This window comes from Mesoplodon mirus, assembly GCF_964341445.2.
Source record: "Mesoplodon mirus genome assembly, chromosome: 11".
In the NCBI taxonomy this organism is placed as follows: Eukaryota; Metazoa; Chordata; class Mammalia; order Artiodactyla; family Ziphiidae; genus Mesoplodon; species Mesoplodon mirus.
In genome coordinates, this window is record NC_138987.1 from 44,586,832 (window position 1) to 44,658,920 (window position 72,089).

Here is a 72,089-nt window from a genome sequence, read left to right on the forward strand (position 1 = left end):
CCCTTCAGCCCCGTTTAATTCTGTTTAAGACGGGTTCCCCCTCGTTCCTCAGTGGTGTCCTGAGCTGGGTGGAGCATCGTTCTGGAAACAGTCGGGTGTTTCTAGATACGCACATCTGTCTCTGTGTCTCCGAGTCCTCAGACTCCTCCTTCCCACCCTCGCTGTTTTGCACTGTTGTGCCGGCCCTGCCTGCTTTTGTCCCCCAAACTCTGCACACGCCTGTCGGCTCAGCAGACCTTAGTCAGCACTTCACTGTGTATCTAACTCAGCCCGAAGCCATCTCGCCCTTGGACCTGGTTCAGCTCAAGGTTCTGGACATGTAAATATCACTGGTTTCTTGGGCTTTAAGAAGTTCAAGGCCTGAGAGTTGGCGATGCCACCCGGTGTCCTGATCTCGCAGATGCCTCCCCGCCCTGCCTCTTCCCCGGGCGGGCGGGCACCGTGCTTTATTCCCGTGACCCCCATCTGGGGCAGCTCCTTGACACACCCACCGGCCACATCGGCAGCCAGGAGCCGTGTCACAGGACCCCACGTGGGTGCGGCCCCAGGAGTGTTCTCAGAGCCCCAAGCCACTGGAGAGCACACAGTGAGGACACACCTGGTGGCCGGGGGCTCCATGCCAGGAAGATCATGTGGCTGTGGGTGAGTCTCCAGGAAACCCTGGTCACAAGACAGATTGGAAAGCTTGGCTGTGGAGACCCGACCAAGCCCACACACACAGCAGGGCACATGCGTGTAGATTCACACAGGATCATTCATCACCCGCCAGCTTCACACAGGATCATCCATCGCCTTCCAGGTTCACACAGGAGCATCCATCACCCTCCAGGTTCACACAGGAGCATCCACCACCCACCAGGTTCACACAGGATCATCCATCCCCCGCCAGGTTCACACAGGATCATCCATCCCCCGCCAGGTTCACACAGGATCATCCATCCCCCGCCAGGTTCACACAGGAGCATCCATCCCCCGCCAGGTTCACACAGGAGCATCCATCCACCGCCAGGTTCACACAGGAACATCCATCCCCCGCCAGGTTCACACAGGACCATCCATCCACCGCCAGGTTCACACAGGATCATCCATCCCCCGCCAGGTTCACACAGGATCATCCATCACCCGCCAGGTGTCGGGCACTGTTCTGGGCCCTGGGGACTGAGCAATGGGCCCCAGCCACAGACACTGTTCTTTTCCTGAGGGTCGCAGTCCAGGGAGGAGACAGATGGTGACTCCCGAGCACACACGGGCCGAGTGCCTTAGGAATGAAGCTGGTGAGGAGGAGAGCAAGTGTCAGTCCTCATACCAGGCAGGATTTTAACTCCGGCGGTGAGAGATCCTCCAGACCAGGGCGTCCAGGGAAGGACCCGAGGAAGCCAGGGGATGAATCGTGAGCACAGCTGGGAAAAGCTCTTGGCTACAGGGAGCGAGTGCGGGGGTCCTGTCCACGTGTGCACACCTGCACACACACAGGGAGCAAGCATGTGCACACACGCATACACACACGGAACACAGGTTCACATGTGTCAGCCAGGGCTCTCCAGAGACACAGAACCAATAAGATACAAGTATACAGATATATAAATACATATGATAGATAGATAGATAGGGGACAATTACAAGGAGCTGGCTTACACGATTAAGGGGCTGGGAATTCCCACAATCAGCCGTCTGCCAGAAGGACCCCCAGGACCACTCACGTGCTGAGTCTGAGACCAGAGGCCTGAGACCCAAGGGAACCCGCAGTGTGAGTTCTCATCCGGGACCAAAGGCCTGAGACCCAAGGGCTGAAGATTTAAGTTCCAGTCTGAGGACCTCTGTCCCAGCTCAGCACGAGGCAACGAGTGCCCTGTGCTGACCTCACGGGATTGGACGAAGGCCCTGCATTCGGGCAGGGCCTCTGCTGTACTCGGCCCACCAAGTGCTACTCTTACCCAGGACGTCCTCACAGACATACCCAGAAATAATGTTTAACCAGATATCTGGGCACCTCGTGGCCCCGTCAGGTTGACACAGAAAATTAACCATCACAGCGAACACACACACACACACGCACACACATGTTCACACCATACACACATGAAATAAAGCATGGACTGGGGGGACGAGTCCTGATCTGGCCTCAGTCTGGACAGCAGCCTCGTTACCCTAGCTGTGCTGGGCGGAGATGAGGACCCTTCTCTTTGGCGACAGAGGAGCCAGGAAGTCTTTATTTAGTATATAAACACTATTTCACTTGACCTTTTTAAAAATGAAATATTTCAAACCTAGAGAAAAGTCAATAATATACCAAACTGCCGTTTCCTATCACTCAGATTTAGTCATTTTTGAAATATTTGCTATAAATATTTTCCTAAGAAATAAAACCTTACCGTGTGGTGGAATGCTTGCCCCAAATCCCTGACTGCCTCTGTGACACCTGCCTGGAGCTGGGAGACCCCCAGGGACCAAGATGATCCCAGAGTAAGCATGTGGCCTCATCTCCCCAATTCCCTGTGTCAAATTTTAATATATACTCTCATGTCCCTAAGCCAGGTGGAGTTATGTTTTTCGTGTTTTACAAACCAGATAAATGGTTTCGTTTTGTACCTTTCATGGTACACTTTGCTTTTTTTAAATTCAACATGCATTTGAGATTTACCACTATTGTTATATACATATTCGTGGTTCATTCATTTTAACTTCTGTATAGCTTTCCGTTTGAGGAATAAACCACATTCAGACTGGTCTGTTTGCTTTACGACAGTTACGATTCTGCAGAAGCATCCTCTGGCCTGTTACTCCATCCACGTGTGGAGATGCTGTCCACGTCTCTTTGGGAGGCTCGCTCTTATGGCCGCTTCTGCCTGGGGGCCCCGTTTCCCCATCTCAGCCAGGTCTCGGCACTGGAGATGTGCCTTCCGCTAATCCCGGGCTGTGATAAGGCGTATCTTTATAGTTTTAAGTCCCTTGATTAACAAAGAATGCTTTCCGTGCTAGATCTTCAAGTTCCCTTTTTTGTTAGGATCTACCCTTATCCTTCGCTCAGGTATCTGTTGAGACGGCTGGCTTTTGCTTAATAATTTATAGGTGTCCTCTGCACGTTTTGAATAAATTTTATTGTTTATTATATGTTTTGCAAACATCTCTCCATCTGTGGCCTGTATTTTCACTAGTATGTTGTGCGGTGCAGGGGTTTTATTTATAAGGTGGTCATTTTTATCCCTTTTTATTTCTCAGATTGTCTATAAGAAAACTTCCCATGTTCTTAGGTATGCAGTCTCTGATTTCTTCCACAATTTGTAAGGCTTCACTTTTCACAGTGAGGCAGTTCATCCCCATGTCTGCTGGGTGGAAGCCCAGAGCAGCTGTTGGCTGGATCGGATCTCAGGGGCCACGCAGGCTGAGTCAGGGCCACACAGGCTCTGACAAGCTGCGTCCAGTCTCTGGCTTCCACGGAGTGACAGGCCCCTGCTTCGAGGGGAGGAGTGGCGCCCTGTATTTTAAACACCCACGAGGACTTGTTTTTAATTGTTATCTTCTCCTCTATTTCTCTTCCTGTGCTCCAGCAGTTTTGTGATGTGGCTGGGCTCCATCCCTGGCTTGAGGGTGTAGTAGGTCCTTTCTTGCACTTGTCATAAACACAGGCTCCGCTCGGGGGAGCAGAACTGGTGTCAACCCTGGTCAGTTTCCAGGGTGTGGAGGCATGGGGGTGACACTGAAGCAGAGGATGAATGTGCCTGTGAGTCCCGAAGGCGGGGAATGAGACACAGAGTTGCTGGGTCAGTGTGTATACACCTTATTAAAGACTAATCCTTAAAAATAGTCTTTTAATTTGATATTTAAAGTACACAGGAAAATTCAGAAAACAATTTAACAGCATCTGCGTGTCCACATCAAGAATGAGCCCGTGCTAATATTTTGCACATTTGCCTTCAAGCTATAATATTCCAGCTTCAGCTAAACCCCCACCCCGTGTCCCCCTCTCTTTTCTGGAGTGCTGATGGCTGTGAGGGGGGTTCTCTCATTCCCCACATTTTCCCACATGCTTTACATCGTCTGTAAGTGTCTAGAAATATCTACAGCTATGTTTGCTTTTAAAGATTTACATAAACTGCCTGTCATCCTATTTAATCCTCTGCTACTTTTCTTTCATTGTCATCATGCCATATTACCGTGTTGCATGTTCTCCATGTGAATACACGTATATCCTGCATGTTCATTTTAAGTTCTGTTCATTATCTATCACCTGAATACCCCGATTCATTTTTCTGTTTCCCAGTGAGGGATGCTGGATTGCTTCCCCTTTCATGATGAATAATCCCTTTGCATACCTCCCATATCCAGTTACCTTCCAAGTGTTTTTCTGCGGCTCCTGTGACCCAGGGCACTGTGGCTGTTTAGTTAGTGGTCAACCAATTATTACTGCACCTGGCATCTCTTGGTAAACGTTGATTGGCTATTCTTGATTCTTTCTCTATGAATTGCCTGTTCATACATTTTGCCCATTTTCATTGAATGGTTAGTCTTTTTCTTACTAATTTTTAGGAATTCCTTTCTATATTCATATTCTACTCTCTTTTTGATTTTAGACTTTGCAGATATTTTCTCCCAGCCAGGAGTTTATATTTTCACCCCAGTCATGGTATCTTTTGCCCTGCAGGAGTTGTAAATATAATCAAATTAATCAAATATTTCCTTTGTGGTTGATGCTTACTGTGCCTTGTGGAAGAAACCCTTCCCTATTCCATCATCATAAAAACAGTCTCCTAGATTTTTTTTCTAAAATTATAATTATGTCTCTTTGCCCACTTAGATCTTTAATCTACCTGAATTTTGTATCTGTGTACTGTGTCCTTAAGAAGCTTGAAACAAATATGGTAACATTGTTCTCTTCTCTGTGTTGCACCTGAGCCTGCCTCATGTTCGCTGTATCCTTTACACTCTCACAGGCACAAGTCACACTGCACATGATCATACCACACACTCAAAGGGAAAACCACATTTCTCAGAACAGCCGACAGTTGCCCACCTGTCCACTCCCATTGCCGAGCCCTGAGTACCAGTTCCCTCCCCTGCAAGGGGGCCCCATTTCTGCCCCCTGGTCTATCTCCCACCACTCATCAATCAGAAGAAGCCTAGAACAACCCTACCGTCTGCTGTGTCCTTTCAACCCATTCTCATGCACTCTTTGCCCTCACTTTTCCAAATTAAATTTAGCATCTGCTTTCCCAAATTCATGAAAACCCTTACTTGAATGTTTGCTATCATTTTGGTGTACTTATGGATTCATTTTGAGAAGAAATACAGTGTTTTTGGTGTTGATTCATCCAATCCATGGACTATTTATTTCACTTTATTTTCTAACAGTTTTCACAAACTTCTATGCTCTTTTTTGGGGTATAAATCTCTCTGTCACAAGATTTTCTTCTTGTGATAAATGATATATTTTTCAAGTTATATGTTCTATTTTTTGGCTTGTTTATAGAGACATCATTGATTTCTGTCTATTAATCTATATCTTGCACACTTGAGAATTTGCTCATTATTTATTCAGCAGATACTCACTGACTACTGCCACTTGTCAGGCACTTTTAAAAGTGCTGGAGAGGCATCTGTGAACAAAATGGGGATAGATTCATGGTGCTCACATCCTAGTGAAAAGACTCAGCAAAAGACATTAATAAATGAGTCAACATGCTACGTTAGTTTTGACCATTTTTCCATAGATGTTTCTGGACCCTTTAAGCAGATAACTAGGATGCTTTCAATGATTTTCTAAGCCTTCTACAGGTGGTTTATTTCACTTGTCTTATGGCGCCAGCTAGTATTTCTAGTACCATTTAAGCCAAATTTGGCTTTTGTTGATATCCTTTATTTGTACTTAATTTAAAAATATATTTCTAACACTTCACCTAAAATTGAATATTCACCCACTGGGAGGTAAAGGAAGTCTCTTCCAAGGTGAGCTGACCAAGAGTCCCCTTTCCTTTCCTGTTATCATGACAGAAGGATAAATTTATTCCAATACTTTCCTGCATGGATGGGGGTGATCACGTGACTACACATTTCATCCCTGAAAGAAGAAGCGGTGCAGTGGCTGGGGGCATTGAAAGATTACAGATGTGAAGCACACAACCCAGGCCAAGCCCAAGGGAAATGCCATATAAATGTTCACTTTGCTATTATTAAAATGGGAGGTGTATATAAAGATTTTCTAATATTAAACAATCTCTGCAGTCCTGGTGTTAAGCTTTCTTGAATATCATAGTACTTTTATACATCCCTACGTTTGGTTTGTTTATAGCTTATTAATGAATTTTGAATTTATGTTCATAAACGTTTTTTCCCATATTAAATTGACATCTAATTTTGATATCAAGGATAGAGTAGCCTCATAAAAAAAGTTGATAATATTTCTTTTTTTCTAAGTTCTTGAAAATTTGATGTAAAGTGAGAATATTCTGATCCTTGAGAACTTTTTTTTTTTTTGAGTTGCAAGGCAGAAATGCCAGTTAATTTAAAATCATATTTTACATCTGTTTAATGATGATAAATCTATGTACTTAATATCTGTTTGAAATGGTTTTGGTACGCTGTATTTTAAATTATCTACTTAGATTAGGTTTTTAAATTATTGAGTTAAAGTTTTTCATAGTATTATCTTATTTTTAAAACTCTATTTTATTTGCATGGCTGGACTTACTTTCCCTTTTAGTAATGTTTGTTTTTCACTTGCTCCCTCCTCTCATCAATCTTGCCAGAGCAGCATCTATTCTGTTGTCTAGATAAAATAGCTTTTGGTATTCTTGACCCTCTCTGTTTCTTTGTTTCCCATTTCATTAGTTTAAGCACATAATTGTTTATTTTTTGTTTTGGTTTCTCTGGGTTTATTTTGTTATTCTCAAATGTTTTAGTAAATCCCTATTTTTTATTTTTTTACTTTATATATATATATAAAATATATATAACATAATATATGTAACATAATATAATATAATATATATAAAAGGTTTTACCTCTAAATGAAGGCTTTCTGCGAACTACAGCCCCTGGAACAACCCCAGCCCACACCTGCTTTTGCAGACCAGGTTTCACTGGTACACAGACACACCTGTCCACTCAGGTGTGGTTCACGCTGCCTTCTGTCCACAAGAGCAGAGACCAGACCAGAATGTCAGGAATAGGTCCCATCTGACCCCTTGCAGAAAGCTCACTGCTTTGTCTGCACACCACAGTCTTGATGTAGAGCATTTATGTTGTCATCCTATTTAAAATTCCTCTAGAAATAGGTTTTTATAGTTCCATGTTTATGGGACTCTTTTTCAATTATGTCTAATTTTGATGTGTGATGTTTGGAGAAAGTATTCTGTAAATATTGACTCATTAGTAATTGTTGAAATTTATCTAATGTCCCATGAACACTAATGTATTCTTGATGTTTTAGGTGTGCAATTTCTAGATAGTTATTATATCAAGCTTACTAATTATGTTGTCAAAAGCCTCCCCTACTAATTTTTGGTTTCTGCAACATCTCTGCTACTGAGAGTCATGTGAAGTCTCTCACTGTGATCATGTATTTGTCCATTTCTCCTTGAGATTTGAAGAATAATTCCTTTTCTTATGATGTAGTGACCTTTTTCACTCTCCATAATGTGTTTTGGTTAATGTGTATCTGTCTGATATAATTGGCTATGCCAGCCTTGTTTTTGTTGGTCTTTGGTACTTTCTATATCTTGCCTTCCATCTTTCTAAGTCATGTTTTTTTTGATACGTGTCTTGTCAACAGCACTTGTTTTGTATCTACATCTATCTATCTATCTATCATCTATCTACTTATCAACAATCTATATCTATTTATCTATCTATCATCTATCAATAATCTATCATCTATCATCTACCTATTTATCTATCATCTATCTATCACCTATCTATGTATCTATCTATCAGTCATTCTATCTATCTTTCTAGCTATCAATCATCTAGCTAACTAGCTATCATCTATCAACTATCTATCTACCATCTATCTATCTATCTTCCTATCTATCTGTCCGTCTCTCGAGGGAGATTTTCTCTAGTACGTGTATTTACTTGCATGTATTTTCATCAATGACCCAGTAACTTATTCAGTTAGATCACCTGGCTGAGGGTTTTGTATTAACTACCTTCTCACTCATCACTTTCTTCTTACCTTTCATTTGATGGATTTGATCTTTTTATTGGTTTAGATACATCGTTTCTATTCTTTAAACAGTTATATCTAAATTGGGTAATATCTATACTAAAACTAACACAGTAAACATTTAGTGAGTATCTCTAACTTCCTCTAAAACAATACAAACTGTACAAAACATCAGCTCTCACAATCTCCTTCCCATTTCACAAGATCTGCTTGTAGAGGTCCCATGGAGACCCAATAAATAATCCCCACTGCTCCATGCAAGAGCTGAACCAACTATAAAGTAAGACAAAATTAAGGAATATTATGAGAAAGCTTGGGGGACTCCCTGGGGAAATTATGATGGATTTGGATTTGGAGAAGGTTAAAGGACTGAGGCGAGGGGTGGGCGGCTATCAGAGGAGGAATGAGAGACAGGGGTTGAGAGGCGGCCAAGGAAAGAAACCTCCCTCTTCTCTCTCTCTTTTTTTTTTTTTTTTTTTTTTTTGCGGTACACAGGCCTCTCACTGTTGTGGCCTCTCCCGTTGTGGAGCACAGGCTCCGGACACACAGGCTCAATGTCCATGCTTCATGGGCCTAGCTGCTCCGCGGCATGTGGGATCTTCCCGGACCGGGGCACGAACCCGTGTCCTCTGCATCGGCAGGCGGACTCTCAACCACTTCACCAGCAGGGAAACCCCCTCCCTCTTCTCTTTAAGTCCCTCCCCCCCTTTAGTAAGTGTCTATTAAGAACCATCATGTTGGGCTTCCCTGGTGGCGCAGTGGTTAAGCGTCCGCCTGCCGATGCAGGGGACACGGGTTCGTGCCCCGGTCTGGGAAGATCCCACATGCTGCAGAGTGACTGGGCCCGTGAGCCATGGCCGCTGAGCCTGCGCGTCCGGAGCCTGTGCTCCGCAATGGGAGAGGCCACAACAGTGAGAGGCCCGCATACCGAAAAAAAAAAAGAACCATCATGTTCAATCTCACCCCTTGGGCACTCAGGACAGGATGGCGAGCAGAAGCCCCCGCCCTCTTTTCTGGAAGCTTGTGTTACAAGGATGCTGTGTGGTCACAGGGCAGGGCACTGCACGCCTCCCAGTGGACACTGCAGCTCTTCAGACAGAAGTGTCTGAACACGGGGCTGCCTCGAGTTCTGCTCAACCTGGACCCCTTAGCCCGTGGGGCCCATCTCCGGGAGCCCCCACCCCAGGACCAGGGATGGTACTCGCCTTTCGGTCTCATCACCTGAGCGCAGGGCGTTGGTGCTTGGGGCTGCTACCAGCGTGAGCTCTCCGGACTGAGAGAAAGAAGATATGCACATGGTCCAGGAACAAGATTTTTGTTGATTGGATTTCATGGATGACAAGGCGTCATCAATCAGGGCGACAACATGTAAATTGAACCTCTCCTTAAGCAAAGGTAAGAAGAGAGAGTTACCCCATTAGCTGAGCTCTGCTCAGAAAGAGGGCCAGGCTTGTTCATTTTGTATCGGATGCTAAGTGTGTCTGTGGACCGTCTCCCTCCCTTCCCCTGCCCCTCTCTTGATTCAGCTTCAGCTACAGATTTGGATAAAATATCAGCCATTGTGGGTGTGACACTGGGTGATTCCCACCTTCCCATCCGTACACCACAGACGTGGAGTGGAGCTCAATCTACTCTACGTGCCCAGCCAGGACCTCAGGGTCCCCAACGCCGCCTGCCCCTGGTGCTGAGGAGGTGACACCATGGGACGCGCTCACTAGCGTGTGAGGCCGTCTCCAAGACAAATGACTCTAGGACACTTTTCTTTTATGACCCTTCAAATTGTTTTTAAAAATCGATGGCCTTCCTTACCCTGCTTCTCGCTGCCTTCTCCTCACTGACGTGAGGGATGGGCAGGTATCAGAGGAGGAAAGGGAAACAGGGATTGAGAAGCGGACAACGAAAGGACCCTCCTTCTCTTTATTAATTTCCTCCTCCTTTCAGTAAGTGTCTAAAAGGAGGAGGGGACGAAGGTGCAGCCTGTTGGAACCACACTGGGGTCAGAGTGAAGTCCCAGAGGGTGGCATCCACAGGCTCGCTGGGGGCGGTGTGCTCCTGGAACCTACCCTGGGGGCCAGGCTGGGTCCCCCCGCCCCCCCGGAATGCCGCCCTATCACTTGCCCCGAGTGAGCGTCTGACTCAGCCCTAGACCAGGAGCTTCTTTCAAGGTGGTTTTGGGCTTGGGATGAGCATTACTGCTCCAGCAGTGGAAACTGAAGGTATAAACCTAGGAACTGTCAGTTGCACCCTGTTGTGAGACAGAAGGACACTGGTCGAGGAATGAAGGAGGGATGCAGCAGGTGGAAGGACGGGGTGGCCAGCGCCTGGATCCAGCTGTTCCTGCACCCCACTGTGTTCCTGCTCTTCCCCAGCTGCCTTGGGCCTGTGACTGGTTATGTCCTATGATTCCAAACAGTCTCAGCTGGCACTTAACTGCCTCTAGTGCACAGAGCGGACATTTCTCTAGACTGCTCAGAAGCCCTTTTTGAAGTTTCAATCACGCAACCTGTAACTAAGAGAGATGCTGCTTAAGACCTATGCATGCCAGCTTCCTCGACTCCACAGCTGTGGCCCTTTTCTGTGGGTGGGGACCTTCCCACTGGGGGCAGGGCATGGCCAGGGCTGGTTGTCTGAGTGCTCTCATGGGGTCTCACATAACAGCCAAGGAAGGAGAATCCAGAGACCATGGGCTCCTCTCTGAGTCTAGCCGTCTGCCGGCCACCACACGCCTGCCACATCTTGCCTGTTTCAGGCCAACTACCAGGTGTCTGGAGGTTCGGCGGTGACCTAGATTTGGGGTGGAGGACCCTTCTCACCTCTGGTGCCTCTTCTCCATGGAGAGGGACCCTGGCTCTGCCCTCTTATCCTTGACCCTCCCCTTGGTCCCCCTGGGGGGCACGGCTGACCCGGCTGATTGGAATGAAACCCTGGGCTCATGTCGTCCAGCCCCTCTGCTGTGTCTCCACTTCTGTGCCCAGTGGCTCATGCTTTGCTTTGCTCCTCGGGAAAGAGCAAGTTTGGGGGTGGGTGCCACCCACTCAGGTCTGCAGTGCCCCCCACGGTCTTGGTCTGGGCAGAGGGCAGGGAGCCGATTTACGGATGGACTAAGGGGCTGTGTTTCCGAAGCACATTTTCCGAAAGTCAGCTTTATTGTAGAAGTGACGATAATTTGATCTATAGCCAGCAAATTCCTTTTCCATCTTCTGGTCAAATTCAGTCGAAGAGAAGAAGCCGACCCTTCCAGACCTGCCGTCCAGCTCTGCACTGGTGTGTGAGGGTCATGGGAAAGCTGGAACAGTCAGCAGTGATCTTCATTCCCTAATTCAGGAGTTCCTTCTCTGAGATATCCATTCCTATCCACAGCTAACTGAACCTGTCTCACTGCTTGGACCATCCCTGCCTCCCTGTCCTGTTGGAAGGAGAGCCTGGCCCGGGGGTTTAAGTCTGCAGCGAGGAAGCACAGGGCTCAGATCTCCTCCAGCTGGAAATGCCTCCCATTGTAGCTCAGCAGGATGACTTTGCTCACTCGATGAAGCATTTCTAGACCACAAGCCTCAGTCCCTATGAGCAGGGGCTGTGGACCCCGATGGGGCTGGCCTGTGAGAGCCCCAGGCGTGGACAAATGGGGGTTGATATCAGGGTCAGGCAGCACCCCTGCACAACCCCTGAGCTGTTCGGTCTGGAGAGACTCTTCCCCACCGGAGGAGGAGCACGTGCTGAGCTTCTGGCGTCTGCTTTGGTGGGACGCTGCCTGGGGCCTTCAGGGACTAGAGGACAGGCTTACTCTGCCCAGGAGCTGCCAGAGGAAATGCATTTCCTCACTGCTGCATTGAACTGCACCGAGCAGTGAATGATTGCTGAATCCCTCCCTACTGTTTTGAAGGAGAGTTTCTCATTATGGAAGAACATTTACTGAGCACACAAAACACTCGGACCTGACTCAGACTGTGGGTTTCTCGGAGCCTCAGAGAAACAAGCTCTGGGCATGTCGTCCTCTCCCGGGAGAGTCTCTCGTCAACTCTGTCCCCTGTGGGATGTGAGTCTCCTTCCGCCGCCCTCTGTGCAGTTTGGGGTTCGAGCACCAGACCTTTTCAAGAGATACATTCTCTTTGGGAAGATGATTCAAGGCAGCGTTGTCTAACTTGGCATAAGGAGATAACACTGAAAGCCCGGAAGTACTCAACCAAGAAGTGGATTGAGAGCAGGGTGGTGGAGTCAAGCACACGTCTCTGGATGGTCCTCCCACAGAGCTGCCCCAACCCTGCGAGCTGTGAGGACGGGGCTCCTAGGGGTCTGGTCCAGGGCACTGAGGGCCATAAGATGCTCAAGGCCGTGTTCCTTGGACGAGTGGTGTTGACAGAAGTCCCTCTTTGGCTTAGAAGTTGGATCAGATGATCACCCAACATCTCCACCATACACCTGTGAGGACGTCTCCAAGGATGAATGTTTATGTCCCTCTGTGTGAGGTTTCAAAAGGGAGTTCCAGTCCCTCTCTTTGTCTTATTTTATATTGTTCCAGATGTTAGGAGGGGAGAAGGGTGAGGCTTCTGAGCCCACCTCAGAGGAAAGAGCATCTACCCCCAGGGTCTGTGTGGTCGCTAAGTGTGGCGTCTGTCAGGTTCAGCCCAGAGCTTCACATAGGAATTACGAGGTATGTGGAAATGCCTCTCGTTTCCAGGCATCCTTGATTGGAGAACCTGGTGAGGTTTTTTGCTTTTATTTTTTAATTAATTTTTATTGGAGTATAGTTGCTTTACAATGTAGTGTTATTTTCTACTGTACAGCAGAGTGAATCAGCTATATGTATACATATATCCCCTCTTCCTTGGATTTCCTTCCCATTTAGGTCACCACAGAGCACTGAGTAGAGTTCCCTGTGCTATACAGTAGGTTCTCATCAGTTACTATTTTATATGTAGTAGTGTATACTGTTTTTAAAAACAATTTAGCTTTTCTGAGATCAGGCCATGATTTTAAAACCGACGAGAACATTTAAAGGGATTGTTCTCATGTGCCGCCACACCCAGCCAAAACTGCATCTAGATTTTGCCTTTTACATTAAGACTCTCAGAATTGAGTGAGCAATGTTATTCTTATGTTGAAATAAACAATGAGCAATAAATTAAAGGGCTGAGACATTTTCCTAAAATCATACTTAGGTGCAAATTATTAATCAACCTTCGATGTTTTCTAAAACGCTGAACACAGTAGGACCAGAGGAGAAATGGCACCTGAGCTGAGAAAAGACATTGTGAAGAAAGTGGGTAGAAGCCACGTCATCGGATGATTTACCTGCACAATTTACTGAAAGCTTCCTGAGAGCCTGTGAAAAACAGCACTATGAAAGATGAGAGTGACCTTGAGAAACTTCTGGAAAATCTTTAGACCGTGTTTTGATTGTATTCAGGGGATCAACTGACCATCACTAATAATATTTGTTTGACTCCCTGCAGCCAGATTTAATGACAGAGTTTCAGGGTGTATGACATGGTGGAGACAGCCCAAGTTTTTGGAAGGCACAGGTGTCAAATTGAGATGTGTGACCTAACCGTGGTGGCTGCCTCCGAGTTCTGGAAAGGACGCTGTCTTCCACAAAGTGAAGATGCCCACGGAGAGGGAAACCCCCTGCAGGCACTTCCTGGGCACAGAGCACATCCCTGGGAGGGTCTGTTCCTAACGACCCTACATCTGGAATAAAAGAACTCAGCTGGCCTGTTGTGTGAGTTTGAATAGTGCAGAAATGGTCACAGAAGGAGTTTCTGAAATTGTTGAAAACTTAATTGTTTCAGACAGAACAAACAAGTGAACTGATGACACTCTTCCCTCATGCCTTGCAGTGCTCGGGGAAGGCAGACTCTCCTTTTTTGCACACAGCACAGTGGGTGAAAAGTCTCTGCAATGGACATTAAACTCAGCTAATGTCCTCTTTGCAGGAGTCAAGTTTCATTCCATCTCTCCCAAATTTTTGTATTTCCCCATCATATGTGCAGCAAAAAAAAAAAAAAAAAAAAGCCAATAAGAGAATTTCCAAGAGATAAAACTAGGTAAAAAGCATATGCAGTGAGACCGTCTTTATTCAGAGTAGGAATCAAGCAGTGAGGACTCTCCAGGGCCTGGTGGGGACGCCAGGGGAGGAAGCACTTTGCAGTGGACTTGGTTCCAGGTATTTTGATGCCTCTTGCCCGCTAAACTTGAATGATGTGTGGTGATTTTAATTACATTGGCATGAAATGGGATGGAAGGGGAACAGGGCACCCGGTGCTGAACGCAGCACCATGGGGAAGGGACAGCTTAACCCCGCTGTGTTTCCTGGGACAGAGTTGACAACTGAGCAGCTCGGAGGACGACACAGTTTATGTTTTTAGAAGGGTTCCTTCTCTGATTTGCTCCATCGCCTGTGGTGAGGAAGCATCAAGGTCACTGGTTTGGGGGCCTTCATTCTCTCCCCTCTCCCACCCTCCAGCACCAGCCCCGCGGAACTAGCCATACGTCCTCTTTGTCTGGCTTAGCATTGCCTCCCTGCTCTAAAATAGATCCAAGGAGGTCACTTCTTTACTATGTAAACCTCAGACTCTGGGTTTGCCTATGTACACGTGTGTCAACTCAGGGATCGTTTTCTATGAAACATTGATTACATTCTGAATACAGTGTCCTAGATCATTTTCATTTTTACTGGCTGTATCAGAAACACATGTCGGTGTCAGTGACTACCCTGCACCATTGTTTTTAATACCCACGTGGGACTGGATGATGTAGGAGGGCCATCATTCACGTAACCACTCCACTACTGCTGGCTATTTCATTGTTTCCTAATTTTTCACTGTGAAAACATACACTTGTAAACACATCTCTTGACGCTTATCTGATTATTTCCTTGGGATAAATGGGTGAGCGAGCACCGGGTCCTGTCTCACCAAAGGTGCTCAGGTGAGCTTGCCAGGCTCACACGCCAGCAGCTGCGGGAGGAACGAGAGGGGTGGCTTGCACACACACAGCTCGGGGACCATCGATGGTAACCATCGACGGTCTTCCGTAGGAGACCAGTAGCTTTTGCATGTGGCTTTGACATGGACATACTTTATGTGTCTATTTTCACTTGTATTTCTCCTTTTGTGAATTGCTGATTCCTTTTCTTAAGGATATTCGTAGTTACCCCTTTGGAGACAAAGGTAGTTTATACTGAACACTTTTATCTGGATGGTAGCAGCAAACACATAGTAGAAACTCAATAAATGTTTGCTAAATCCATCCACTGGTATATCTTTCATTTGAAAGTTGAGTTTTGCTCTAAGGTGTTAACTGTGTGGCTTAATAATGATTTCTATTAATTAGCCTCTTCACTTTCTGAACTCAAGCGCGGGGCCAGTTTGGATATGGTTCCTGTCCTAAAGGAAGCCAACTAGCATCGACCTTGGGATTCAGTGAGATGGAGGGAGGAGAGAAGTGATCTCCCTTCTCATTAAATTGCTCCAGGGCAGAATCAGGCTCAATAACCATTAGGAGGTAACGATTGTGAACTCAATGATTTTAATGGTTTTGGATCAATGCCTCCAGAAAAAAGAAAATCTTCAGTGTATTTTATTTTGCAAGTTTCCCCCACACACACACACCGAAGTAATTGATTGGAGACATATGAATAGAAGCAACATAAAATAAAAAGAAAGGGAGAATTTGATGATTTGTCTTATTTAATTTTAAATTTTACTCAAGGGCATGGCAATACTAGATTCTGGGACTTCACATGCACATTCTATGCGTTAAAGGAAGGTTGAATGAAAGACTACTGTAAAAAATTCTAAGAATTTTATCATTAATTCTTTGAATTTATCAGCGGAGCATTCTCTGCTTCCGGGAAGTGAACTGAAGGCTTGAGCCTGTGTTGGGGCAGCAGCTGTGAAAGGACCTTGGATGCAGAAGCACCCGCTGTGTGAAATCTGCTGTTTCCCGACAGTCCCCTGGACAATGTCTGAACCCCACTGAAAGGATGCCTGGGACCTACGTTTGCCCTTTTCCGAATCTTGGACACTTTCTCCTGACACAGCTTTGATGTTAAAGAAGGTTTGGAAGAAGCATCTGAGAAGAAAACCTGGGGGAGCGTGGGAGCGGGGCTGGGTCCTCGGTCTGGGGGATTCTTGGTGGAAGAGTTGCCTGGATCCCATGCGTTTTGTCTATTCCTTCTGTGATTCTTGCCCGGGGAACCACACTCACAAAGAACAATAACTAGTGGAGAAAACTATTGTTTTCTAAGTGATAGAGTAAATGTCTGATAAATTCTCCTCGCCTCTAAATTCAGTGCCAGAGCAGGAGGCTGAGCTCGGATCTGGGAGGACCCGCTGCTTCCCCCTGCTGCCCAGGCTCCACTTTGCACGTGGGTGCGGGGACCAGGCCTCCATGCCGGAGACAAGGCTCCCAGATCCACCAGTCTTGATGCTCTGCCCCCAGCACAGTGAGTCACAGCCAATGAGTCCCAGGCTTGGATCCAGAGATGAGCAAATCTTCAGCTACAAGAAGCCTGGGGAGTATTGGGGACCCCTCCCAGCTTCCTGGCTGGGGAGATGAGAGACTGTTCCCTAAAGACAGAGGCAAAAATGCGAGGAGGTCTGAAGCCACATACCCCTCCCCTGGGAGTGAACAACACCAAGTGCACAGAACAGTGGGGAGGGGCTGGGGGGTGGCTCCAAGAAGCAAACTGCCCAGATTCCCGACCTCCTGGCCACACTACAAGCTCCTGAACCGGTCTCTGCCTCAGTTTCCCCTTAAGGGAGTCAAGATCATAAAGCCATCAAGTTCATGGTGTGGTGGTAACGGTATTTAGGTAAATCACATAACCCAGGGCCTGCCCCAGAGTAGACCCTAGGTTTTGCAGAATAAGGCTGAAATCATGTCATTTTGGAGGTAACAGAAAGCACACTGGGTGCTGAATAGACACAACCACACATGCAGCAGACAACTCTGAACATCGCCACAAATACAAATGAAACGGGAAAACAGAAAATGGGAGAGAGGAGATGGAGCTGGAGGAGATGGTGGACACTGTCCTTCCCGAGGAGAAGCCCAGGACAGTCGTCTGCAGCCGGGACACTGAGGACAAGACGGAGGAGCCGAAAATAACGCACTTTTATGTATAACATGTAGAAAACCAAAAAAAGGAAATTAATAAACAAAGATATAAGAGCAGATGTCATTAGAAACATGGCACACAACAGCTATGCCCAGAATAGAAGTGCTTTAAACCCCCTAGTTGATAAATACAGATTCAGATAGATTCAAAGTGGATCACTATTTAGAAAACATAAAATGAGGCAAAGTGAACAGGTTAGAAATAGAAAGATGGACAGTTATAACTTGCACATTTATGAGAGGTGTGAAAGTGTCAGTATTATCTTGCATTAAACAAAATGACCAGGGCTGGCTAATAAAAAGTTCTCCAGATTGAGGACATTATTTAAGAGTTTTCTATGCTGCAATCAACATATTGTCCCATCCCCCACCCCACCCCCAAAACTCAAGTTCTATTTTAAACACTTGTGGAAATGGTCAAGACAGATGCTAACATGTTATCATAAAACTTGATGTTGGATCATATAGACTGAAAACTAAAATGATGTTAAGGGCACTGGGGTCTTAGTGTGGAAGCTTCCCAACTGCAAAGCCAGTGACAGGGCCAGGGAGCGCCCAGCTCTGGAGGGATGTTTGGAAGCCCCCCTGGACTCTATCCACTGATTCCAGCAGCATCTTCCCTGTTATGGCAATAAAAATGTCCCCACCTTTGCCAGATGTGCCCTGGGGACAAAATTGTTGCAGTTGAGAACCACTGTGGTGACGTCACGGATAGACCAGCTCGAGGTCCTAAAGAGAGGAGTTTCCCGCAAGCACACAGCGGGTGCTCGGTAAGTATTTGTCAAATAATAGAATGAATTGGCGCCAATTCTTTTTCAGTGTTAAAAATGTTTAAGAAAACATCACCAAGAAAACTTCAGTAAATTGTAAAAACAGAAATTACACAAACAACATTCATTTACCAGGATACAATAAAATTTAAATCACAGGCTAGAGTCATTGGAGACAAAGGAAACACTATAATAATAATAATATTTTTAAAATAATGAAAAAAGAATGGTATATATCCAAACTATAGCCGAGGTGGCCAAAGCTGTATCTAGAGGTTAATTACTTTTTTTTCACATAAAGGACAGGAAGAAAAGTAATGAACTAAATATTCAACATAAGAAAATTGGAAAATGGAAAAAAACACTCAATTTCTAAGGGCATTAGAAAAAACTAATTCTCTTTGAGAAAGAAATTAAACATATTTCCTGCAAATTCAAGTCTATTCAAGGCAAAACGAAAGGACTAAGAAAGGAAAAATAACACAGAGATTTTAAATAAAATGAGACAATTCTAAGTATCCAAGAAAATGGTGGTCTCTCACAGACTGACCAATTTCACAGGTTCACCCCATCTCTGTCTTGGTTTATCTCTTCCCTCCACATTTTCTCTGAACACACACACACACACACACACACACACATACACACACACACACCCCAATAGATACAAAATAACCCAAATCAGATATTCTGGCCAGGCAAATAAGAAGGAGGAACTGAAGGATGAAATCATGACATTTATCCCTCAAAAATGTTAGGATGTTATAGAAAAAGCATATTGTTTAATTTTCAAGCAATGAATTGTTTCTGTATATTTGTTTGAAAGCATAGCATAGATTAGGGCAGAAAGCACAGAAAAGCATGATTCCAAAATCAGAAAATAAGGAAACAGGGCTCTCTCATTTCTGAACACAGATACGAATATTTCACATATAATAACAGAAAATCAAATTCTCTGGCATATTGAGAATATTCCACCATTGCCAAATAAAGTTCCCTTGTAATAAAAATGTCTTGATATTAAAAACATACATCCAACAGAACACTGATCTGGTGAGGACTGACAGATGACCATCCTGACGGAGGTTGAGACAGCACATTTGGGGCCAAATGTATCTCCTTTCTTAGATGTTTATATCTTTTACTTTTTCTATTGATTTCTTCTTATTTTTATAACAGTCTTCTCCACTGCTCTCCAAGATTATGACAATTTTTACCTGCACATATTGCTGGAACTTATGTGGATTTGCTTTTCATATTTATATGTTGAATCCACATGAAATTTACATGGGTGTAAGCTCCAAGCAGTGACTGAAATTACTGGCCCTCATTTCAGGACAATGCATGGAATTCCTTTTTGTCCTGGAATAAAATGCCCCTGTGAGTCCGCATGAGTATCCATTTAGGTTTCTGTGTATGTTTCTATTTATATTTTTTACCTCTAAGGTTTGGGGTATCTAAGTACCTTCTGAAGGACTCTCTTCCCGACTTCCTACAGGACCCTCTAATTTCTCACTGTTTTGCCCCCCACGTTTCCTTCCACATACACTCTTCCAAATAATCCTCAGAATCATTTTTTATTTCATTTAGTTTTTCCTTTCACTTTTCTGTGTTCTCCCTAAGAAATATGTAATCTGTGTGATGGTTCCTTTATGTCAACTTGACTGGCCATGGGGATGCCCAGATATCTGGTCCAACTTTATTCTGGGTGTTTCCCAATGAGGTTAGTAGTTGAAGTGTTGGACTCATGATGCAAATACCCTCCCCAGGGTGGGGGGCCCATCCAATCCATCCAGGGCCCGCATAGAATACAAGGCTGAGTAAGATAGAATTCTCTCTCTGCCTGTCTTCAGAGGAGGACACAGGTCTTCTCCGGCCTTGGCACTGAGACTGGAACACACACCAACATCTCTGCTGTCTGGATCTCTCACGCCCCATATTCAGGTGAGCCAATTCCAGATAGTAAATCTCTGTACACACATACACACACACATATCCCCTATTGGTTCTGTTTCTCTGGAGAACCATGACTAACACATTTTGTAAACAGTCAAGTTGTTTATTATTTATTAATTTATTTAAATTCAATCAAATCTGGTCATAAAAAATATAGAAAGTATAATCCCGATTTCAGGGGAAAAAAATGGCACATTGTCATAGAAAGAGCCTCAGAGAATATGTATGAGGTGTTAAGAAGGTCTGCTGAATTACTATTGGTTTATGTTCATTTTGTGTACAATTCTTCATTTTAAAGTTTTTCTAGAATAAATATGTGACTCTTTCCCAATTAGGAAGCGATCTATTTCTTTAAAATGAAAGTATAAAATGCTGCAGGAGGATGAATTCTCTGAAAACATCACCTGATGAGGTCAACCAATGTCAAATGAGGGCGACAGCAAAGGGTTCAGTCCCAAAGTGGATACATTCCGGTAAAATGCTCACCGCCCAGAGCCACACCTGTCATCCCTGTGCACAGTCAGCCCCGGGGCGGGGGGGGGTTAGGAATCTTCGTGCAAAACGTCCTGTGGGGGCTTCCCTGGTGGCGCAGTGGTTGAGAGTCTGCCTGCCGATGCAGGGGACACGGGTTCGTGCCCCAGTCCGGGAAGATCCCACATGCTGCGGAGCGGCTGGGCCTGTGAGCCATGGCCGCTGAGCCTTCGCGTCTGGAGCCTGTGCTCCGCAACGGGAGAGGCCACAGCAGTGAGACGCCCGTGTACCGCAAAAAACAAAACAAAACAAAACAAAGCAAAACGTCTTGTGGCTCCAAAGCTGCACAAGGACCCCGTGGGGCTGTGGAGGCCTCCACAGAGCTGTGTCTGAAGAGCAGGGATCTGGGTATGCTCGCCCCTCCCCTCTGAGTTTGACCCCTGCTGATTTTCCAACAATTCTTTAAAGCATATCTTATTTGTGTAAAGAGGGTTCTGAGCAGGTCTGGTTCCTGAGACCAGTTCTGGCCTCTCTGTGTGGGGCTTGTGAGGGCAACTCTTTTCACAAGGGTTGAGTACAGATACCACAGATGACCTATAGGAGTGACCAATGCAAATGACCTAAGAACACAGATTACAGTGAAAAGTACTGGAAAAATTAAGACGTGATGAGTTTGAATTATTGCCTTCTAACTTTCTTCTATTAGGGTAACATACACATGTATAATATGAAATACAATATAAAGTTAGTCATTTTTAAGTGTACAACTCAGGGGCATTAAGTACATTCACACTGTTGTACATTCACAACCATCACCACCATCCATCTCCAGAAATTTCCCATCTTCCCAAACTGAAACTCGGCCCCTGTTAAACACTCCTCCCATTCCCCTCCCCCAGCCCCTGGCAACCACCCTTCTGCCTTCTGTCTCTATGGATTTGACTCCTTTAGGGACCTCATATGAGTGGGATCATACAGTGTTTGTCCTTTTGTGTCTGGCTTATTTCACCGAGAGTGATGTCCTCAAAGTCCATTCAAGTTGTAGCAGGTGTCAGAATTTCCTTCCTTTTTAAGGCTGAATAACATTCCCTTGTATGGATGGACCACATGTCGTTAGCCATCCATCTGTGGATGGGCACCTGGGTTGTGTCCACTTTTGGCTGTTGTGAAGAGGCTGCTGTGAACATGGGTACACTAGAATCTGTTTGAGTCCCTGCTTTGAATCCTTTGAGTATATGCCTCGAGTGGACTGCTGGATCATGGGATAATTGTTTACCTTTCTGAGGAGCCACTAAACTGGTTTCCACAGTGGTTTGTCCACGTTACATTCCAACCAGCGATGTGCCCCAACTTCTCCTCGTCCTCATCAACGCTTGTCATTGTCACCACCATCATCATCCTTTCAACCAGGGGACCACGACGGGTAACTTTATGTGTCTACCTGACTGGGTTAAACATGATCCTGGGTGTGTCTGTGAGGGTGCTTCTGGATGAGGTGAGCATTTAAAGGGGTGGACAGAGTAAGGAAGGTGGTCCCCCTCGGTGTTGGGGGATTTCATCCCATAGATTGAGGGTCTGAATAGAACAAAAAAAGGAAAGAAGGGAGAAGTCACTCTCTCTCTGCCTTACTGTTGAGCTGGGACATTAGTCCTCTGCCCTCAGACTAGGACATTCACCACCAGGTCCCCTGGATCCCAGCCTTTTGGGATCAGACTGGAGCTGCACCCCCAGCTGCCCTCAGCTGCAGCTGGCTGACAGCAGACCATGGGACTCCTCAGACTCCATAGTCATGGGAGCAAGTTCCCCATAGTAAGTCTCTTTACATATCCCTATCTCTGTTTCTATCTCCATATCTATCTATCTATCTATCTATCTATCATCTATTTATCTATCTATTATCTATCAATCTATATATCATCTATCTATCATCTATCTATTATCTGTCTATCTATTACCTATCTATCTATCATCTATCTATCTATCTGTCTATCTATCTATCTATATATCTATATATCTGTTTGTTCTGTTCCTCTGGAGAGTCCTGACTAACACAGGGACTGAACATCCTTTGGATAAAACGACTGAGCAGGGCTGGGGTCATGGGGGAACAGTGGGCCGGGGCCAAGAGTCTGTTTCTAGCCCCAATTCTCCCTGGACTGGGGGAGGCTGGGGGCTGGCACCATGCTGCTCTCCGTGACCTCCAGTTGCCCTCATATTTCACTCACAAAGGTGGCTCCCCCGTGACCCCAGGTTCTTGCAAACTCAGAAATTCTCTTTGGGAAAGTCATCAGAACGAGGCACCAAGTCTTGAGAGCGGCTCAACCATTCTGAGCCCCTGTGACCCCCCATCCGAGTGGTTTGTCAAGCCAACAATTGCAGGGGATTTAATAAAAGATGTAAAGGAGGGGTCCCTGCTCATGGTTAGCTGCTTCTGGTCTCCAGAAGAGAATCAGCACAGCCCCCATCGCATCCCCCGACAAGAGCACCTTCTTCCCAGAGACTCAAGGCTGAACCCCAGGGCCCGGAATCAAGGACTTTGGTGACACCGAAACAGTGAAAAGTCTCCACGTGCCCTGTGAGGTGGGTGGGCGTTGTCTGGCGTGGACACTCCTGCTGTCAGTTGTGCATGAGTGTGGCAGATGTGTGGAAAGCACACTGTGTCCTATTACGTCACCACTCCTGATTCTTCACCCGTCAGAGGGTGACAGAGCCACTGCGCAGGTTAGGAGGCCTTGCAAGGAGCAGCCGGGACTTGTGTCCCAGCTGTGGCGGGACGGTCCTGGAGGGGCCACCGTCCACGTCTGGACAGAAGCCAGGCCTGAAGAAGGCTGTGCGGGCCACTTCTCTTCGTGGCTCTCTGCGCAGGGCTTTGCCAAGTCACTGTGAGTCACGCTTGATTATTTGTGAATTCCTCTCTCCGTGTATTTATTTGTGAAGGTGTACATTGGACCCAATGCCTTCTGTGAAGTGGGCGTGATGCCCCCCCGAGGGTGAGGCGGGGGGCAGGGGACAGGGAGTCAACCTGGCCGGGACAGAGGGAGCCGCCGGGTGACCGAGGGAGAAGCGAAAGACCCTCCCAGGATCCAGTGACGCTAACATCTCTCTGCTGTGAGATCTTACGTCCCAGGCCTGGAAAAAGCCCTAATGACTGTACCACTAATGGCTGAAATGACAAATCGAGGTGGGTTGGGGCTGCTGACAGTGAGAATTTCATTTTCAGAAACCTCTGCGTGGGGGGCTGGGCATGTCCGGGCGAGACGTCCCGAGCCAGCCTCTCGGGTCATTAACGGTGTCAGGCGGATCCTGCCACCCACCTGTGGACGCTGGGGTTTCTGCCACCTCAGCTCTCCTCTGGTTGACCCCCGCGCGATGCCTGAGCGGCTTTATGCTCCACATTCTGAGCGAGGGTGTTGTGTGGTCCCTTCTCCCGAACCCAGAGAGCTGCTTTCTGCTAATGGAAGAGACACGACTGAAATCAATTAGGGCTTCTCTTCCGGATGCTCTCGGAGGCGGTATCTGCCATCTGTGGACTTGTTGTCCTAAGGCCTCCAGAACAGCAGCTGGAGTGACAGTCATCACCGTGCTATCCGCAGCTATAATAATATAGAGAATGCATTTAATGCTTCAGTGGGCAACTTGGTATAACAGTTTAATTTTTCACTGAAATCTAAATTTGCTCCCAGACTGTATATTTTTCTATCACATTAGGTAATCAATCTGAGCAGAAATCCAATTTCACCTCAATCAACACTGCTCTGGAGAAGGTTCCACAAATGGGCTGCCCCCTCCCCTGGGTCATCTGAGGCTGGGAGATGGCGGCCACACCCTCGGTCAGCAGAAGCATGTGGAGACTGGTCCCCAGGCTGATCTGCAGCTTCTCCGGAACCGGCTGGGAGTCCCCGGGGAGCCAGGACCCATGGCAGAGGCAGGGGTTGCCTGGAGCCCGGGGTGCTGAGGGTCCGAGCTTCTCCCGTACATCAACCTCGTGACCCCAAGGAAGAGGCCAGTCTGCAGAGAAGTGGCTGGACAGGTGGGACCTCAGGGTTGTCCAAAGATCCTGTGTCTCCTGGATCATCTTTTATTTTAGTGTCTCCCACAGGAAATACCAGAATAGCATTCGAGGCCATTAGACCCTCTGTGCCCAGGACCCCCAGCCCCTGCCCACTCCCCACTCCTGGAGAGTGTGTGTCCCCAGAGGGCCTTGGTGGCCCGGCTCCTGTTCTTGGCCCCAAGTCTTCATGTGGAATCGGTGACAGGGTGGACGCATCCCTGGGGATTTTATTTCTTTCCTCCCTGCCTTTCCTCCTGGCAGGGAGGGCATGTTTACTCAGTGGCCTCAAGGATGTAATCTGGGGGAGAAGCCAGAAAGTGAGACAGACGGGGTGCCCGCCACCCCCGTATCACCTGACACCACATCAGTGTCCCCGTGGGGGGCTCTGCAGCTGCCACACCCAGACATAATTAACGGCAAAGAAACATGGCCAAGCGTGAAAGGCAATTTTTCTTCTGTAAACAGGAAAGTCTTGCTAATTAGGCCAAATGAGAGGGAGTCTGCTGGAGTTTACGAAAATCTTCCAGTTTTTGAATTACTGGAAGGCAAGCCGGCTTCCTGATGTGCAGGTCTCAAGCGGATCAGTGCTTGCAGACGCACGAAAGTAACAGAGCAAGGATGCCGGGGCCTGGCCCATCCTCATCATCCAGGGCCGGGTGAGCTGAGCCCTGTCCCAGCAGCACAGGCAAGAACTCCAGGACAGACGGAGCCGCACCCTGGTCATGCGGTGGCAGTCGTGCCCATGGACGTAAAGCAGGACAGAGAACGCTCAGGGCTGTAGCAGGAGTCCGAGAGAAGCCCAGCATGGCGCTGTGTTAACCTCACTTCCCATTTCTGCATCTGGTGCTGGACTGGGGGCTGGCTGACCAGGGAGGGACGGCCCCTCTCAGAGTATCTGACCCTTGGCGATAGCGAAGTCCCCTCCTGTGAGCCCACCTCCCACGTGCCCGGAGCCCACACCCATCACCTCCCTCCCACCCGCCACCTGCTTTGAGCAGGGCAGTCTCCCCGCAGCTGCCTTGCTCCCTCTGCCTGTGGCTGCCTGTGCATCCCCGTGGACCCCGCAGCACGGCGGCCCCTCCTCTGGGAATGGTGGGCACTAAGCCTCCTCCTCTGTGGCCGTGTCCTCCTGATCTGTCAGCCTTGCAGACCTGAATGGTAACAAACCCGCACGCAGAGGGCTCTCCGTGCAGCGCTGGGGCGGGAAGTTGGGTCAGGGAGGCCCCGGTGGGTGGGCAGGGCAAGCAAAGCCTGGGGGTCAGAGGGCACCCTGAGCCGTTCGTGGGAAAGGGAACCTTCACTTAGGTAGACCCCACACCCCCAGGGTGGGCAGCGGTGATCAGAGATGAGTCCGAAACTTCTTTCGGTCCAAGTTCAGGGCCCTACCCCATGGAGGTGGCCTCTGCTCAGGGGTCCCAGGCTGGGGTGAGTGTGGGGCGGGAAAGGCCGGTGTGTGGGTCAGAGCTGAGATAGAGGCCTTTCACTCTGTCCTTCACAGACGAGTGGGCTCCACCAGGGGCAAAGTCAGTACAAACCCACTTACCACGAGGGTAGAGCTATCCCCGGGGCTCCTACCATTTCAGTTCCAGTGGACCTGCTATTAAACAGGGCTCAGGCCCCCATTTACTCATCAGTAAGTTGTGGTGGAGCCCGGGGGCTGGGTCTGTGTAATAAGGCAGTAACTTAGGGTGCTCTGGGCTCTGCCCAGGCTCCGGCTGACACCGAGGCCCCCTCGAGGCCTCCAGATAGAGTCCACGGTTGGCCTTTGGTGGGGGGGCCTTTGGCCCAGGGGTCCTTCCCGAGCTGCGGTGGGAGGATGCAGCAAGGACTTGCCCGGTGTGGCCCCAGCTGGGGTGGCCGCTACAGGCCTCAGCGAAGATCCCATGGGGAGCCGGTCCCCACTCCTCCAGGAGGGCTCTGGCTGTCTGCACAGATTTTGAGTGAGGTCAGCAGGGCAGGAGACAGATGGAGCTTCCCTTTGAGCATGGAAGCCTCCGTCACCACCTTCACCTGGCTGGGTGGCCGGGCCTGCATCTGGGCCCTAGGGAGGAGGCTGGGGTTTTGGGAGAGGAGGGAAGGGGACTCGTCAGAGACACATGGAGGGCAGGGGCTGTCCCACGGTGGGGCAGCAGTGCACACGAGCAGAGTCGGGGCAGATGGGAAGCACAGGGCGAGCATGAGGAAGCCCCACTGCAGAGGGAGGGACAAGGGGCGGCTCACCAGGCCCTCAGCCCTCAGCTTCCTCACGGAGCAAAGGGTTGTGGGCACATGACCAGGGGACTGTCCACTCACTGCCCGCCCCCGTGTCCACTAAGCAGCTGCTCGGGGCCAGCCAGGCAGAGGAGGGACGAACAAAGCTTCCCCACCTCCCAGGAGCTGGATGGTGGGCTTGCAGTCACCGCCGTGCCGGCACGCTTGCCCGCGGGTGGCTGTGCCTGCGTCCTGGGCCTTCCGTTCAGGCGTCCCCTTGGATGTCGGCCCTGGGTTCTGCTCACAGGACGCGGGGGCTGAGCGACCCCGGGCGAGGTTCCCGTCCACATCTACAGGCGGCCGGGCTCCCAACCGCCCGGGCCCGTGTGGGCCTGCGAGAGAGAGGGCCCACCCTCCACTGTCCTACTTCACAGTCCTTCTTCACCAACGCCCTGAGCAGAGGAAGCAAAGGACGCCGGAAGGTTCAGGTACAGAGCAAGAGGCGCCACGCTTACTTTGTGCAGGAAGCAGCCTCATCCTGCAGTGACCAGGAGGCCGCCTCCACTGTCCATGGGGGTCTGGGGTCTAAGAGCAGGGCTCAGCCACCCCGGACGCGGGTCGGGAAGTATCCGAGCTGAGAGCGGGCCTCAGCCCAGCCCTCCTGGCCCAGCGCAAGGGCTGCTCCAGGTCCCCACCTCTAACCGTCGCCACAGCCGGCGCGCGGTGGGCAGGTGTACGCCGTGTCGGGGGACACTCATTGCCCTCCAGTGTTCCTCTGAGAAGAAGAACCACACACCCCTCACAGCTGCATCACCGAGCGTTTGTATTAACGGCCCCTCGACGGGCGTGAGAACAACCCAGTGTGTGTGTCTGACACGGCAAGAGACGTGTTTTAAGCGGGAAAAAGAGAAACCCGACACCCACGGCACAGGACACAGTGGATGGCGTGACGTGACGGGATCCACGTGGTAATGGAGACATCCCTTCGGGTTTACGCAGGCACGTGGTATATACACACCCAGAGCAGGGATGCTGCAGGGAAGTGGCCTCTGTCCCCTTAGACGCCAGCCAGGCCTCCGTGCCCAGCGGTGTGTCAGGCACTTGTCCTGGCTCTGGGGACAGCAAGGCCACGCAGCACAGCAGGCTGTGAGGTGGCCGCAGTCCCCGCCGTGACATAGAAGTCCAAGGCCGTGACCGACAGCCAGGCGAGTGCTCAGGTGGGCGCGAAGGATCTGGACAGCTGGACTCTCTGGACTGAGAAGCTACAAACACAGCGGACAGCAGTGTAGACAGCAGTCCCTCCCGAGGCCCGCCGGTGACACCAGCACAGACGCACGGGGCCGGGGGGAGCTCCCTGGGGACTCCCGGGGCGGGGGCGGCTTCTTTCCCTCCTGAGCCAGAGCACGCAGGCACCTCTGTGCAGAAGGGACCAGGTGGGGCAGCCCAGCCCCTCCCGCCCCAGTTCAGGCTGCAGAGCCATCGACATGGAATTCTTCTCTATTTTGTTTGCTTCCGATGGTTCAACCAAAGCCATTTGGAGGAAAAAAAGGAAAAACAAAATTCTCTGAGCTGCCGTCTCCACATCTGGAGAAGAGGGAGACCCGCCCCTCTCCACCTAAGGCCATCATGAGATGACACCCCTCACCTGATTCAGCCCAGCAGCGTTTGTGATCTCAAAGTAAAACAAACGGAGGCACACAGAGACCGGAAGACACTGAGAGACTATTTCGTCATCGTGGAACAAGCTAGGTTTTCTAAATCAAAACCTGAAACCCAGAAGTCATAAAAAAAAAAATGTTGGCTATGTAATAAAGTTTCAACAGTGTGATAACAAAAACCACCATAAATTAAGTGGGAACACAGGTGACATGCAGGAGAATATATCCCAGCATTTAAAATGGAAATCAGACTAACGGAAATCAGAATAAATTTTAAAACTTCTATAAATCAATGAGAAAAGAAGATAAGCCACATGCAGCGGGCATTTCCAGGGAAGAGATGTCTCCATGGCCACAGCCGCAGGAACCCGCACGGGTGCTCCGAACAATGTTCCCTGACTCTGGGTAATTAAGTTGGGGGAGCTTTCAGGGGAACGGAGCGTCAAGAAACATTTGGCCTAAGGAGCGACTGGCAAAGCCATCTCGGAAAACATCAGTGTTGACACAAAAAGTGACAACACAAGGGCTAATTCCACTCAGAACTAAATTAAGAGGCAGGAGATCCAGCTGCAGACTGTGCCGGGGACATCTGTGGGCCACGCTCACGAGACCTGATGAGAAACAAAACAGCAACACTCAGCAAAGAAGTGGCCAAACGAGCTTAAATTATGATACGTTCCTTCTAAGGATTTCTAGGCTCATATTTAAATAAGAGAGACAGAGAGAAATACATTTGTCCTGAAAGAGCCCCAAGACGTCTCCCAGTCGAGAAAGCTCATTGCAGAGCCAAGCATTGGATAATCTGAGGAGACATGGTGGGTGCGTCTGTGTGGTATGCATGCGTGTACCTGTGTCTGTGCCGTGTGCATGGTGTGTGTGTGTGTGCGCACGCCTTTGTCCTGCTCTCGGGCAGACCTCCAAGGGGATGTGAACTCCAGGGTCAGGGCAGCGAAAGGAGGGGGTACCTGCTCAGAATTTGTTTAAAAGTTTTACGGATCACTTTGTACAATTCCCCAAAATGCAGGGAAAGTGAGTGACAGCAGTGACTTAAAAAGGCCTTTGCGGGAAGGCCAGGGCTGCAGGGACCAGATGCAGCAGGGGAGGTGGCGGAGGGAGAAATGCCCAAAGAAGAGTGCCCAGGAGTCGGAGGTCCCTGAGGTGACCATGAGGGGCCCCAGGGGACGCTGCCTGGAGAGGACTGAGGCCGCTGGAGGAGCTGACAGAGGGAGGGATGAGCAAAGCCCCCACTGGGCCACATCCTCGGGATCCACCTCCTCCTCCAAATTCCTGGGCGCTGGGAGAGGAGGTCTAGCACCCCACGTGCCTCAGGGACCTGGGGGCGGCCACAGGGGCAAGTTTTGGCTCAGAGGCACCCAGCCGTGGGGCTTTCTGACCATCTGTTTAGGGGGTATCCTCCCGTCCCCCCTCCTCGGCCCTCTCCCTGTGTCCCTACACCCGGAGCCAAAGCCCAAACCCATGCTGCCCCTGAACCTACGCGAGATAAGTGCGTGCGGGGGGGGGCAGACGCATGCTGACCTTCGCAGGGAGTGAATGTCCTGAGGACACAGACGTGGAGGTGGCCGTGCCGGGGTCCCCTGCGAGGTCGGGGGGTCCGAGCCGAGGAGGGTCCTGGGAGGTGAGTGTCTACAGGATAAACAGGGTCCGTCAGCTGAGAGAGGGTGAGATGTACCTCAGGTGTTAGAGACACTTAAGGGTGTGATGAAAGGAAAGAGGCAGGAAAAAGAGAAAGCAGGGCAAGAAAACCCAAAAATAGCCTAGTGAGAAAGGCAATGTAATCATAGCATTTTCCTTGGCTCTGGGTCTGGAAATCCGCATGTTCATCAATGATGCTGGCATAGCACCTGAGTTTTGGCTTTTAGAACCACCTGAAAACTTAATAATACAGAACAGAAAGTAATGCTGGCCTGACAGCCAGCCAGGGCCGTGTCAAGTCAGGAGTTGGGGGGCTGGATGCGGGAGGGGTGAGGCTGAGGAGGGGTCTGGTGCTTAAACAGCAACCTGAGGGGAAGGTTAGAGAATCGATCCAGAGTCGATGAAACAGGAAATAAAGGTGCACCGTTTACAAAGGCGACGGTTATGCGGGTTTAGAATAGCAACCTGGTATCATAGAGAGGCAGACATAAGTGAGCAGAGTTACTCTACAGCAGAAAGTCAGTATTCAATGTCAGAGCTGGTAAACGAAAAATCAGCACAGACCTGGTCCCTAAACAGACGGCAATGACCACCAGGAAGACAGGTTACCTCCGAGGAGCGGGTCTGGGACGGATCAGCCCGTTTGAAGTTCTAAAATAATTGTATGTATTCTTTTGATAAAAATAAAGTATGTAACAAATAAAAATAAATATGGTTCTCTGAAGGTTACTGTCTCTGTAACGCCAGGGTAAGGGAGCATAGCCCTAACCCGGCCCGGCCGGCACACCCCGGGTGGGTCCTCGGGTGCAGGGACTCTGGGCCCTGGGTCCCCCCCACCCCCCATAGCATCCTTGCTCAAGGGAGTTACTCCAGGACCTGCCCCCAGCCCTCACATCCCATCCATAGAACCATGAGCCACCCTGCAGGACTGGATGGAGTTGTTTCCTCTAGAAGAACACATAGCTCTGGGGGGGTGGTGGGGGAAGGGTGTCTCCAGGCACAGCTCCCGTTGGGTCTTCTGAACCCAGAAGAGGCTCCAGGGCAGGCTTTGTGGGAATCTGACATCAGGGTGGGGATTTTGTAGGTCGGGGTGTCTCTTCCCCTCAGTCCTCATTTGAAGTAGTTTCACAGCTTCAGCTTTTATGATCTGGACACTGTTTCCTCCCCAGCTCAAGCCTCTTCTAGGATGTAGAATCGAGCATCCATGGCCAGCAGACATCCTTGCCCCGTTTGTCCTGTCACTGGTGGAGCATGTGCAGACTGGGTCTCGTGGTCTCTCCCGGCTCCCCATGTTCCCAGGAAGGCAGGAAATAGCTGCCCCTCACCCTGTGTCCCAGGCCTGTCGCACCCACCTCCCACCGTCAAAACCCATCTCCAAGCCACCCTTCCATGCTGTCCTGGATTCTTCCAGTTCCACCCGCCGGGTCCCTCCAGTCTCTCTTCAGAGATTGGCGCCTTCCTCCAGCTCACCCCTTCCCTCTCTGCTGTGGCCAGTCCTCACCGCAGCAGCCTCAGGACCATTAAAGACCTCAGAGCAAAAGGCACCACTCCTGCTTGGAGGCACCGCCAGCGAGTCTCCAGTGCAGGCCCTATGGTCCAGAGTCTTGTGTCCGGGTCTCTCCTGTGCTGTCTCCCGAGACGCTGCAATTCGCCCCAGCGGGGCACAGCTCGGCTCTTCACGGGAACCACGCTGTCCTGACTCTGTGCAGAGACAGCTCTTCCTCACCTGAGCCCAGGGTCCCCCGGGGCATCGCCTGGTGTAACCGAGCTGGAGTCTGGGTCAGCTGTCCGGGCCCCTTCACAGCACCCTGGTTCCCTGCATCGTTTCTTGGTACCTCCAAGCAGGACTGACCCCCAGCTAGGATGGGAGCCCGAGGGGCAGAGACCCTCTCAGTTTGTCCCTTGCCGAGCACGTGGCCGCCTTACCTGTCGGTTTGTTTCATAAACACGGGCTGAATGAATGAAGGAGGGGACGCACCAGCCCAGCCGAATTTCATCGCTGTCCCCGTGCTGCCGGCTGGCAGGTTCACCACGCCTTCATCATCTGGTGACATCGCAGGGCGGCCCCTCTGATCCATCCGGGGGCCTCAAGCCTTCATTAGCACAGCCCGAGGCAGCTCCACGAGGGCTGTGATTCCTCTGCTACCCTGCTGACTGCCGCCCTCTCTCCACAAGTGTGCATGCAACTCCCACGGCTGCAAGTCTGCAGAGGTGCGCCCCTCCCTGGAAACCAAGGCCCCGGGCTGTGGGTGAGACGTCCCGAGCTGGGCGCCCCGTCGTCTGACTCCTCACTCTGGGCCTGGGTGACCCTGGGCGCCACCACACACCCATCTCCTCTCTGATGTATGACTGCCCGGTTCCCACACGGCTCTCTGAGCCCCGCGAGGTCCTGCCAGGTTTGACTTTCTTCATGTGCCATACGTGTGGTTGAGAACTTTTAGGCCCAGCAATTTCTACTCTTCTGCTGATGGATTGACACTTTCCCGATAGATCTCCAGAACCCTCCAGTTTCCCGTCTCCCCTCCCTTGCTCCTGCTTCAAGGCATCCATGAATTGTAAATAAGTATTTGCACGTAGGACAGCTGCCATTTGAAGAAAGCCTCTGTGTGTTCTCTTAGAAATATAGATTTTCTGGCTCCTACGCAAGATAAATAATGTCCCCTAAATGTATCTGCTTCGTAAATCCAGATTTCCATACATCACACTCTCCTGGAGTGCAGCTTTAAGATAAGTAGACGGTCTTTATTCCTCCTTGAAGATAATGTTCTAAGAAGGAAATACATCTTTTGAAGAAGCAAAACAATTTATAACCACGCAGACAAGGACTTTTAGTTCCCATCCTGTTATGACCTAGACACGGGCCCCGAACAAAGGTGCTCTTAGCAAAGCGGGGCGCCACGGCTGGGACCCAGTGTTCCCCTGCACACTAATTATCACCATTTGCTTTAATTTTTAAATCTGGCTCTCCCATGTGACCCATGAGTCCTGCCAAGCAGACCTTGTGAGACCTCAGACCCGTCGCCTGGGTAAAGGGACACATGGAGACCCTAAAATGTCCCGGCACCACCACGTGCTGGCGACAAACCCAGACCCACATCCCTGCCATGGGGGCTCGGGCTGCCCAGCGAGGCAAACAGGGGTCCCATCAGGTGGCAGTGACCAGACAGGGAGGGAGAGATGGAGCCCACCTCCAGGTGCCCAGCGGCCAGGGTCAGCCTTGAACGTGGGAGGGCCTTCCTTGGCCTGGGACTTAGTTTCCCTGCCTGTAAACAGAGGGCTTTAATGAGACTAATCATTCAGGGGCATTTGGTACAGTCACCCTTGTGTGGACACTCTCTTCACCAACCTCCGCCCCTCTCACCTGATGCTGCAGGAGTTGAAAGCAGACTTCTGGTAAACGTGACCCTAAGCAGAATCCAGCACAGAGCCCACACAATGGCCTGGACATTCAGGTTGTGGGAGATGGGCTGGTCCTCCCAACAGCCCCACGTAGGACCTCAGATTCCACGCCCCAGGTTCTGAACTGCTGAGATACCTTCCAGTCTTGACCCTAGGTTTTCTTTTTTCTTAATTGAAATACAGTTGATTTACAATGTTGTGTTAGTTTCAGGTGCACAGCAAAGTGATTCAGTTATATATACATCTATCTATCTATCTATCTATTCTTTTTCAGATTCTTTTCCCTTATAGGTTATTATTACAAAACACTGAGTATAGTTCCCTGTGCTCTACTGCACTTCCTTGTTGGTTATCTATTTTATATATAGTAGTATGTGTGTTAATCCCAAACTCCTAATTTAATTTTTAAAAAATGATATAAATGAACTTATGTACAAAAGAGAATTAGACCCACAGGCATAGAAAACAAACTTACGGTTACCAAGGGGGAAAAGGGAGGATGCTGCGGTTTCAAGGGTCTTTTATAATCGCATCTCAAAGCCAGCAGGTGAGGCTACCCAATGTAGGAATCATCTTGGCACGATACAGCCGGTTTCCTCCGAAGTGGCCTGTATGGACCAGCCCAGAGCCTACACACCAGCCCACCTGACGCTCGAAAACTTTTGTTGGAAGAGCTCTCTTCACAGGAGAGAGACAGAGTAGACCTGCCCCACTGCTTCCCTGTGACAGATGGGACCCCTGGAAAGAAAGCCCGAGTCCCCTCACTGCAGGGCCTGTGTGGTAATTAATAGCCAGCTGAAGGGACTTGATTGCTGTTCCTGGGTCTAAAAATGGATAAACAACCATTATCGCCAGAAAGGTCCAAACCATATTCATCACCATTACAGAGAGTAATTCAGCTGGTGCTTGTTCATCCATCACTGCTCTCGCTGGGGCTCTGGCCTGCCGGTCCCTGCGAGTGGACAGCCGTCACCGGCGCGCAGGCCCAAGTCCAAGCATGACGGATGGCAGCTGCTGTGCGCTCCAATCTGGACAGGATCGTTGGAGAGCCGGACGGCTGCCCAGGGGTGTCCACCCCCCAACGCAGATTTGCAAATTACACAAAGGTCAGGAGGGGCTGCAGAGGGCTGCAGAGGAAGGGGTGCCCGGGCTGGCTTGAGGGGAGACAGAGGAACTCAGGCCCCGGCTTATTTGTGCCGGGCGGCAGGGCCAGTGGAGACGTACCTGTCCAGGGACCAGTGGGCTCTCCCGCCATGACCGTCGCCCCGGTTCTGGGATGTGAGCTAGTTTTGGCTTTGATCATCACCAGGCTGCGCTCTTAATTGAAGTAACCATGTCCACGAATGAAGTAGCCTCTTCATGGGGTGACATCTGTCATCTTACGGGAGGAGGGCCTTCGTTCAGAGTTGGGAGGTCAGGGATGGGGGGGAGGCCCGGGCAGGTGAAATGAGTCCTCAGACCCTGGAAAGCAGACGGAGAGCCTGCGGCAGAGAAAGGACAAGGCCGCGGAGCCTCTGGTTCCAGCCCGAGTCCCTCTGCCTGGTGGCATTCATGCCATCAGTGTCATTCCTCGTCCTCTCTCCATCCCAAAAGCAGGGGGCTGGACGCAGGTATGGACCCCGGCTGCTTCTGCTCCCCGACCTGCAGGGTAGGCCAAGGGCGCCAGCCCCTCCAGAGCTCAGCTCACGATTGGCATGAACCTGGCTGGACGTCCACCCTGACTAGGGCGCACGTGCCCTCACATGTGTGCTGTGTGATGTGGGACGGAATCTGCCCCGTTGGCTCTGGGGTCAGAGCACCTGGCTAGGGTCAGGTTCACAGCCGACGGTCTGTGAGAGAGCCCCCCCGACCTGGGCCCCGGTTTCCTGATCTGTCAACGGGGTGGACCCCTCGCCTCAGGAGCGGGGCACTGCGTCCGGGAACCCGACGCCGGGCAGCTGTGTGTGGAGCAGGGTCCCACTCCCGGTGGGGTGCGTGTGCTGGCCCAGCCCCTCCGCCTGGGGGCTTCATGAGAAGAGGAGTGTGTTCCCAGCCCCTCCCCAGGTGCATCTCCACGTGTTCAGGAGATGAGAGGAAACTCAGGGTCTGCAGCATCCTTCCAGGGGGTGGACCACTGCGGAGCTGAAGACGCCTCCTCCATCGCGTGGCCATGAAATGACAGAAATATGGAAAAGTGCCTTTTTATGGCTTTTCAGCAGAGAGGAAATACGTTCATATAATATACAGGAGGATAGCTGAGAGAAGGAACATTCCCTGATTACTTGAGAGGAAAATAATTGTTCCCTTAAAGTTCTGCCTAAATGTCATTGTCTCCTCCCCCCTCTTTGACCCATCCCCCTGGAGACGAAGTCCCCGGGGTCTGGAGACAGGGACAGCTCGGGCCTCCATCATCCTCAAGACCCCTAGTCACCCCCAAACACTCACCTGCCAGACCCACTGTGAAGATCCCAGCTGGTCTAACCCTGGACCCTGGGAGCCTCCACGGGGTGAGCCCCACTCCAGAATGTGCAGCTTAGGAGAACAGAGGTGCCCAATCACATGTACATTGAGATCAACATGGGACTTTAGGGGGCAGGTGTCAATCCAGTGGCCTCCTAGGAGCTTTCTAGACCCCGACAGAGCTACAGGTACAGCCCTGTTTCCCAGATGAGGAGCAGAGGCATGGAGGGGTCAGCTCTGCCGATGCTCAGGCCCAGGCACGACCCAGTGGTCCCCAGCATCCACCAGGACAGTCTCATTTAAGAGAGCATTGGTGTGGGGCTGCCCTCAAGGCTGAGGATAGGACTGTCCAGTTTGTGGCCTTGGACCCCTGTCCCTCTCCAGACCACATGGCCCCTGACCGCTGGATCCCCACCCTCAGCATCCCACCTGGGGCACAGAGGGATCAGTGGACACAGGTGAGCCTCTCCAGACCCCACCCTCCCAGCCACACCCACCTGCTTGATGGGCGGCGGGGGGGGCCACGCGGGACACCCAGTAGGTCCTTTCTGAGCATTATGCTCAGGGTGCCTTCCTGTAGCAACAGATGGAGCCCAATCTACTCCCCAAGAGAACATTCTTATTTCTGTCAAAAATATCCAAACACCCCATAATCTGTTTCCTGTAGCCTATGGTATTCGGTGCCCTGAAAGAATAAAGCCAACAAGAATTTAGTGAGACAAAGGAAGGAGGGAGGGAAGGAGGGAGAGAGGAAGGGAGGGGGAGGGTGAAAGGCTGCCTCCCGAGCGCCGGCACAGAGGGGACACATCAAGTCCCCCGCACCCGACTGTGCGAGGGGCCTGTGGGTGGCCTCAGTCTGGCTTTCCTGCAGGGACATGGGGGCCCAAGGCCTCGGCCTAAAGCTCTCTCTGGTGCCACGGCAGCTCTGGGTTACTTGCTGCCACTGGTATGAATCATTCTTCCAGGCCTGATTGACATTAATTAAATATTTCAATATTTGTATCAGAGAGAGAGTATTGGAGCAGACCTCAGCTATTTCTGATTAAATTACCCAAGAAGGGCTGCTCGGCGGTGACACCTATAAATGAATACATTTTCAACATTTTTTTTTTCTGTTGAAGGTAATTTTCATGGCTGGTTTAACTTGTAAGGATGATAGAAAATATTAATAAAACATTTGATGTCTAAGTTTGGGTGGAAGTTTAATAAATTAGATGGGCATATTTCACTTCTGCTCATGTGATGGTAATTGTTTTAAAAGGGATTGAGGAAGGAAGAGAAGCTTCTGGTGAAACGTTTGGAGTCGTGGAACGTCGGCTGGAGCACAGGAGCCACATGCGCTCCCCCCTTCACCACTCGGGGTCCCGGAGATGAGACAGACACCCCGGCGGCCTCAGGAAGGGGGGATGGTCTCGTACATGGCGGCAGAGAGACTCAGCCAGGTCAGTGGCACATCCGGGTCCCCAGGCTGTGTCAGCGGCAGAGCCAGGGTCCTCGCTTCCCTCTCCCGCCCCTGACCTTCCCCAAAGCCCTGTCAGGGCACACACGCGGGCTTCTGCTGGCCACTGCGGGGAGTGTAGCCGGCAGGGGTGTGCGGAGACCGCCGGGCCTCATCCAGGGAAGGTGTCGCCTCCCCTCCCAGCGGGTAGACGTGGTTCCCGGATCCGCCGTCCCTTCCCTGTGAGACTCTGAACTTGGAGAGTGAAGGGAGACCTGGCGAGATCCGCAGGAAGTAGAAAGATGAGGAACAGTCATAAAAATATGTTTTTCAAATGAGGCACTGCCTTTCTCGTGAAACAAGCAATGAAAAGAGTGAGATCATGGGATTCGGGGTCCCCAGGAGTCGGCGGGGGCCGAGCAGCCCAGTGAGCCTGGGCGGCTCCCCCAGGGTGATGGGTGTGGCTCCCCCAGAAAGCTGGCGGCATCCGGGTGGGAGCGTTGGGATGGGGTCCGGAAGGAAACGTCCTCAATGCGAGGCCACCACCAAGTGGGGATGACGTGGCCCCTCCAACACACATGAACACACTCGACTCACACACAGACACACGTAAGCCTGCGCATGTGCGCACACTCAGACGTACATGTCTGCACGTACGTGCACACACAAACTCAGAGGCTAACACAGACACACACGTGTGCACACATGCATACTTAAGCAAGCACATGGGTGCACACCCTCACATGCACACATATACACATGGCACATGCAAACATATATACACACACGTGCACACAAACACAAGCACGGACTTCACAGGCATTTTGTGCAACAAATTGCACCAGGCCACAGAGGCCCTCGTGGGGACGGAGTCTCACGGCTGGGTGACTGGGTGATGGTGACACGAAGCCAGCTGCTCCAGGGCCGCATTCGCGGGTGGACTAAGCAGTGAGCGCACAGGCTCATGGCACGAGCTCTGGAGGCCCCGTTCGTGGGCTCAGTGCTGGTGCCATCCTGAGATGCTTCCTCGTTTCTGAACAAGGGCCCCGCATGTTCCATTCGCCCAGCACCCCACAAACTATGCAGTTTCTCCTGCTGCTGCGGAAAGGTAAGTGGGAAATTTCCAGTGCATTCCACCCAGCAGGCCTCAAGGATCCATGGGCTTCATGGGCCATCCCGTCATCTGCCCCCAGGGAAGGGGAGCCCCCATCCATCCGCAGAGGAAAGCAGTCTGTGCACGTCCGATGTGGGTGGTCTCGAGGTGCAGTGGAATTCTTTTCCCAGCTTCTTTCATCTAAATGTTGATATTGTAACAGCAAGTTCCTTACTGGCAGATCTTACGTAATGAATTGATTTTATAGAACATTTTCACTCATTTGAAAATGCCTGGCCGTCTCTTGGATGTGAACCACAGGACAATTAGACTCCATGGTTAAATAATCAACTTTTCCAGTGCAGCAGTGAAATGTCACAGTTTACAAAGCGTTTTTAATTATTTGAAAAAAATTACATGCCCGTGAGTACGTTTTTGCAATAAAAATGATACCCACGTGTGAGTTTTGCCATGATGTGGATATTGAAACTTAATTACAAGGTTTGCACTTTCTGAGGATGTGGCCCCAGGATCCAGACACAAAATGCACCGAGGGAGCAGCAAAGGATGCTCAGCTTCAGACACGTCTGCTTTCTTGCGTGTCCACTGCGTTTTCACTTGGTTGTGGGCGGAGTCCCTTCCCAGGGTGGGTGAATTCTTTCCTTCTCTAGTGGGGGCCTGGCCCTGCCACTCCACCGGGCAGGAGGTTTCTCACTCTCCCCGTAGAGGGTTCAGGTCTGGGTACCCCCCGCGTCTCCCTCTCCCCGTAGGGTTCAGGTCTGGGTACCCCCCACATCTGGGGCAGCAACCCCGGACATGCTGTACCTCTGTGACGGAGACCTGGGTCAGTCGAGGCCGGGATCTGGGCAGGAGTTCTGGGCCCCAGATTTTGTGTAGATGAGCGAGAGGCTGAACCTGGGGGTGGGGATTGGGGGCCCCCCATCCCTGGACTCATGGAGGCCTTATCCACCCACATGATTTTCCAGCAGCGTTTCTTCTGATCATGGAAACCACGTCATGGCAACAGAGGTGGGGCCGACGGACCATGGTCATGGGACCCACTGGTTCTGCCATGTTCCCACGGTGCACACACGAGGTGATGGGCAGGGTCGCCCATGGGGGCGGAGGCTGGGGGTCTCAGAAGGCCCTCTCCATTTCTGTTCTAAATTATTCTCCATCCCTGAAGGCCGAGCATCTGAATGGTTCTCTCACCTGTGCTGTGATTACATTGGGACCAGTGGGGCGACTTCACCTGCTGTAGCTCCCACACCTGTTAGGGAGAGATGGGGCCAGATACTCCCCCAGCCCGGCCTGCTGGGAACACGAAGGAGCTGAGGGAGGTGGATGGGGAGGATCCAGCCCTGGCATCATACCCAGGGCAGGTGGAGCCAAAGCCAGCCCCAAGCTGGCCGGACCGTATCACTCAAACATTGCCTGTCTCCAAACCAAGGGCTTTCATTTGACTACTATGTTTGGGTGATTTTTTTGCACTTAATTCGTATGTTAATTTGGTTTAATGGTTGCATAAAAGCTGTAAACCTATGGGATTTATACTTAATACAGTGAAAATCACTGAGGTCAACACTAGTATTTTGCAGTAATTGTTTGTTCCTTTGAGGAAGGTCTGCCTGTGAGATCCCATCAGGCTGAGGTTGACCACGTGCCCTAGCGGTGAGGGGGCTGTGAAGTCCTTGGGGCAGCTGCCTGCTGGGGTAGCTGGACAGCAGGGGCTTGGGCTCTGCCCCTCGTCTGCGAGGACCAGGCCCAGACAGAGCCCCCCCACCCGGGACCCAGGAATCAGCAGCCCCGTCACCTCTGCCTCCCCGGAGTCCATGGGAACAAAGCCCGCGGTGTCCCCAAGGTTTCGGGGCATTAATTTAAAACAGCTGATTGCCAGCCAAAGGCCTCATCAAAGATTAAATAAGCATAATTTAACTGAGGGAATGATAATAGATTTAGTTAAGAAGAGAAAAAAGGAAAATTAAATTAGAATGTATATTTGAGGGAAAATTGGAGTTTAATATAATTACACTTAGAGATGAGACAGATTACAATTACCATGTGTCAGAGGTGGAGTTTTTAATTGGATTATTTAAAACCATGGCTGGAGTAGAAACTAACACAACATTGTAAAGCATTTGTACTCCAATAAAGATGTGAAAAAATATCTAATCCAATCCAATCCAATCAAGGCTGGGTCTTTGCTCTGCAACAGGTCAGTGGAAGGGTCTGCAGGCCAAGGGCGGGGGCGATTCATCCCACCTGCCTTTTCCCATTGCTCGAAGCAGCTGCACCATCACCTTCTCTCCGCCCCTCGGGGGGTCAGGGTGCCTGGGCCCCCCTCCCCAGTTGTCCAAATGCCCCATAGAGGGCAGGCTGGGGTCCTCTATCTCTCAGGCCTCCGGGTCCCACAGCCCTGCAGGAAGCAAAGCAGTTGGCTGACAAATGTCCTTACCAATTAGATTATCCTCAGAGCTGATCCAATCCCCCGGGCAGCCAAAACCTCCAGTTCCACCCCAAGCTGGGTTTCCCAGATGGTGCTTTCACGCTGTAGTCCTGAACGGCTCACCTTCACAAGAGGTGCCTTGTTTGTCTCTGAAGCTGTCGGTGATGGGAAGGGCTCCCGCCCCGTGTGACGTCTGCATGCGCCCATCCGCACGGGACGACAGGGGTGGCTTGGGGCTGGGGGAACGTCTTCACCTGCACGCCGAGGATCCATCAAGCCAGCACATCTGTGATTCTACCTGTGGACTGTAGACTCCCCAAGCCGGGACCTGGGGCTCAGTCATTTATGGGCTGAACTCATATGCTGAAGTCCTAACGGCCAGCATCTCAGAATGTGACCCTGTGTGGAAATGGGCCTTTGGAGAGGTGAGTAAGGTAAAATGAGGTCACACAGGTGGGGCCCTGATCCTACGTGACTGGCATCCTTATAAGGAGAGGAGGTCAGGACACAGACGCACACAGGGAGGACCACGTGAGGACACAGGGAGAGGCCGCCTCTGCAGGCCTGGAGCGGACGCTCCCTCAGAAGAAACCAGACCTGACGACCCCTGGATCTCAGATTCCAGCCTCCAGACACTGACGAGGAACGTCTGTTTGTTAAGCTGCCTGGCCTCTGGTGATTTGTTCAGCAGCCACAGGTACCTAACAAAGTTGTCTTTTAATTCTATGAAGTATAAAGCTTTCAAAAATGCACAGGCTCTTTACAAAAGAAGATACACAAATGGCCAGTAAGCCTGTGAAAAAATGCTCGTCACCTTGAGTCACTGGAGGTTTGCCAGTCAAACCCCAAGAAAGAAGCATCAGGCTCCAATTTCAATGGCAAAAATAAAAAAGGGCCGTTCAAAGTGACGGCAAAACCATGGAATGACAAGATCCCTCGCCCGCTGCCGGAGGAGAGGGGAGTTGGGCGGCCACTTCCCATGAGGGTGGAAGTGCACCCTCACCCCCAGGACCAGTCGTCCCACCTGCAGGATGCACCAGGAGCAACAGTGGCGCTAGCCCCTCAAAGCCCCGTGCAAAAGTGTCCCAGGCAGCTTCACTCATCTCAGGAGCCGCTGCAAAGAGCGGGGAGGCGAGGGCGGCGTGTTCCCGTGTCGGGACCCTTCCCTGCGTGCTGACGGCGGGGAGTGGGGGGAACGCAGCACATCTCTGGGCTGGTGGGGGGTGTGTGGGTGTGAGCGAGCACTTGTCAGAAGCCACCTAGCTGTCCCCTTGCGAGGCTGCACTTGACGGTTGGTGAGTGGAGTGAAATGTCCCGGACGCGTGAGCACAGCTGAGACCCTGAGCTCCGTGACCCCCAGGCCATGACGTCTCCCCGTGCCCTCCCCGTGCCTCACCGCAAGCCCGCGCTCGTGACCCTCGGACACACGGTCCCTGCTCCCACGCCAGGCCGACTCACCACATGAGGGCCTAAATCCTCAGGGAAAAGAGCAGATTCTGCGGAATTCCACGCCCTCCAACCCGTCAGCCTCTCGCTGAGGTTCAGGCAAGGAGGCTGAGCTGTGAAGGGTGTATTTCCTGCGGGAACATTTGCCTTCCGAGGACAGAAGACGGTGGGAAACCCCGTCCCTCCTGGGCGCGGACCCAGCTGGGGCCGCACCCCGAACTCCCTCCTGGTGCCAACGTCACATGGTCCTCCTGGGCATGGGAAATGGTTCCATTAGGAAGGTCGCCAGCGCCCTGGAGGATCAGTCATGAGCCGGGCCATCACCCTGTGTGGACGAATTCCAGGTAGGAATTCCCATTTCTCCCCTTTCAGGGACACATCCTGTGTCTGGACAGTTCCTCTCTGCCCACATGTCCACGGAACCTCACAGGGGGCCTGCTCTGTTCCCCGCCCCTGCCAGCTGTCCCCGTGATGGGAGAGCCGTACAGTGGGAATCCTCCTGGGACCGCAAGTAGCACTGAGACCATTCCAGAACCTTCTTCCATTTCTCAGACAAGGACAGGGCAGAGTGGGGCAGTGAGGAGCTTTCGTAACAAACAAAAGGACGATGTGAATCCAAGTCCCCCTCCCGCTCTTCTCCTTGGATAAGGCCCCCATCCAGGCCACCCCTGACTCCGGGGACAGGAGCCGTCCCCACCTATCCCTGGACAGTGGGCTCCCATTCCCCGCCTGCCCTCGGAAGTATCCAAACAGGCCACCACATCCTCGTGCCGAGACCAGGGGCATCCACCCTCTGTGTGGCCCTGCGTGTGGGCAGCGTCCTCCCCGTCGGGCTGTGAGTGTGTGTGACTAATAACCAGCTGTCCACCTCATCTTCCCAGTGTCCAGCGATGTGTTCAGCCACCCCTCACCCTGGGGTGGTCCCTCTCTCACTCAGCAATGCGTTGGCAAGGAGATCAGAACAAGGGTCCTTATGCCGTGGAGATGGGGGCTGTGAGGCTCCACTGGCCGGCCTTATCCACCAACACCAGGGCAACAGGTTCACCCACCAGGAATCAGCGGGAGCTGAGGCTGGAGGCCGGCCTCCATCATCCCTGCTGCGACATGCCGGGAAGTCGGGGGCATCACCAGACAAACTAGCTTTTCCAGGTGGATAAAGATCCTTTGCCTGAACACAGTATCCGATCTCTCACAGCTGTCTACCTCATTCTGCCTCTTCCGGGCATGTGTAAAGTGTTTAGGGGCTGTGCTGTGGATTCAGCTCTGGGTATGGGTTTTGTCTGGCTCATTGGCATAGGGTTTCCAAGCGCAGTTAAAGTCCCTGTCTCTGGGGAGCTCCAGGAGGCTCCAGGCCCACGTGTCAGGGAACTGTCCGTCTTCAAGGGAAATTTTCAAATGTAATTTTCTTCTCACGACTTTATTCCCAAGGCTTGCTTGGCTTGTTAATCAGTTGGCTCAAAAGCAACAACCGGGGCTTCCCTGGTGGCGCAGTGGTTGAGTCCGCCTGCCGATGCAGGGGACGCGGGTTCGTGCCCCGGTCCAGGAGGATCCCAGATGCTGCGGAGCGGCTGGGCCCGTGAGCCATGGCCGCTGAGCCTGCGCGTCCGGAGACTGTGCTCCGCAACGGGAGAGGCCACAGCAGTGAGAGGCCCGCGTACCGCAAAAAATAAATAAATAAATAAAAGGAACAACCATAAATAACAATGTGGTCACCATGTCATAGAAAACCGTGCCAGCCCCGAAGGGCAGATTCTACAACCCCAGACATCGGGGTAAAAAGAGAAAGAAATCCACGCAGTGCATCTGGGAGTTGACATCATTCAGAAATAGCTCTAATTCCTACCGACAAATACAGGAGAGCAAAGGGGAGCAGCTACAGACATCGGGAAGACCGGAACACTCTGTCTGAACGGTGACGCACACCAGGTGAGAGTTAACCCACATAAAACTAACCTCCTCTGAACCTGACCCAGAGGTTGCTCGTGGCTCCCAAACGTCCAGGGGCACCAACCCACCCCTCATCCCATCCACAGCCGAGGATGGACCGCTCACGTCTCTGCATCCTGTTACGGTCTGGGAGCGGCCATCTCCTTCTCCTGCGGGGACCAGCTCCAGCGTCTTAGCTGCCCACCTGTCCACGTTTGTCTGCTCCCTCGCCACCAGCCTTAGTCCAGTCTCAACAGCCATGTTAACCGTGACTTTTATTTTCTATATTTTGTGATGCTTTGCCATCTTGGGGACCTTGATGGTAGGGGAGAGGCTGCTCCTCTCAGGGCCTCCGCATCCCTAGAGACGGGGGCAGTGACTCCGCATGGGTGTGCCTTCCCCGGGCTGAGAGCCAACCCGGAGCCCACCACCTCCTTCCGCTGACCCCCGCACACCCAGCCAATATTCCCTGCACAAACTCACCCCAGAGGCAGACACAGGACAACAAGAGACACCTCCGCACAGCCTGGATCCAGCCCATCCAGTCCTGCACTTGCTCACGTATGCCCACCCCACCTCAACCACTCCTTCCTGCAGTGACGGCTCTGGGCTGGCGCCCCCCTCGCTCCCTCCCCTCCTGACCGGCGGTGCTTCTCCACGTGGCTGTAAGCGACTTGGCGTTTTGGGCCTGTCCCTCTTGGGATCTGTGAGCACTGAACTCTTCTTTCAAGGCAGTTTTCCTTCTGTCTGTCATCGAACCATGCCGATTACAACAAATCCTGGGTACAAATCTTGAAACATCAGGGCATCCTGAGGGTTCTGATGGGACAAAGCAGAGTGTGTCCCTCTGCTGGGATCTCATTTAATGATGTGACACCTGGTCAGCGGCTGCACCACGGGAGGCCTGTCCAGAGTCCCAGGGGACAGCTGCAGGAGGTGCTGGCACCCAGGATGAGACCTGAGGGCCCGTCTGCAGGCACCTCCTGGGAGAGCTCTTATTATCTGAGTTCCTGGTAGGTTGTGTTCTATCTCCCTTAAAAGTGCCCCAAAGCCAACCAGCCAAGGCAGGGTTGGTCCTCCGGGGCCACACTACTCCTCTGGCTGTTTTTGCGTGGGGCAGCTTGCCACCTCACATGTGCCAGTGACTGCTGGTCCAGGCTGTGCTGTAGGACGGCCATGGCTGGACCTGCTTTGCTCAAGGCTGGACCTCACCTACAGCCTCCTAGGAGCCAAGGGGCCTCCAACGGCAAGGGCTTCAGGCCCTTTGGATTGTTATTGTTCTGAAGGCCTCTCAGTTGCGACCACCCCTCAGGCCCAACACCATCCCCAGGTGTTCAGGTGGTGACACAAGCCCCCCTCCAGGTGCCAACCGCTGCACTGCTGCATGACCAGACTTTCAAAACACAGGGATATGAAATTATATTGTTAACATAAAGCTTAGCCTCATAACAGCTGGGTCGGTGATGACATTCGTTTTGCTCATGACTCTGAGGTCCGGCTGTGACGTCTTGTCTCTGCTCTTGGTAGCGTCTGCCCAGGTGGCTCACAGGGCAGGAGCTGGTCACCGAAGCCTGGCTCACTCATGTCTGGAGGGGGTGCTGGGTGTCCTCACCATGTGACCTGACACCCTAAGTAAGGGCCATGGGACAGAGGGTGTCAGAATGTCACCAATTGCCTCAGAAGTAACCCACACTGTTTCTGCTGCCTTCTGTTCATTGAGGCCATCACAAAATCTTCTCTTGTCCACAGGCACAAGGGGAGGGTAAAGAATCGTATCTTCCTGATGGGTGGCCGTGAGGTTCTGCAAGCATGTGGTACCGTTAATTTTGCCATGGAGATTTTACAAACATTCAATCAGGTGCAATGTTAATTTCTCCACGAGTGAAAGGACTGGGACAGCTTACTGGCTCGTAAGCAGTTTTCTCCCAGACTGACCTCCTCCTTGAAGCCCCACTGTGGGGAATAGATCACGTGAGGCAGGGGAGGTTGTATCTACAAGGGACAGCGGAGGTCTGGGTGCCCAGGGCTTGTGGGTGGTGCCACACACTCTGGGACCATGAGGAACCAAGGCAGCTCACAGAGCCAAAAGGTTGGGAGGAGGTGAAACGGACCAGAACATGCAAGTGGGAGATGCCGGGTGGGTTCTGAGTTTGGACGCTGTTAAGTAAGGATGTAAAGGTCAATAGCCCTGGACGACCAGAGTCTTGTTGAAAGAAGGAAACATTTCAAAGATCTAGAGCAGGACATCCATGACTCACATCAAGATTAATCCATGTGACATTTTGCCACTTTTGCTTCAGGCATCTCTTCTGAAAGAAAGAAAACATCATGGATTGAGCCCCTGCCTGCTCTGGCCCATCTCCCCTCCTTCACTCCCCAGACAGACCACCCACACGTGCTGTCTTAGTTACTGATTCTTTACCCTGTGCCTGGTTAGAGCTTGTACAGAATTCCCTCTATCTCACCTTCTTTACGATAATTCTGTCTATTCCTACTTTTTACTCTTATCACATGGAATTTGGAATAAGATTGTCAAGTTCCAGGAAAAGCACTGTGGGGATTATGTTCTGATTTTATAGCTTGAGAATATAGAGATTTCTAATCTGCAAACAGTGTTTTTGTCACCATGTCTTCAGACTTTCTTTTCTGTCATAGATTTTGTTATTATTTCCATAGACATAGTGTACATTTTGGGGGTAGGTTTATTCCTGGGCCTGGGTCCTAATATCAATATTCTATACCACACAAGAGAGACAAGAGGTAGCATATTATATGATCCTTCATGAGCTTGTGTTTCAATGTACTATGATAATGAACTTTATTTCACCCTAAAAATCTTATTCTGTGTGTGTCTTTATATTTTGAAGTAGTTTAAGTGCAAGATAACTATGATCCTAAAAAAATTGAAAAAGGGTAAAGAAAATAGTTCAGAAGCAAAAAGATACTTTTCAAAGAATGAGTCCCCTATGATATTCCTCCACCGAACACCACCCACCATCAGCTCTTCTTACTTTGGTAAAGATATTGCAAATATGTTATTTTTTTTTCTCTTACAGTTTCTAATTTATTAGTAGCCGTGTAGAGGAATTTTTTTTATTATTTGTGCACTGATTTTGTATCCAGCAACTGTTTTGGATTCATTTTAGTTCTAATAGTTTTCTGTAGATTCCCTAGGGTTTTCTATTATTCATTACCTGCAAACATGGTGAATTCAATGTTTTCTTTTCAAGTCATAACATTTACATTTATTTTTCTTGTCTTATTACTGTAGCTAGGATCAACCTTCCCTCCACTGCAATGTTAAATTCAAGAACTCACATCAAGCCACCTTATGTTGTTCTTAACATAAATGGAACTGCTTCTTTAGTCTCATCTTTAAGTGTGATATTTATACTATGTTTTTGACTGCTCCCAAATTTGCTAAGTTATCACGTGTGAATGTTATCACATACTTTACCTGCATGTATTGAGAAGAGCTAATGATTTTTCTGTTCTGATCTTTATTTTCTGATTCTGAGCCAAACATATTTAGTTATTAATCTAAAGTCATTCACAGTATTCTCTTTGAGTTTTAAATATGTCTAGTCTTTTTAAGTTATATTCACTGTTTCTTAACATATGTTAACTCTTTTCTTATCAGTCATATTAAGAAGGTTTTCTTTCTTGAATTAAAAAATGCATTTGTAGAACCTCATTATTTTTTCTTTATAAGGTGTTGTATTGATTCATGCTCTTGTCTTTACTGTTTCTTTTCACTTTCTTTAGATTTATGTTCATTTTACTATATCTTAGAGTTGAACATTTATTTGTTTTCATCAATAAATCCATGTAAGGCTGTGGATTCCCCCTTAAGAACTGTTTAGCTGGAACCATATGTGCTGATATGGTGAAAACCCCTTGTCTCAGTTACAATGGTACTGCTTTTCCATCACATTTGTATCATTTAGAAGAACATTTTTAAGTTTCCAAAATTATGTTTTTCTATACTTAAGTTTTATTTATTGCATTGTAAGCAGAGAAAAATTATGTCAATTAAAATATTAAGATCTCACTAGTATTTATTAGTGTTAATTTTATAAATGTTTCATATATACTATGAGTGTATAATTATATATACACATATATACATATATATGTATAAATACATTTCTGTGGATATGGATATATATATATATATATATATATATATAGTCAAGTGTGTTGATTTTGTCATCCAGATCTTCAGAGGCACAATTATCTTTTATTTATCCTAAAAAATTCACGTATGTTAAACTCACCTTTTATCGTAGTGGGTATACCTATTTCTTCTTATAATTCTTTTAGATTTTTATATATATTGTGAAGCTTTTATTAAATGAATATGAGTTTACAGTACTTATATCCTCTTTTATTTTACACCATTTTTTGTTACCTAATATACCTCCTTAACCCTATTACTATATATCCTAAATTTGGATTTGTCTGATGTTACTATTACTACGTTAATATTTATATGGCACATCTTTTCAATCTCTCTATTTTTAAACTTTTTCTCATGCTTCTTATAAAGTTTTGAAAGCGTTCAATCATGGAATGTTTATCTCTTCACAGCTGAGTTTGATTTGATTATATTCATGGTGATTACTGATGAGTTTGTGCTTATTTTGTATTTTCTGATTACTATTCTCTATATTTCCATGATTTTTAAAATTCTACACTGTTTTCCTTCTGCATTCACTTTTGTGATGGTTCTTTTAAAGAACATTTTTTTTGAAGATTCTTTTAATAAAGTTATTAGGTAGTAAAGTCTTTAGTCCTGAAAGACCAGCACTGGCCTTATTTTGCCTCATACAAAAATTACAACTTGGGTGGGTATAAACCTTGGGCCGACAGGTACTTCCTCTGACTCTTTGAGGAGATTGCCCACTCTCTCATCTTCTGTGACTTGTGAAAAGAGTCTGCACCAGGCTCTCTCCTGTCCCCTAAAGTACCACCTGCCTTTTTCCCTCTAGCAGCTTTTAAGGTTGTCCTTTCACCCTCAATGTTCTGTAGTTTCACCTTCATGTGTGCAGGGGGCGTCTATTTTATTTGTCCTCAGAGCATACTTTCAATCTGAGGATTCACTTCTGTCTTCAATTTTGTAAATTGCTCAGTCATTCACTCTGCAAATTCTACCTCTCCATTATTCTCTCCTTTATATTCTCCAAAATGTCTCATCAGAAGAATACTGGACTCTGCAAATTTGGCCTTCATGCATCTTAACTCATTTTCTTTCATAATTCAGACTCTTTTCTATGCACGATGCCATGTCAGAGGAAAGCGTTGACTCTCTCCCTTCCTTCACCATTTTACTCCTAGGGCCATGTCTGGCCTGCAGTTTCCCCCACATCAATGTCTATGTTCCTTTTCTAATATTTTGAATTTCTAATACTTCTAATATTTCCAATTGCAACTTTTTTTATAAGATACCATTTTGGTTTTCATTCTTTTAAATAAAAGTTATACATTCATTAACGTCTTTGCGCATCTTCAATATAGTTATTTAAAATGTTTGAATGACAGGTCTAAAAACAACTTTCCGCTAAAATCTTTTAATGTGTTGATGACTGATTTTTTTTTTTTTTGTCTGTTTACTCTCTTTCTCAATATTAGTTTTCTTTAGGTATTTTGGAATTTTAGGGTGAAAACACATTTGGAGTGGAAAGTGTTGTTTTGTTTTGTTTCCCTCTCTGCCCTCTTCTTTCTTTCTGTGCTACCACCCCACCCTCTGAGCCCCTGATCCAGATCCAGGTCTCCTAAGGAAGAGCAAGATTCCTGCCCTTGGGAGCTGGGATGTGACAGAGCCAGCAGAGGCGGCCAGTGGCTGGGCTCCACAACTGGTCCAGGTAGTGCTGGCAGCAGATGTTGAGTTTTCCACGGTCAGGGGATCCTAGCCTCTCGCCCATACTCCGTGGAGCACTGCCAGTGTTGAAATCTCACCTACCCAGAACAGTTAGCAATCTAGAAGATCCCATTCCCAGAGGGCTGCTAAGAGATGATGTCCTAATGCAGGGGTCAACAAACTTTTTAGTAAAGGGCCAGGTAGTAAATATTTTCTGCTTTGCAGTCCATGGGGGTCTCTGTAGCCACTGCTCAGCTCCCACAAGTGTGTGTGTCCGCGATCCGGGGAGTCTCACTGACAAAACAGCAGGGGCTGACTTCGGCCGAGAGACACAGTCTGCCAATGCCTGTCCACAAGCATATGACTATGAACGCAGACTTGAACTTGAGTAGGGATTCACAGGTAGCTTTGTGTGTAGACTGTGTGCCTATGAGAAAAGAGTTCCACATCATTCCTTAGCAACACCTGAAATGTCTCAGAAACAGAGACTTCTGTTTGGTTACTTTTATACAAAGTCAAGTAGAAGTAAGAGAGTAAAAACCCCAGTGCAAAGCTTTATATTTGTTTTATTTATGTCTGTTAAATACCTTGTATTCCAATGGGCCCATCCAAATTACTTTTGGAAGGATTTTGAGGGAAATTTGTAATGCAGTGGGTTCATCAGAATCCCAATTAGGGGTGTAGGAAGCAGCATTTTTAACTAAATTTTTATATTAAGATAGTTGTGGATAGACATACAATTATAAGCAATAATACCAAGGAGAGACTCCATATAACCTTTACCCATTTCCCCCAAACTGTAATTTAGTATCACATCCAGGACATTAATATTGCTACAATCCACTGATCGTCTTATTCAGATTCCCCCAGATTTACCTGTACTTGTGTGTGTGTGTGCATGGGGTGTGTGTGTGTGTGTGTGTGTTTATTTAGTTCTGTGTCAATGCTTTTCACTGAGAAGGTTCTGGAATGATGTCCAGTAATCCAGAAGGACAGGCTCTGAGGGAAGCCTGTCTGTAGCAGGAGGGTTCCCAGCCAACATCGTACTGCTTTTATCTGCGTGGATATCACCAAGACACAATTATAAAAAACAAACTCACTTAACCTGGGCTAATGACAGCAGGAGAATTGCTCCCGTGCTGTATTAATGGAAGTCAAATGGTGGTGAGCACCATGGTAATTATGCCGAGGTTAAAAGCTTTCCAAGCAAGCCTTTCAATAACTGACTTTCTCAAAGACCTCCGAGACCTAAACAAACTCTCGATATTTATTCAGCCTGAAATTCTGACTCTCATTTAGACGGCTGAATTAATAAGCACGGAGGCCACTCCTCTTCCCCAGCTACAAGCTGCCTTTCATGTATCCCGCAGAGATGCATTAATGTTCTGCAATACCATCCATTATTTAGGATTATTACTTCATCAGTTACTCAGTTGGAAATTCTGAGTCAGTACGGCGAGTCACAGGCAAAGTGTGAGACCCCAGTGAAAAATTCGCAGATTGCTTAAGAAACAGTATCTAGGGAACACTGAGCGAGAAAAATTCCTCATAAAAAAATCAAGAAGCTCGGAGGTCCTGCGTGGGTAGGGGTCCTGGTGGCCCTACCCTGTTGTTGCAAAATTTAACCTTCACAGAGAGCCACAGGCCGAGGCTTCCTAGCACGGGGTCTGCGGGGAGGACCCTGGGAGGGGCTTTGGGGCATCCGCGGAGGAATGGCCGTGGGCGGGGACGGGGGCGGAGAGGGTCAGGCCCTGCTGACTATGACCGTGATGGCACAGGGGCACGAGAGGCAAGACCTCAGTGCCCCTCCCCTTGCAGCTGGGCGGGCTCGACAAGGGGAAACAGGAGTGATGTCACACACATCCCCTGCCCTGTGTACAGGAGCACGTGGACATGTGATCCCCCAAACTTCTCCCCAGCCACCTCCCCCAGGAATGCAGTCGGGGTTTCGCTAGTTTAGAGAAAGCTCACTGCAGATGAATATTCACACTCACAGTGGCAAAGGGCCAGTGACAGATTGTGGTTGCTCGTGGTGGCAGAGTCTCATCATCCTCTTAACCCCGTGATTAGTTGGGTGTCTGCGGAGACACAATTAGCGCTTGTTAAATGGTGCCAAGCGATGTCCTGCCTGCGCACACACTCTCCAGGCTTCTGTGCACACAGTCCTGGGATGACCCTCAGCAGGACCTGCTGGTGGCCTTTGTCCAGACCCTGCGCCCTCCCCCAGCGCCCGGCGGTCCTGCTCAGCGCCCCTCGTTTCCTGACTTCCAGGGAGAAGCAGCTCTTTGCTAATGGCCTGAGTGCAGGGCAGGGGCCTGGGAGGTCTGAGAGCTCGGGTGGGCTCCACCTGACCCCCGTCATGACCCTCTGCAGAGCAGGAGGCATCCTGGGCAGAGCAGACAGTGCCCGATGCTAATTAACCGCTCCAGACACGCAGCCCTGCCGCCAGGTCTCCCAGGCGGGGTTCACAGGCTGCTTCTGCTCCTTGCTCATAGATGCCAAGGGATCGAAGGCCTGGAAGCTGAGCCCCTTACAGACGGGCCGATGGCCGGGGGGTCCGGAGAACTTTCTTCTGTCATTCCTCTCCTCTCACACACTCACACACACAGCACCCCTGACACCAGACTCATGGGGGTTCCTCCCCGCCGTCTGATTCTGAGACACTGGCCGGCCGGTCATCCTACAGTTCAGCTCAGCTCTGACACCACCTACCTGGAGAACGTCAGATCCTGCAGGTGCAGGGCTCATTCCCAGAGGCCTTCGAGCTCCCCGGCGTGGCCACAGCATTGCTGCAGCCTCCGGTCGGTGAAACGCCCTTGAGAGGGGAAGGCAGGACTCGGGAGCGGGTGATGGATCTGCCTGCATCTATGCCCCCCACCAGCTAGAGGAGACGGCATGTGGGGTTTCACAGAGTCAGCCCCCGCCATGACCGCGACTTGGTAACTGATCAGCTACAAAGGTGCTCAGGGGACCCTGAAAGGCAAACACCCCCAGTTTACAGTCCCGTCCTGACCAGGCCAGTCAGTGTCCTCGTGCATGAGGACGTGTGGGCACCAGGAGGGAGGGAGGGCAAACTGCTCCCACCTGGTCCCCTGCCCCCTGACGCGTGGTGGACGTCCCCGTCCCTCCCTCCGTGGGCTAGCTCCGTGGTCCTGGCACTGTCCCTGGCTGGTGAAGGGCTGGGACTCAGAAGGGGAAGGACTGTTGGTGAAGCAGGTGAAGGACATGCCCTGTGGGGAAGAGCCAGTGCCCTGGGCGCCTGACGACCAGCATCAGGACAATTTCCGAACATCGGGTTTTGGAAACATAGCCTGGCCCGAACCCAAGAGATTGTTTTCATTTGGTTCTATTTTGTTTTGTTTCTGGTCAGTGTCTTCGGGTGGGGAAATAGTAGCTTCTAGAAATTCATGTGCTTGAGGATTAACTGGTGTCCATTCCAGGGAGGTGACCACATACTGAACACAGTGTATAGGGGGACGGCTGTGGGACAAGGCAGGTGACTCAGGATGACAGAGAGCTCCCGGGACCCTGGCGGCTCTTCTGGCAATTCCCTGGATGGATGTGGAAGAACCAGGCGTCCTGCTGGCTCCAGCTGGATGCTGAGAGGGGGTGGCAGCAGAGGCCAGAGGGCGGCAAAGGGGACTCCGGCCGGGGACGGGAGTTTGGAACAGATGACCACGGGCCCTCCCAACACGGGCCGCTGCAGGTGTCGTGGATGAAGCCCCTTGGAGCTAGCACAAGTGAGTGAGCTCTGGCCTGCAGCCTGACCCTGACCTAAGGCCACACGCAGCTGAGGGCTCAGCCTGACCCACCTGGCAGGTGCAGGAGTCAATCGGGGAACCAGGAGGGAGGGTCCTGGAGGAGACGGCAGGGCGCGAGCGGCCACAGCTGGGCATCTCAGGTCCTCGTGAGGGGCTGGTGCCCAAGTCATCTCTTGTCAAAGGCCTCCTGCATGGGGCGGGCCCACGACTCGGCCCCAGAAGCTTCTGGGAGAGCAAACCTCCTCCCCACCTCAGGGCACTCACTGCGTTTGCTTGGCCACCCTGCCTCGGGCCCCCTCCCTCACCAAGGCCTGGGCTGCAGCTGCGCTGGGATGGCGGCCGCGGGATGGCAGCCCCAGGGGACCCAGGACAGGGTCCTGCATGGAGGAGAACAAGGCTGGTTCCAGCTGGAAACAGCGGCTACCCTTCTTTCTCACTCGGCCTCTCCTGGGATCAGGGGTGGGGGAGAGAACCCCTCTAATCCTTGGAATGTTGGGAATGCTCCATTGGGCTGGCCGTGGGTTTAAGATGCAAAAACGTATCCCTCTTCCCAAGAAACTGGGTCAGCGAGGACCCCCAGGATGCAGGAATTGACAAGAAAAGTGTCCTGGAAGAATTATCTTTGCTTCCGTATTTCACCGACCTTCCTCATTGCAGGATATTATTATACAGGTTCTCTCTACTTCTAATTTTTCTGAGTTTAACAGCTTTGAAATATCTTAACTATGTAGACACATGTATATCCTCAAAAAGAAAGAAAAAAAAAAAACCACCCACCCAACCTCAATTCCAAAGCAGCACCACGGGGCTCCTGGTGCACAGACCCTGGTTCCCTTCTGCCATTAAGGCCCCTCCATCCCTTTGTCCCATCCCCATGTCCCACCTCTGTGTCCCCATGTCCTGCCCCCCATATCCCCATGTCACTGTGTCTGTCCCCCGTGTGTCCCATCCCCTCGTCCAGGTGCAGACTCAGCAGATTTGCCCTCCTCTCCCTATTTCATGCCCCACATCCACTCCCCGCTGCAGCTCCTCTTTGCTTTACCGGCTACGTGAAGCCCCTCATCCAGTTGCTGCCCCCTGGTCCAGCCCCAGGGCCCCCACCCAGCCCGTCTCCCACTTTACCCCAAATCCCTCCTCCCCCCACCCCATCTTACCCACGGCTCCTCTGAGGTCCTCCCAGGCTCTGCTCACCCTTGACCTCCTGGCGTCTCCCCACCGGTCCCAGTTCTGCAGTGTGTCAGCTCATCAGACAGGCCCCAGCCATCCTTCTAGAAGAGCCCCCTCCTCTGGTCCTCCCTGCTCCCACTTTGTTTTTCTCCCCAGAGCAGATGTTGCTACTGGACATCCGATTCCGTGGTCCTTCCCCCGTTGGGGTCCAGCTCCGTCAAGCGGGGTCTTGGCCACCTTTTTTCCTGCCTCAGCCCCGGGGCCAGGAAGGGTGTGGGAACAGAGTGGGCACTTAGGAAACATCAGGGGTGCATCTTCAGTGGTGCAGGTGTGGAAGCCACCCTCCAGGGCACATGTGAGCCTCCTCTGCCCTGCGGACCCTCCCGGCCCTCCCCATGGTCTCATTTACAGGGGTGCTCGGGACCTGCCTGCCATTCCAGAGCGAGCTGATTCCACTTGGCCAGTCCCTGGGGTTTCAGGCTGAACTAGGAAGGGTGGGGGCCGCTGTCCCCCAGCCAGGCCGGAGCCTGCCTGCCGCTCTCTCTGCCTGTCAGGCCTGGAGCCTCATCGCCACAGCTTGTCTGAGCTCTCACCTCTCACCCCCAGCGTCCAGTTTCTCACGGGCCTAAGGAGGATAAAGCCCCAATTCTCTGGGCCAGTTGAGCATCATCCCCAGCACCCCCAGGCCGCTTCCCCCCGGCCCAGGCCTCTCCTCTACTTGCAGGCACCTGACCCTCTCCCGCAGGGTCCCTTTCCTCCTGGAATGCCTGCAGTTTCTCCCCGCCTGAGTCACTCTGTACATCGGAGGGTCTGGGTCTGCCAGGATTTCTAGGCAAAAAGATCAGCGTTCTTTGCCCACAGGGCAGCCACAGCGGTCAGCTGCCCCAGGCCAGGAGCGGGCTAAGCTGTTGCAGGGCGAGAGCTGAAGGGAGGACAGAGACCGGACGCTGAGCAAGGGGCCGCGGGGTTGAGATGCCCGGAGGGGAGCAGTGCTCCCAGGACTCAAGGCCAGTGACAGGAACAGGCCAGGAGCTGACAGGGGAGCATTTGGGGCCAAAGCTCTCCTTCAGGTTTGCAGCCCCAGAGGGTCTGCAGCAAAAGGACACGTTCTACCAAGTACCTGTAGTGATGATGGGGTAGAACGCGTTTACCCTCTGCTTTCCAGGCACCTGGAAACAGCTTCATCACACTGGCTCAGAAACTACATTACCCAGCACGTAAGATGCAGGACTTGTCATCTTACAGGACTTGTCACCTTAGGGGTTGCTGTCAGGGAAGGCCACCACGAGAAAGTCCGAAAGGCAGGCAACAAATTGGGCCAGTTATTTGCAAAATCTAAAATTAATAAGCCGCTAGGAGTGAGAGGAACCAGACAGAGACCCTTTGGAAACAGGGGCAAAAGGAGAGGGGCCCCAGAAACACACAGGCCGGCTCACTGGCTACAGGGAAATGGAGATTCAGGCCCCAAGGGCATCCACTGTGTCTCAGGAGCCCAGCAGGTGATGTGATCGGTGATGTGGAGCCTTCGGGGACAGGACAGAGGGATGTGGGAGGTGGCCTTGTGGTCTGGGAGCCGTGGCGCCCCTGCCCCTCCTGCGTCACGGGGTGGGCAGCCGGGTACCAGGCAGAGAACTGTCTCCAATGGCTCGATTGTAGGAGGGTCCAGGGCCGACCTCAAAGTCAGCGCTGCCAGCAGAGACCATCAGAACAGCTCTAAACAGCAAGGCAGTTACAGCAAATGCAAAATACACGTGTAGAACACCTGCTTTAACAAGATCCCTTTAAAAAGTGTGTGAAAATATCAGTTTGGTTGCTCTGGGCTGGGGTGGGTATCCAAGGTAATCAAACAAATGAGTAAACGAGGAGAGAGGCCTACCAGAGCCCAGGGTTCACGTGACACTTGCCTTATGAGACATAAAAGAACAGTTCCCTTTGGGCAGTGCTAATAAAATCTAATTACCCAATAAAAACAATAACAACACAACATGATACACAAGAAACATTTCAGGAACATAGCACTGCAGTAAAGTGACCCTTTAATCAATAAAAATGGTTCCAGTGCAGCAAGCCAGGACTTTGCTGAGAAATTCACACCCACTTTCTCCCTAATCCTGGTACCAATTCTAAGACAAGGCCGCTGCAGCCACAGAGGGAAAAGGACTCGGCCAGGATCATTGGTATAACTGGAAGGGTGCTTGACTTTCCAAGTTACTAAAATCCCAACAAAAATAATCAGGAATGTGTCATCCCAGAAAAGTAAAATATACAGAGTGAAGAGCTTCAGGATCGGTTTGATCCAGCAGCTCAGTCATTTCATAAAGTATGTGGTTTCTTTCCCTCTGCCAGCAGCTCCCGGGATGACATGAGAGTTCTTCACCTAAACCCAGAGAGAGAGTGAGAGCTTGATCCCCAAACTTGCTGCAGCACGGGGCGGAGCTTACACAGGTGAGGACCAACCGGCGAGGGCTCTCTCGCGCAGCTGGACTGGTACAAAGTGGGGAGGGGGCCTGACGCTAGGCCCCCCAGTGTCCACCACAGTCTGTGATGGAAGCCCAGGCCAGGCCGACTCACAAGTCCTCTTGAGCTTTGCACAAGGCGTCCTGAGTTGCCTCCTTGCTGGTCTCCATCCTTGGTGGGCAGGGCTGCCCTCCACTGCTCTTCCTCCTAACGCCTGCCAAGCAGGGCTCCCATGCACGCGTCACAGAGCAGATCCCTGGGCCTATAGGAAGAGAGTGAGTGGGGGGCACCCTGGTGAGGCGGAAGAAAATGTGGCTGAGCGTGGAGGGTCAGGCGTGTGTCGGCTCGAACAGCTAAGAAGACAGAGGGGAGGGTATGGAGGTGTTCCTTATCCCGGGCGTCTGCTATGACTAGGGCAGGTAGGAGAGAGGGGCCCTGCAGCCACGCATCCCATCCCTGCCCTGCCAGCTGACACCCAGGGTCCAGCCTGGGGTTGGCCAGTCCCCTCCAGCCACTGCTCCTGCTACTGCTCCAGCCGGGTCTGTCTGACAAGGAACCAAAGTGAATGTTAAGTGAACAGGCTGAAGCCGCAGGTCCTCTTGCTTGTTTCAGCGCTGATATCCGCTAATTTCGTGCCTGTTTAGTGGTGCTGGCAGAGAGGAGGTTACCTGCTGTTTCAAAGGATGGGAACCACGGGGCCTGTGTGTTCCTACCGTCCTCTCCTCCCTGACACGCATGTTAAAGCCTCGTAATTAAAATCCGCCGCACAGTCAGGAGAAGTGAACGCCGGGCCCCTCCAGGGGGAGACCTTTGCGCTTCCGTCTCCTGCTCTGAGGCAGCTCTTAATAGGCGCTAATGACAGCGTTTGTAAGGTGGCGTGTTTTTGTTTTAGAAGCACTGACATCTTTAAGGAGAAGAGAAAGCTCTTCGGGTCCGTGGAGCGGACGAAGTCAAGGCAAGTGCCAGCCCAGGGCCAGCCCAGCAAACCACACCTGCAGACGCTGGTTGACGCTCAAGCATTCAGGAGGCACTCACTCTGCACAGCACCTTCTAAGCACTGGGGATGTGGTAGTGAAAACCCCGCAAACCCCTGCCCTCGAGGACCTTAAATTCTAGTGGAAAGACAGGAAACAAATCAAGCAAATGTTTGACAAAAGCTACAGTGACTACCTCATGGCAGGAAGTGCTCTCAGGAAAACAAGCAGGGGTGAGGTTGACAGCCTCCAGCAGGGTGACTGAAAGGGCCAACTGGGACTTGGAGAGGACGGGGAGGGAAACTGAGGCTCCAAGGAGGAGGTGCCTGGTGGTGTCAGGATGCCCAGAGGCTGGAGGTGGGAGGACTGAGGAAGAGGGGGAGGGGAGGAGGGGGGGGGGAAGAGGAGGGGGAGGGGGAGGACTTGAGTGCATGTTACATTTTGTCAAAGGCAATTACTGCAGCGACTGATGTGATCATATGATTTTTCTTCTTCAGTCTGTGGACGTGAGGGATTTACACTGGCTGATTTTTGATTGTTGAGCCAGCCTTGCATCACTGGAATAAATCCTGCTTGGTCAGAGTGCATAACTCTCCTTATGCACAGTTGGATTCAATTTGCTGGTGCTTGTTGCAGACTTTTACATCCAAGTTCATGAGACATATTGGTCTGTAGTGTTCTTGCTTCTTTTTTTTTCATACTGTCTTTGGTTCGGTATCAGGTAATACAGACTCATTTTTTAATTTAAAAAAGTAGATGAGTGTCAAGGCCGTAGTCCAGTGTATCTGCATTTCATCAAGAGAAGCAAAACCAGCTTAATAATGTCTGAATGGACATGAAGTGATGAACACAGGGACCCATCTTCCAACCAGTGGAATCCAAGACAGCAGAAATGATGTCCTCCCCTCCCCCTCCTTCTCTCCCTTCTCCTCCCCCTCCTCCCCCTTCACCCTCCTCATCATCACCATCATCACCTTCATCCCTTTGTCATCAGCAGCAGCAATACCATAATCATCCTACATTTTCCCACCGAACTTGCTCTGTGTAGAGTATGAACCAGAATTTTATTTGTGTGAATAACTGCTTTCCTGTCTGTAAGGAGGCTGCCTGGGATATCTAGTTAATCATCAGAATCCCGGGATTAAAGGTGATTCTGCCCAGGGTGTGCATTACCTGTCTCTTGCAGCAACAAGCTTGCCAGGTAAGGGTGAGAAGCTAGTCACCCCGTCAGCCTCTGGGGAGCCGGCAACCAAACATCCTGCACAGGCCGTTCTCTGTTCCTGGCGGTCGGCTCTGCTTTCACGCCACGAGTACAGAGCAGACGCAGCCCAGCCATCCAGAGTCGCAACTCCTAGGAAAGACCAGGCAGGGATCTGTTTCTACACCAGCGAGGGATAGAACCTGCTCCATCGATTGAAGCCTTTGGGAATGAGCCAGGCTCCTGGAGCTAGGACGGTTCATTAGTGGCAGATCAGTTCCTACAATTACACCCAACAGTGAGCCTTGGAGCTGTGGCTTCTCCCTGGCTTGCTAAGTGCTTCACCTTCAGAGTCACCCGGCTATTGGGAAATAGGAAACTTTCCTGGAAGGAAAAGTAAAGTCCCACGGTTTGGCCGGGTGTGTCTTTGATGCCACGTCTAGCTGAACAAGTAGGCCAAGGCAGGTGCCACGAAGACGGGGTGGACGTGCTAGGGCTTAATATTGCTTATGTTTCTTTATGTTTCACACAAAGAACTGGAGATGGTGCCGCGAACACGCACACAGCATGGGAGATATTTGATTTCTCATGCGTGCCCCGGGGGGAGGATGCGGGTCCCCTCCACGATGGGGGTCGGGGGGAGGCTCTTTTCCCAGCCACTGTCTGGAGGGAGGTGGGCTGGCAGCTGAGCCCAGCTCCGCCCGGGCCTCACGTTTATCCAGAAAATGAGAAGGTTGAGGGAATCCTGTTCCCCAGAACATAGCTGTTCACAAGCTTTGTCGCATGCCTCTTCTCGGCGGCCATACCCGCGGGGCTGTCGCTGGCCAACGTTCTTCTTTAAAATGACCTTAAATAGACTCACTTCTCAATGATGCTTCTCTTCGGCAACAATAGCTCTGAAAGGATGGTTGGTGTCCAATTTAGATTTGCATAATGCACATCAAAATCATGCAAACATAAACGTTAAAATACGAGCCCCTGTGAAAATAAGCGTTTTCTTGTGTGTCAGCTGTGACCCTGGTGGCCTCCACATGCTAGGCACTGGACCAAGGGGGCTCATTTCCCCTCCTCACAGCCTCGGACAGGCATTTATTCCCGCTCTACTGATGAGTTTACTGAAGAGGAAGGTGAGCACCAAGGGGTCTTGAGGGGAGCCTGGCACAGCTGACCACACCAGGAGAGTGGAGACTGGTCACCCCACAGCAGAGGGTTCGTCCACCCTGGAAATGGGCCCTGGAATCCAGGGTGGCTCAGACGTCTGCACTCAGGACTCTGGAAACAGGAAGCAGAGGTGACAATGACCATGATGATTCCGAGTCCTCAGCACCCTTCCTTCCAGGCCAAGGCTGCTGGGACGCCCCACAGTCCCTCCTGACCCATCCTTGTCAGAGCCCTGCAGGAGCTGACAGGCCCGGGCTGGGGGCCAGGCAGCATGCACACCGCCCCTGCTCTGTACCCCGCCACCCTCAGTGGGAAGGACCATCTCCTGTCTTTTTTTTTTTTTTGCGGTACGCAGGCCTCTCACGGTTGTGGCCTTTCCCATTGCAGAGCACAGGCTCCAGACGTGCAGGCTCAGCGGCCATGGCTCACGGGCCCAGCCGCTCCGCGGCATGTGGGATCTTCCCGGACCGGGGCACGAACCCGTGTCCCCTGCATCGGCAGGCAGACTCTCAACCACTGCGCCACCAGGGAAGCCCTCCTGTCTTATTTTAAATGGCCGTGAGAAGTTTATCCTCCGCTCCCAAACACGAGCTTGAGGTAAAGCTTCCTTGCAAATCAGCCCTGTTTGGGCCCCTCTGCCCAAAGCCACACTCTCCTGGGAGCCTGTCTGTGCCCTGGGTTTCTTGGTGTCACCTCTGCGGTTGCCTGATCCCAGAGAGTCCCCACACTGGACCCACAGAGCTGGGGACTCGTGGGCAGGCCCAGGTGTGGCATCTGACCCAGCATCCTGCGAACGCAAGAACTGCTCTGGGCCTTCTCTGTGGTCCCCCACCGCCTTGCCCCCATCCCATAGTTAGTGTCCAGCCTGCCAACCCCTTTAGCGGGGCTTCCTCGGGGACACGCCGCCAGAAGGGGACAAAGAGGAGGCCCCCGAGCCAATGGCTCCAATGACACAAGCACACATGGCGACCCGGTGGACAATTATAACGTGCCCTCACAGGCGCCTTGATCTCCTAATCAATTCTTCTGTGCTTCCCTGACAGCCTTCTCTGCTTTTCATAATACAATTTAATTTTTATGTACAGATTTTTCTGAAGGGCATAAATGCATTTTCACTTGATGCCCCAGTAATTCAGTTTTAAACCAAGCATAAAAACTCAATAAACAGCAAAGAGCTAACTGCATGTGCCAGACCCGTGACCTTTCACTGTTATTTTTGAATAAGTAAGAAAGTGGGTAAAAGCCACATATGAAGTCGATGGCAGATTTTTCCATCGTCTGTTAGAAAATCAGCCGGAATTGACAATAATTTGATAGTTCATGCTTGAGAGGGCTCCCAATTGGGAATGTGAGGCCCTGAGATTGACTCTCCGGATGGTCGCTGGGAGACCGGGTGGCGGGCAGGCTCTCCTGACCTTGAAACCGTTCCCCGCGCCCAGATGCCATAATCAATGCAGACTCTGCACCCAGAGGCCCCCCCATGAGCAAAGGGGAAAATGAAGGTTCACAGAGATGCCGCGCCAGAGGATTTTTCAATCGGCTTCTCAAATGCCTGCTAAGTGGCAGGGAGCGGGCTTGGGGCTCCATGCATTGTGCATGAGCAGAGGGACAAGGACAATTACCGTGGGGATTTGAGCAAAACCCGCCTCCTTCACGGCCCGGTTGGAAGATTGCTTGTGGGTGATTTGAGCTGGAACTTCCTTAATCCCCACATGGAGGACCGGCACCTTCCATGAGGATCAAACTCGGAGACGGCTGCCCAGTCCCCTCAGCGTCCGACTCGAGCTTTTCCCCGCATCCAGTGGCGTGATGCTGGCCCCTTGCAGTGACCATTAGGAAGTGCTCCCCACCCGGAGCGAAAGGACCCTCCCTGCCGTGTCCTGGGGCTCCCGCCCCAATGGAAACACACGTGCCTATTGGCTCTGCCTTCCGTGAGTCTAGGCTTTAGAAGTTTCCTTGACTCTGGTCACTCTGCCTTCTAGTGTCCAGTGTCTGGGGGTCTCTGGGGGCTGACTTCCTTTCCTCTCCCTCGTCCGTCTCCGTCTCTCTCCTTCTTCAGAATGGAGGCTGCGTGCCCCTTGTGTGTGCACACGTGAGTGTGTGTTTGTGTGTGAATGTATGTGGGCTCTTATGTGTGTTTGCCACATGTGTGTGTATATGGGCACACGTGAGTGTTTGTGTGACACACTTGAGTTCATGTATGTGTGGGAATGTACGTGCACACATGTAGGTGCATATGTATGTGCGTACATGCATGGAGGGCTGGGAACCAAGCGATCGGGCATCTCTGATCTGACGCGTGCTGAACCCCATTTGCCTCGGGCAGTTTCGGGGGCCTGTGCTGCCACCCTCTGCACACCGGCCCCAGCAGGGCGCATCATCGTCATCAGAAATGGGGTGTTACTGGCTGGGGGCTTTGGAGTCTCAGAGCATCTGCAGGTGAGACGCAGGTGAGGGGTTGCAGCTGTTCAGTCTCGGCTGAATATTCTCCACCCCAAGTGCTCCAGGCATCCAGCTGGTCCCAGGCTGGTGTGCTGCCTGCAGGGAGTGAGCATGGGGCGGGTGGGAGGGGAGGCTCCGCGGAGACACAGCCGGTGCCCTGGGACCAGGTGTTCCAGCCGCGGGCTTGCCGGCATCAGGGAGCCCAGCTGTGGCTCAGATGGGGGTCCCTGAGGACATCTGGACTGGCTTCAGCTGCGGTTCTGGGGGAAGACAGGTAGAGCCTGTCATTTCTGGTGACTCCTCGGTGGGAAGCTTTGCTCTGACAGCAGAGAGAAGAAGCCCCCCAGGGAGGGATGCAGGGCAACTGCCTGACAGGGCCAGGGCTGGGGACCTGCCAAGGAGCAGAGTTCAGCTGCCCCCGTGACAAGGGTCCAAAGGGCCTCGCCACTCCTTCCCCCGAGGAGTCAGGCCACCCCAGGGCGGAGGGTTCACGGGGTCAGGTTCTGGCTGAATTTCACAGTGTCCCTCCGCACGACTCTGTCTGGCCATCTGCTCACTGCTGGAGTCTGGCTGCCCCTGACCCATGCAGTCTCCACACCAGCAGCTGCAGGAACAGGGCCGTCACCCCTTGGCCACCTCTCCCGCCCCTCAGCTTTCCCTCTTGCCCTGGTGCCCACTCCTGTTTGTCCCCTGTCTGCACCAGGCCTGCCCAGGGCACCAGCAGCCATGCCCGGCCGTGGGCGGACAGGTGGGCGTGATGGCTCCCCCCTCCCAGCTGCCACCTTTAAACGTCCCCAGGCACCTCTTCATCTCTCCGTAAACCCAGACCAACACTCAGCGTAAGCATGGGAATGAAGGTGGGATGGAATTAGACCATCCATCTGGCCTCAGGGAACAGGGACAGCGCTTGTTCTGAAGAGGCCAGTCCACCCAGAATGTTCTATTCAGAGTCCAGCCGACATCCCCCAGAGGCACCCAGGTCTCCACTGAACAGACAGCAGACAACAGCACAGGGATATCTCCTGTGGGCAGGTGGGGAGTTTCAGATCCTGAAAGGTGGGCTGTTCCTACCGTTACAGGGAGCAAAACGCTAAGGGTCACAGGGCCCTGAGGCCATGATTCCTCTGCCCAAGAACCTAGAAGATCCAGGATTGAGGAGAGTGGGAATAGATGAGCTAGAAAGGGGGGAGCCCGGGGTGAGAAGGACTTCCAAGCCTGGGTGACCTTGGCCTCAGTCTCCCCATCTGTGAAATAGGCATCGGGAGAGGTCCTTGGAAGGGTTCCTTCGGCTCTGAGATTTGGGAGGCTCTGCTCTGATGTTTCCCAGACACCTGCTTTATTCAGAGCAGACCCCCTTGGGGCCCTGTCCTCAGTCTCCCAGCCAGACCTTGCACACCCCACATCCCACGGATCCATGCTTCCCCCTCGGGTACATAGTTGAGGTGGCAGAATCCATCTCCACCAACGTGTAAGCCCCAGAAAGACTCCCAGCCTGTGTGCCAAGGTCAGTGGAGGACAGAAAAGGACTCTTTGAGTCTCTGCCCGTCCTGCCCGAGGTTAGTGCCAACATGGCCCCTTCGTTCTCTCCCCACAGGGACCTCAGAACCCTCACCAAGCAAACTCTGCCTCTGGGGGTGGTACCCAGAGGAGCGGGGAGTGGTGTGAGCTGCCTGCATCCCAGCATCCTCACTGCCCCGAGGGCCACGCATAAGCTGCACTCACTCACCACACCTGCCATGTGTGCAGGGGAATCCAGTGTGGACCATGCTCCGGCGAACCCAGCGTGCTGAAAGGACTGTCCTTCCTGGGGACACTTCCCCGGGGAGCCATGACCACCACACCTGTGCTCGCCCCTCTGCAGGAGCCCATCCTTCATGTCGTGGTGCCCCTGGTGCTGTCTGAGGTCCCTCCGCCCTGTGACTCCGTCAGCAGGACTGGGACCTGCAGCATCACCCATCAGAGCCTCCTGCCCTCAGCCCCATAACTGCTCTCAGAGCCCCCTCTCCACAGGCCTCACCACCTACTGGTCAGGGATGGGGCTTGAGAGAAGGCTGGTGCTCCAAGGATGGACCCTCAGGCAGAGTCAGGGGCCGGAAGTGTCAGGGTCCAGGCAAGGCTGCCCTGAGTGGTCAAGGCCAAGGCCATTGCCTTGGGCTGCCCGATAGGCTTGTGGCCAGACGTGGCTTGCAGACACTGTGTGATGGCTGGGTCCTGAGGAGCTGAGGTGGGGTGACGGCCCTGGGGGTCACCCGCTGACCGATGTGGAACTCATGTGCCTGTTATTGATCATCCAGATCAATCATGCATTTAATCCTTTAGCGAGTTTGTCAAGCCTTCAGTCAGGGATCGGTCGGAGGTCAATCGGATCAACTTTCTTGCCCTCAAGGCACCCACACCTGAGCCACAAAATAAATCTCCCCCAGCAATGAGCACAAAAGGGTAGGTGCCAGTCCCGAGGCACCTTGTCAGGGAGGTAAGCCAGCCCTGAAGAACCACAGACATTGACTGAAGCCCAGTAGGTAGAAAGTTGCGTGACATGGGTCTTTTCTGGTGGTGGGGAGAGGTGGGGGAGGGAAAGCACTTCCTGCCACACCTGTTGGCCCTGTGCCCCAGGTCTCCAGGTCCTCAGGTCCCCAGGTCCTCAGATCCCCAGGTCCCCATATCCCCAGGTCTCCAGGTCCCCAGGTCCCCAGATCCCTAGGTCTCCAGGTTCCCAGATCCCCGGGTCCTCAGATCCCCAGGTCCCTGGGTCCTCAGGTCCTCAGATCCCCAGGTCCCCAGGTCCCCAGGTCCCCAGGTGCCCAGGCTCTCTTAATCACTGTTCAGAGTCCATGGAACAGAGGGGACCTGGAGTGCTGCCCAAACATCCCCTCTGGCTTGGGAAGTGTTGCAGGGACACCATCTTCAGGTAAACCCATTTCTCTGGCACTGTGATTATTGTAACATTGACTTGCTGCTAAATTTACAGCAATGAGCAAAATCTCCATTCCCTCCTCCATTTTCACCCAGTCTAGTTTCCTTTAATCCCATCAACCTCTTTTTTATTTTTTATAAAGTTATTTATTTAGTTAGTTTTGGCTGTATTGGGTCTTCGTTGCTACACAGGCTTTCTCTAGTTGCAGCGAGTGGGGGCTACTCTTCGTAGCAGTGCGTGGGCTTCTCATTGCGGTGGCTTCTCTTTGTTGCAGAGCATGGGCTCTAGGCGGGCAGGCTTCAGTAGTTGCAGCACACGGGCTTCAGTAGTTGTGGCTTGCGGCCTCTAGAGCACAGGCTCAGTAGTTGCTTACTTTCAGGAGAACCAGGGGGCTGTGGGAAATAGAGACTCCACTCTTAGAGGGCACACACAGATCTCACACATTCCCAGACCCAGGGCAGAAGAAGTAATTTGATGGGAGCCTGGGCCAGACCCACCTGCTGGTCTTGGAGGGTCTCCTAGAGAAGTGGGGAGGGGCAGCAGCGGTGGCTGCAGCTCACCCTGGGGACATAGACTCTGGCGGTATCCATGCTTGGGAGCTCCTTCTACTGCGTGGACACTGGTGCTGGAGTATAATATATAAAACATTTGAATCACTATGTTGTACACCTGAAAGTAATATAATATTGTAAATCAACTATACCTCAATTAAAGAAAAGAAAGAAACAGAAACCACCATGCTGTTTCCCAGAGTGGCTGTACCGTCCTAAATTAACACCAGCAATGCTTGCGTGATCCAGATTCTCAGCATCCTTACAGCCCTTTAAAAGTTTTCAGCCATTCTGATAAATCCAGTATCTCACTGTGGTTTAAATTTGCGTTTCTCTTATGGTTAATGATGTCGAAAATCTTTTCATGCGCTTACTTGGCATCTGTACATCCTCTTTGGTGAAATGTCACTTAATGTCTTTGCCCATGTTCTAATTTGATAGGTTTGTTTGTTTGTTTACTGTTGAGTTTTGAGAGTTCATTTATATTCTAGATACTGGTACTTTGTTGGGTATGTGATTTACAAATATTTTCTCCCAGCCTGTAACTGACAGTTTCATCCTCTTAACAGGTGTTTTAAACTGTGAAATTTTAAATCTTGATGATGTCCAATTTGTCAATTTTTTTAGAACTTGCTGCCTAGAAACCTAGCCCTAGTTTCCAAAGATTTCTCTCCTCTTTTTTCCTAAAAGTTTTATAGTTTTACATTTTACATGAAAATCCATGATTTTGGGTTAATTTTGTACAAAGTCTGTGGTTTCTGTCAAGTTCATTTTTGGAGTCTAGTCATTCATTGCTTCAGCACCACTTGTTAAAAAGATGAACTTTCCTCTCGAGCTGCTTTTGCACCTTTGTCAAAAATAAGTTGGGCATATTTTTGTGGGTCTGTTCCCAGGTTCTCTGTTCTGTCCCATTATCTGTGTGTCAGTCCCTCTGCGGCTACCACAGACTCATGTCTCATGACTATGGCTACAGCCTTGAAATTGGGGAGCTTGATCCTTCCCACTTCCTTCTTCTTTTTCAAAACTGCTTTTAGCTATTTTAGTTTTTTTTTTTCTTATGCATTTTAAAATAATCTTGTCTACATCTATAAAAAAAATCTTGCTGGGATTTTGATAAGAATCATGTTAGTCCTGTACATCAATCTGGGGAGAAGTGACATCTTTCTCTGCTGATTTTTCCAGTCCATGGACCTAATAAATAAATGTCTCTCCATTTATTCAGATCTGCTTTGATTTCTTTCTTCACTATTTTGTACTTTTCAGCATACAAGTCCTGTACATTTTTGTTAGATTTATACCTAAGTGTTTCATTTATTGAGTGGTTTTGTATTTTTTATTTTGGGGTCCACATGTTCATTACTCTATATAGAAATACTGCTGAATGTTGTATGTTTATCTTGTATCCTGCGACCTTACTGAACCACCTTATTTGTTTTAGTTCTAGGAGGTTGGTTCATTTTGGTTTTTTTATTGCCTCTTTTTTTTTTGTATATTCCTGGAGATTTTCGACCTAGACAATTTCATTATCTGCAGATAGGAACAGTATTACACTTTCTTTCTCAGTTGTATACCTTTTATTTCTTTTTCAAGGACCTATAAAAAAGAGTAAAATAATCCTAAAGTAAGCAGAAGGAAGAAAAGAATAGAGATAAAAGAAGAAATCGGTGAGACTGAAAACAGAAAAACAATACAGAAAATCAGTGAAGCAAAGGACTATTCTTTACAAAGCACAGCATCATTGTAGGAGCCCCAGAAAGACTGATAATAATAAAAGAAAAAAGACACAAATCACCAATATCAACAAGGGGAATGAGGGCTGTCAATACACCCCCTGCAGACACAAAATAATAAAAATAAAAGAATATGACAAATAGTTCTACACACACAAATCTGACAGCTTAGGTCTGATGGGCCATTCCTCAAAAATCACGAGGTACCAGCCCTGCTCAACAATGAAAGAGATAATACGAATAACTTTACAACTAGTAAGGAAATTCAGTTCATAATTTTAAAACTCCCAAAATGAAGTCCCCAGGCTCAGATGATTGCAATGAGGAATTCTACCCATCTTTCAATGGAGAATTAACACCAGTTCTACATAATCTCCAGAAAAAGAAAGAGGAAACAGCACCCCCAAACGCATGAAGCTGGTATTGTCCGGGTACCGAAACCACCCGAGGACAGTCCAAAAAAAAAACTATACCCCAGCATCCCTCATCAACCCAGATAAAGGAATCCTTAATAGAATAGCAGCAAATAGAATTCAGTAATATATAGAATCACACACCACAACCAAGGCGGACTGATTTTCAAACACTGAAGCAGCCTTGCGAGGCTGCCCTCTCCTGGTCTTTGGGGTGGGGAGGGTGAGCTTTTGTTAGGACATCTTAACCCCACAGGTGGCCTTCCAGGGCCACCGAATCTTCAGCCCCAGTTCTGGGGTACACAAGACAAAAAGAAACCCCCAGGAAACCCCCATCATGTCCTTCCCTGGCTCTTGACACAACTCACTGACCTGACATTTTCTCTCCATCTTTCAGAGTCTCCTTCTGTTTGTTTTATATACAATGTCCAGTACCTTTATTTAGACTTTGCAGGGGGATGGGGAAAAGTACTCCATCTTCCTGTAAATGACAATTTTAAAGGACAGATGAAATGTGATGCTTAGCTAACCCAGCTCTTGGTGGTTTGCAATGGATATGTAGAAGAAAAATATTGCTGTCGTTATCAGTAAACCAAGGATGTTGCAGCCATCAAGCCACCACTTTATAACCGCCCTGACGGTGAGCCCCGAGGGAACTCAGGATGGAAACAAGATGCCCCCCATCTAGCAGTCAACTGCTGCAGCACCCCCAGCGGTGCGCCCTGAGGAGACTCGGGATGAGAAAGCACAGGATGCTCGCCCCATGTAGCTGAGGTTCAAATCAAAGGAATGATTTCAGTGAGCCCAGACCCTTGCATCTTCCCATGCCTAGAAAAGCGCTAAATTCCTTAACTTGAGATGTCTGGTTTTCTTTAATGAACAGTAATCTTCGGATGTTCTGACTACTGGGTCTTTGTTGCAACAACTCCTCTAGATCCCCGCCCCTCCCTCGTCTCTGCAGAGCAGTCTCTGAGCTATCTGAGAGGCTGTGTCCCTGGCTTAAGTCCTCAGTTTTGTCTGTTAAATAAAACATAACTCTTGACTTTAGGTTGTGCACTTCTTTCAGTCCACAGAGGTCAGGTTGCTGTCTCTCCCCCCGGATGCCTGCTTGCTCTCCAGGAAATTCCTTCACCCCTGTCCCACAGGATGGGTACGCTATCAGGACATGTGTGTCCCCCGCAGGACGTACGCCAAGTGAGGACCTACACGTCCCCTATAATCGTGTGCACGGCGAGGGCGTGACTGCCCCCACAGGACGTGTGCCTGGTGGGCACGAGCTGGCTCCAGTCCTCCAGGGCTGTCTGGGGAGATGCTCCGGAAAAGACCAGAGGAAAGAGCTGCCGGAAGCCCTTTGTCTCCATCCCGGTCACCAACAGGGGTGCAACCGGTCACCTGTGCCCTGCCTTTCCTCTTCCTGATGACGAGCCCTCCTCATATCTACAGGCTCCTGGACTCACCCTTTCGTGAAGTGCTTGTTCAAGTCATTTGCCTGTTTTTCCACGAGGTTTGTGCCATTCACTGACGCGTAACTAAAAAATACCGATTTTGTATGAGACGACTTTGTAGGACACTCATAGTGGGTCTGTTTGTGGGTCTATGGCGAGTGTCTTCTCCACCCTGGGGTGTCCTTGATGGCACACAAGGTCATCACCTTCATGTAGTCAGAACTCCTTTCCTGTACAGTTCAAGCATTTGTATCTGGTTAGTGAATTGTTACCGAGTTCGTTGATGAGAACACATCACTTTTTCCTTCTGGAACTGATTTTTGGTTAAGATGTGAGGTAACATTTATTTTTTTCCATACAAACATTCAGTTTACCCTGGACCATTTATTCCCCGATGCCACCTGACATTAACCTGCTGACCACATGTACATGGGTCGGCTCTCGGCCATCACCTGGCCTCTTTGGTCTGTTGGTCCACATTTGCAACCACATCACACCCCACTTTTCCACCAAGTCCTGATATCTGACAGGTAGATTCTCCTGTGGGAAGGAAGAGTTAACAGGGCAGGTGCTTTACTCAGACCTTGTTCATCTTTGCAGCCTCAGCAGTGATTCCTGTTCACAGTCTGAGGTTTAAACTTTTGGAAGATTTGTGGTGGGTCAAGATGGACCTGACTGTCAGATTGTTTAATATAAACGTTAAGATCCACCACATGCACCCGAAGTGTTCTCCCCTGTCAGCACCTCTGAAACCAGGTGTATGAGGTTTTTACTCTGCACACCAGCCGATTCTCCAGCCCTCTGACACCAACCAGGTGTTTTACAATTCAATTCAGTCCTGACACGAACCACCCAGAGTCACCACAGAGCCCACACGTTGAGGGCTCAGTCCCACGAGACCGCCCCCTGACTTCAGACACCAGTGACAAGTCTGGGGTTTCCACCTGTGCTTCTGACCAAAAGCTGCTATAACCTGCGGGTTCCCATGACCCCTTCCTCAAATTCAGTAATTTATTAGAATGACGCAGAGCTCAGGAACGCGCTTTAGTATCACCAGTAATTGTAAAGGGTCCGACTCAGGTTCATCCAGATGGAAGAGATGAACAGGGCAGATGTAAGGATGGGGGGAGGAGCTTCCACACTCTCTGGGGGCACCACCCTCCCAGCACCCCGGGAGCTTTCTGGACCTTGTCGTTTAGGGGTTTTATGGAGGTTATATTACAAGGACTTGATTGATCAAATCACCCACCATTGGGGGTTGAATTCCATCTCCAGCCCCTCCCCTTCCTGGGTGCCTGAGATTTGGACTGAAAAGTCCAATCCTCTAATTGACTCTTGGTCTTTCTGGGGACCAGCCCCGACCCTGAGCCTATCAAGGGCCTCCCCCCCTGCCCCCCACCCCCACCCCCACCCCCAGCCCCACCCCACCCCCACCCCCCACCCCACCCCCCACCCCCCCACCCCCCGTCACCAGACATTCCATTAGCGTACAAAGGACACTCTGTCACCCCGGAGACTGCAAGTATTATAGGAGCTGTATGCTAGGAACCAGGGACAAAGACTGAGTATTTATGCTTTATTAATCACCAGTGCCTGCCTGGGTTGGAGTCAGACCACTGGAGACCAAGGCTGGAATGGGCATCCCTGGACAGAGGCACGGTACACGCATCTCCATGGTTCTCATCTGGAGACAAGGGCACATCTGTGAGCTCACAGAAGGAGGCTGGGGAAACGGCACGTAGTCTCTCTGGCTCTTGTCTCCAAATGCATTTTTCTGAAGTTTCTGTACAAGCCTTTCACTG